Source organism: Apium graveolens, chromosome 3, assembly GCF_009905375.1.
Source record: "Apium graveolens cultivar Ventura chromosome 3, ASM990537v1, whole genome shotgun sequence".
Taxonomy (NCBI): Eukaryota; Viridiplantae; Streptophyta; class Magnoliopsida; order Apiales; family Apiaceae; genus Apium; species Apium graveolens.
Window position 1 is genome coordinate 27,181,767 of NC_133649.1, and position 72,089 is coordinate 27,253,855.

General features: G+C 33.8%; 5 protein-coding genes across 5 annotated transcripts in view; 1 reads left to right on the forward strand and 4 right to left on the reverse strand.

The window, feature by feature from the left end:
- The window catches only part of LOC141714023 (homeobox-leucine zipper protein HDG2-like), a 6,610-nt gene extending 4,712 nt beyond the window's left edge, over positions 1-1,898 (reverse strand). The window contains exon 1 of the mRNA XM_074517571.1: positions 1,723-1,898. Within this exon, the coding sequence (XP_074373672.1) occupies positions 1,723-1,898 (176 nt within the window). The remainder of the gene's footprint in view (positions 1-1,722) is intronic.
- A 9,394-nt stretch (positions 1,899-11,292) lies between these two features.
- On the reverse strand, positions 11,293-13,703 carry LOC141714024 (homeobox-leucine zipper protein HDG2-like). The gene is made up of 7 exons (XM_074517572.1): positions 13,437-13,703; positions 13,237-13,341; positions 12,905-13,105; positions 12,611-12,791; positions 12,236-12,510; positions 11,773-11,895; positions 11,293-11,676 (listed from the first exon to the last, which is right to left on the reverse strand). The coding sequence occupies exons 1-7, from the start codon at positions 13,701-13,703 to the stop codon at positions 11,293-11,295; spliced, it is 1,536 nt and encodes a 511-aa protein (XP_074373673.1).
- Positions 13,704-29,269: 15,566 nt separating this feature from the next.
- On the reverse strand, positions 29,270-35,889 carry LOC141714025 (homeobox-leucine zipper protein HDG2-like). The gene is made up of 12 exons (XM_074517573.1): positions 35,714-35,889; positions 32,777-32,861; positions 32,488-32,633; positions 32,313-32,406; positions 31,765-31,815; positions 31,414-31,659; positions 31,214-31,318; positions 30,882-31,082; positions 30,588-30,768; positions 30,213-30,487; positions 29,750-29,872; positions 29,270-29,653 (listed from the first exon to the last, which is right to left on the reverse strand). The coding sequence occupies exons 1-12, from the start codon at positions 35,887-35,889 to the stop codon at positions 29,270-29,272; spliced, it is 2,067 nt and encodes a 688-aa protein (XP_074373674.1).
- Positions 35,890-59,714: 23,825 nt separating this feature from the next.
- Positions 59,715-65,227, forward strand: LOC141712015 (syntaxin-132-like). Its single transcript, XM_074514771.1, has 13 exons — positions 59,715-59,937; positions 61,196-61,312; positions 61,527-61,583; positions 62,730-62,778; positions 63,010-63,098; positions 63,169-63,242; positions 63,333-63,375; positions 63,481-63,541; positions 63,675-63,700; positions 63,785-63,862; positions 64,467-64,547; positions 64,645-64,710; positions 64,806-65,227. The coding sequence occupies exons 1-13, from the start codon at positions 59,920-59,922 to the stop codon at positions 64,974-64,976; spliced, it is 930 nt and encodes a 309-aa protein (XP_074370872.1). The 5' UTR covers positions 59,715-59,919; the 3' UTR covers positions 64,977-65,227.
- Positions 65,228-67,186: 1,959 nt separating this feature from the next.
- Positions 67,187-69,419, reverse strand: LOC141712016 (isocitrate lyase). Its single transcript, XM_074514772.1, has 3 exons — positions 69,274-69,419; positions 67,491-69,093; positions 67,187-67,398 (listed from the first exon to the last, which is right to left on the reverse strand). The coding sequence occupies exons 1-3, from the start codon at positions 69,301-69,303 to the stop codon at positions 67,304-67,306; spliced, it is 1,728 nt and encodes a 575-aa protein (XP_074370873.1). The 5' UTR covers positions 69,304-69,419; the 3' UTR covers positions 67,187-67,303.
- Positions 69,420-72,089: the final 2,670 nt, after the last annotated feature.

A 72,089-nucleotide genomic window follows, 5' to 3' on the forward strand; every position in this document is an offset into this window, starting at 1 on the left:
AAATCGGTATAAGCTGGTATGAGTTTGGATCTTGATAGCCGGATATCACCAGTTTGGTTCAAAAATAGGATGAGAATGATACCCTAAGTGGTGTTTGGTTGATAAGTTATTTGGAATCAAGAATCAAAAGACACTTTATTATATTTTTGTTAATTAATTATTTTAATATTAAAAACTAAAATTATACACGATCACTTAATTTAATCATAAATATTACTAGAGTTTTTTTGAAAAATACCTTAGGCTAAAAATATTTTTACAAAAATTTGCAAAATTACTTTTTTATTTGCAAAAATACTATTTTCAATTTTTTTGCGAATATACGGTTTTATGCAACTTGATGCAACTAGATGCAACTTTAGACGAATTTATGCAACCTCATGTAATCTCAAATGCAATATAAAAAACACAATTCAACTAATTGCGTGTCTGCTTGATTTTAATTGATTCCCTATTTTTGCAAAAAGTTTTAAAAGATAATAAAATCACAATTTTTTTTTAAAAAAGTTAGTGTTTTTGCTTATTTTTCTTATTAAAATATGTGATTATAAATATTTTAACATAGGATCTAAGAAACTAAAATATGCATTCACATTTTTTATTCATCAATATCAAAATTTAACCTGAAAAAAAAAGAAGCACACTATAGTTAAAAAGAAAGGCGCCTGTACTATCCTTGTAGTGAGACATGGCCAGGGAGAAGCAAGCAAAGTAGAAGCTTTGCCAGAAGCAAGACGAGGAGGCGGAACTGTCGTAGAAGCGGTAGTTTCCCCTGACCGACTAAAATAGAACATTCGCGACCTACTTTGATAAAAAAGGCGAAGGGTTTGGCAACAACCAAACGGCTTTCTATCATAGTTGCAAGGATTCCAAACTTTAACCATAACTACTTAAATACAGTTCAAAGGCTGCTGTATCATAAGGGGCTGTTAATTACAAGCTATCAGCGCTGTCTTAGATTAAGTGAGTGAAAGCTGACGATACTATTACCGGGTAAGTCTTTTATGGTCCCAGGAAGGCATATTGAAGGTGTGCGGGTAACTGCTTAAGTTCTACAGAAGGAGCCCTCAGTGCTAGAAAGTGGTGGCAACGCTTTCCGTTCCCCAAGATTTAAAAACTGCCTGCTACCCGAAACTGCTATCTAGATTAGCTGTATTAGCCGTAACCATTGTGCTTCGCCTTCGGCAGCACACCTGCTCGATTAGCAAGCCTCTTTGTTTGACCGTCGGGAACACAGTGGCCTCTGACCAGGACCAGTAACCAATTCGAATTTGGATCTTGATATGTCGGTGGTTTTTAACCGTAGGCATTTTTTCAGGAAGTTGGTGTGCTCAAGGAATGAATCTAATCAATTAAGTGGGAAAGAGCCCTCGTAAGGCCTCATTCATCCCTTACCCAGAAAAGGCCTCTCTCATCCCTTGCAGCTAATTAATGGCAGCCCCTTTCTTGCTCATGTTTACCGTATACGTAACCCTCGCTATTTAATCTCCGGCTATTGATATTGAGCCAAATGGGACAGAAGGTACTCTTATATAGAATCTGCTCTGACTGTTCTCATAACCGGCGCCCCCGCATGCACGGGTGGTTGATAAACACGTATTGGGCAGCTGTCAATGGATTTTGTGATCGAATGTCCAACTTTCTATAGTTTTGGAGTGAATTGGCTAAGCCAGAGTTTTCCTGACTTGCGGGACTAGTTAAAGCAGCATGGTCAATACACACCTAAAGCGCCTACGTTCCGCTTGCAGCCAATACAACCACAACCTAACTTGCACGAGATTCAACAACTGACCTTCTTCGGCACCAAGACCCTTTAGAGAGAGGGGCGAGGCACAAGAGGATGTACTGGGCCAACCATGACCCTTTTCGAGCAGCTCTTTGCCGCCGAATCTCCTCATTGGCCAATGTCAACGTCCTGTAAAACTCCAGCAACAGGAACGGGAACAATAGATGCTACACTGACTGCGCGCTTACTCTATAAATAGAGAAATCAAAGGGGATTCATTGCTCTTTCTCCTTTATATTTCCTACAATATTTTTATTTTTTCACTGGTGAATTTTGTCAATTCTATTTCTTACCGGTTTCGTTGATTGACTTTTTTTTGGCGATGTTATTTAGACTCTTTCTAGAAGACACTGGTCGATAGCTTATTCTCCCTTCGTGTCAATCATCCAACCAAGAGCTATGAACCCTACTTGTTAACACAGTGCATTTGACATTACCCGAAGACCGGTTTTCTCGAAAAAGTAGAAACGATATGACTTCTGATACTCGATCCAGGCAGAATGGGAATATACACCTCTGGATGGCCGAAGAACCGAAAGAGATGATGTTGAAGCACCTAAAGGAGAATTTGGTGTCTTTCTGGTCAGTAATGAAAGCAATCGTCCCTCCCGTCGTAAAATAAGAGCACCTGGCTCTAATAAAGAGTGAAAGCTTTAGTTCTGAAAGATCTTCCCCAACAGAATTAGTTTTAACTTTTCATTGGCAAACCAAGAGGCAAATGATAAAATATGGCTCTGTTGGAATCATGAAATTCATGTAGTGCTTGTCGGCGTGTTTGAATAGTGTATCGCAGTCGACATCAGCAGAGCGAGAGAAAAAAAATAAAAAATATAATAAAATACGTGTAATAAGTCTCAGCCCTTGTGATAAATGATATCAAGGGTTTGATAGCTCATATGATGGTTTTCAAAACCCTATATCTCATGAATTTGAAAAATGGATTTTAAAATAAAAAAATTTCAACAAAACACATGATATGATACGAGTCTACATTATACTAAAAGATAGTACAGCTGATGTCATCGTTGCTTATATGTCAAATTCTCATTAAATAGCTGAAATCATCAAATCCTACGTGTGTCTCATCTTCCATTAACATTTTTCCCTAATTAATTATATTTTGAATGTCTATCTTTCATTTATAACCTCCATTTATTCTCTCTTTTCCTCATTTCTCATTTCTCATTTCTCCCTTCTCATTTTTAAAGTCTCCACTAATTCTCTTTTTCACTAATTTAAATATTCATCAATTTATTATATACTTATATAATTAATTAAAAAATCTTATAATTTGTCATACTCTTTTTAGGTGTTTATATTTTTATTTTTATTTTATATCTCAGTATCATAACATGATATAAATATAACACATATTGAAATTAAACTATTTCAAATTATATTTTTATAGAAGAATTAAAATATAACCGGGCATATCCCGGTGATTTAATCTATTTTATCTATTTCAACCCCATATCTCATACCCAATATTATTAAACCAAACATAGCTTAAGTGGTTTCTAAAACATATTATGCATTATCTTTTAGAGTTATTTAAATTTTTAATATTAATTTAGTTAAAGAAAAGTATATATTTTTTCAAAAAAGAATTACTAAAAAATGTCTTGAATTAATCTAAGACTTAGTTTCAGTTTACGGAATGATTGATACTAATATTAATTAACATTCTTCTTCAAAATTAAAAATATGGATTGTTTAATTTTAATATTTTTTAATAATAGATTTGCTTTTTTGTTAAATATATTTTAAGAGGTAATTACATTTTTACTCTCCAATTTTCGTTCAAAAATAACAGCAAATAACTAATTTGCAAAAATAGTTCACTACACTTAATTAATCTATTAATTTAATTTTAGTTTGTTATGGTCATTTTACCAACTAACGGTTTTTTTTAATCTTTAATCATATTTTAACCCCGGCCTATAAAACACATTATTTGAGATAAAATAGTTTCATTCCCCATCTAAGATCAATTATTTAATTGTATTTGATATTGACCAGTATTTAGTTATGCGGCATGGACAAGCAAACATGCAAAAAAGATTTAGGAAAATGTTATTTTCAGAGCTCTTTTTTTATGTGCAAAAAGACCAAATTATCCTTATATTCATATTTTTCAGGGCTTTTATTGTCAATGCAGGAGGGGCAATTTTGTCATTTCAGTCTTTTTTTGCTCTGAAAATAAAAATTTTGCTCTGAAAATAATATTTTCCAAAGATCTAGTAGATTGGGTTTAATTCGCTCTTCAAAAAATTCATAGTTTATAAAACAAATAAAGTCAATTTTTTTTAAAAAATCGGGTCAAGTTTCCTCGAGAATAAGAGGCCCATTTTAGGTTTGCATGCCAGCCGGCAAGAACCATACTTTTAATCAAAATATTTATTTATTCATTTGTGGGTTAAATATCAGGTAGGTAGGTGACTAACTGCGTCCAAAAAATTCAAGTAAATTACTCATTGCAATTTTGACTCAAAATGATCATCAATTAACTTAATTTGGTCATTCCGTTAAAGTCGAAAACTAAAACTAGTCAAAATCCAAAAATCTTAACACATGATGGTAGGGGTCATTCTGGACTTCAATATAATTATTAAAACTTGTTTTTTGACTCACAAAATCATGATTAAATCTCGTTTTTAATCTTCTAAGTTTTGAAAATAACACAAGTTCGGACAATCAATGTCAGATATCATCATTATTCTGTGAGCCAAATAGAAAATTTTAGTAATCGTATTGAATTCCAAAACGAGCTCTACCATCCTATGTTACCATTTTTCAATTTTGTATAATTTTAATTTTTGACTGTATCGAAATGTTCAAATTAAGTTAATTAATGACCCGTTTGAGTCAAATTTGCAATGAATGAGATATTTGGACGCAATTAGTCATCCGGTTTATGTTTAACCCATTTATTTATATATCAATATTAGTTCGTGTCCGTGCTTTAAACCGTGGCTTGTTTACAAAAAGAAACAAATAATATCTTGAATTAGAATAATTTAGATACCGAAATAAATAATATTCATTTATATTACATTTAGACTTCTCAGTTATTAATCTTCATAAATGTTATTTATTGTATTAAATCAAAAACCAATGAATTATAACTTGTCTTGATTCTAATAGTATAATTTAATATGCTTTTTAAAAATTTATTAAAATTTTTGTACATTTCTAGAATTTATATAGAAAGAAAATCATATTTTTCAGCCGTTTTAAAAAATCTGGGCTTCTAAGGATCGAATAGAACTTTTATTTAGACTTTTTAAGTCTAGGATTTTATCTGAATTTTTTGAATTTTGGATTGATCCAAATTTAGAATAAAAAAGAGACTCGTTTAAGGCCCGTGTCCGTATCAAACCGAGTGAGACTATGTTTCAATCAGACTTTTCATTTTTTTTCTGGATTGAATCGGGTTTTAAAATTTCTTAAACATCTAGCAAATAGTAACAAAAAGATGAAAAGTAAAGAGACATGAACTGAGACATAATACATAAATATCCAATATTACAATGTATAAATTAATCTAAATTGATAACTTCGCAACCCCTTGCAATATCAGATTCTTATTTTAATATTAATTATCTTTTATCAACTAAATAATAATTTTTTTAAAAAAAATATTGATTGAGTATATATTTATATTTATATATACACTATATTTTTATTACTCATATTTGTTATATTGTGTATTGTTTTGAATTTTTTTAGTTAGATAACACCGGAAATAAGTACAAATTCACCATCTTCTAAACTGCTTCGAGTCTCAAACACATTTTCAGTGCAAAGTGGCTCATGAATCACAACCAAAGCAGTTGACTGGGTTACCTTGTTATCTTGCTGTATCAGGTGGGTAAATCTCCACATTAGTATACACCAAAGATGTTTTCTCTACTATCATTTTCTCAGTCAAACAGCCCATCAAAACATTAGTAGTAACCATATTTGAGTCTGCTAAACCAGCATCTTCCTTTTGATCATCATTTGTTGCCTCTTTAACAATTTGATCCTCATCCATAACGACATCACAACCCATAAATTTACCCACCACAAATGATATCATTTCTCTGTTTAGAAGATAATTTTCACACTGCTCTTTCTCCATAGCTTCTGTCTCTTGACTTGTTCCCTGATCAGTACCTCTCTCCTTGTCTCCCTTATCACCCTTCTTTTCATTTGTATTTTGCAGTTGGTGTCTTGGCCTTTTTGGTTGCGGAACTTCTCTGTCAGGGTTATCATTGCATCTTGTCAACGAGTGGCCAAAAGCTTTGCATATACTACAAGAATGCGACAACTGGGAATATTCAATACTTACTCAAAGTCTCTCCTCTACACCTTTTTTGATAATAATTATTAGATAAAATGAATATGCAAATGACACAAGTAATTAGCTAACTTGGATACTCAACTCAAAGGCTGGTGGATTACTCTCTTAATTTGAAAAGAAATTACACAGTGATATTTAAACTATCAAGCTAAGTGTCACAGCTAAAAACCAGGAGCATACTCCCGTTAGTGCCACACGACTCTCCTACCCAAACTCAACTACCAGAGACCTATTCTTATGCAACTACGTACAGGTGTAGCTGACTTATTCTAATGCAAAATACAATTAATAAAATAATATGTTTAGATTAATATATAATCCAACATATTCCCCCTTAATCTAAACGTGTTTGAGGTTTTTAACTCCAAGCAACTCGCGCATCTTTTCGAACTTGGCAATGGACATTGGCTTCGTTAAAACGTCTGCTCTCTGCTCGTTGGTACTGATGTATTTGATAACAATTGAGCCCTTCTCTACGCACTCTCTAATAAAGTGATAACGCACGTCTATGTGCTTAGTACGACCATGGAAAACAGGGTTCTTAGCCAGGTCAATGGCTGACCTGTTATCTATATAAATTGTTACAGGTCCAACTGGTGCATCTGCAATGTTGCTGAGAACTCTCTGTAGCCAGATTCCCTGACAAGCTGCTGCAGTGGCAGCCATAAACTCAGCTTCGCATGAAGATAGAGCTACGCACCGCTGCTTCTGTGACACCCATGTAATCAGCGACTCATCCAAGTAAAACGCCATGCCCCCCGTGCTCTTCCTATCATCTAAATTTCCTGCTAAATCACTATCTGAGAATCCTGACAGTAGATAATTTCCACGACCCTTCACATATGTTAACCCATATTCTAGTGTGCCTTTGACGTAACGCAGAATTCGTTTTGCAGCACTCATATGTAACGTCGTGGGTCTCTCCATATACCTGCTTACCACTCCAACTGCGTAGGCTATGTCCGGTCTGGTGTGAACCAAGTACCTCAGCCCTCCTACCATTCTCTTAAACTCTGTTGAGTCAACTGGACTGCCTTGTTCATCCTTGTGCAGCTGAAACTTTGGGTCCATTGGGTACCTAACTGGACTACACTCAGTCATACCAGATTTTTCAAGAATTTTCTTTGCATAAGACATTTGCTTCAACTCAATAAAACCACTTCCCTGAGCTACTTCCAGGCCAAGATAGTATGACAATTTTCCGAGATCACTCATCTCGAATTCATTGTTCATCTGTTTCTTGAATTTTGTGATACTTGTTACGCTTGAACCGGTGATGAGCAAATCGTCGACATACACCCCGATTATAAGTGACTCATTTCCTTCACGCCTTGTATAAACAGCCTGCTCAAAAGGACACTTGACAAAGCCTAATTTTTCAAGACATTTATTCAATTTAGCATACCAAGCCCGTGGGGCTTGTCGTAAGCCATATAGCGCCTTGAACAATCTGTAAACCTTCCTTTCATGACCTTCTATCACATATCCCTCCGGTTGATTCACGTAGACTTCCTCTTGCAATTCTCCGTTTAAAAACGCTGTTTTCACGTCAAGATGGTGAATTTCCCATGCATTCCTTGCAGCAAGTGCTATCAACAAACGCACTGTCTCTAATCTAGTAACCGGAGCAAAGACCTCCTCATAGTCGATGCCACACTTCTGCACATAACCTTTTGCGACTAAGCGGGCCTTGTGTTTTACAATGTCTCCGTTGGTATCCCTTTTAAGTTTGAAGACCCATTTTAAGTCTATGGCCCTTTTTCCTGGTGGTAATTCTGTCAGCTTCCACGTTCCATTTTTCTCGATGGCATCAAGTTCAGCCTTCATAGCACCTCGCCAAACCTTTTCTTTTACCGCTTGACTATACTTCACTGGTTCATCCATTTCCAGCAGTAACAGTTCATCAGCAAGCTCCACTTCTTCCGTGCAGTTGTATATTTCATTGAGTCTCCTGAATTTTGTTGGCTCGCTGCTTTCACTGGACATTGTCTGTAGAGTTTGTGAGCCTGATTCAATCGAGACTGATCTGCTTGGCAAACCACTTTCTGTGCTCCCTGTTTCATGACTTTCACTGAGATCTGCAACTTCATTCTGCGAAACTGGTGTACTCGGCAAACCACTTTCTGTGCTCCCTGTTTCATGATTTTCACTGAGATCTGCAACTTCATTCCCCCCATCTCCTGAACCTGTTTCGGCTTGATACCCAGTCACTGTAAACATGCTTCCTTGTTGCTGGCTTTCTTTTTCCTTTCCCTTCCACTGCCAACCTTTTGCCTCTTCGAGGATAACGTCCCTACTAACATGTATGGCCTTTGTGTTTGGATCGAACAATCTGTATGCTTTTGTCCCGGGTTCTCTTCCCAAATGAACAACCATTTTACTTCTGTCGTCTAATTTTTTTACGTGCACACTTGGCACTTTCATATGAGCAATGCACCCGAACACCTTCAAGTACTCGATCTGTGGTTTCTTCTTCGACCATGCTTCGTATGGAGTTAATTCTGTTAAAGCTCTCGTTGGCAACCTGTTTAGCAGAAACACAGCATGTCTGACTGCTTCACCCCACATCCATGAAGGCATATCTCGTTCTTTTAATAAGCTCCTGGCCATTGCCACCACGGTTCTATTGCGTCTCTCCACGACTCCGTTCTGCTGTGGGGAATAGGGAGCCGTGAAGTGCCTGGTTATTCCAACATTTTCACAGAACGCTGAGAATTCTTTAGAGCAAAATTCACCCCCTCTGTCCGTTCTCAGCACCTGTATCACCTCCTTTGACTCATTTTCGACCAATGCTTTGAATTTTTTGAACATACTCAAAGCCTCATCTTTTGTCTTTATCATAAACACCCACATGGCGCGGCTGAAGTCATCAACCAGTAGCAAGAAGTATCTATTCCCAGCTGGAGTTGATGGCAATATTGGGCCACAAATACCTCCGTAAATCAGTTCCAAACGCTTTGTAGCAATGAACCCAGTTTTAGATGGGAATGGGCGTCGGGCTTGTTTTGACAATAAACATCCATGACAGCTTTCCTTTGGGTAAACAATGTTTGGAAAGCCATGTACCATTCCACTTCTAGACATAAGACCCATTGCCTGAAAGTTTACATGGCCTAGGCGTAGATGCCAGAGCCATGATTTTTCTTCTGTTTTTGACAACAAGCAAGCATTTCTGTTTTCCTCGATAACCAGTTTATACAAACGATTATGAGACTTCTTTACTTTTATAAATAACTTTCCATTCTCATCATATATCCACAAATATTCACCGCTTAAAATTACTTTGTTACCACTCTCAGATAATTGGCCCAAACTAATTATGTTATTACAAAGTGTAGGGATAAAGTATACCTCTTGCAGGGCTCGTTCCTCTCCATTCTTGCAAGTGAAGTGCACTGTCCCTTTTCCTTTTATATCAACTGTGGATCCGTCCCCGAACCGCACCATGCCAGTTATTCCTTCGTCCAAGTCTCGAAACTTCGATCGTTGCCCGGACATATGATTACTCGCCCCGTTATCTAAGTACCAAACATTTGATTCTCCAGTTTGACTGCCAATATTCGACTCCATCTTTGGGTTCACTCCACTTTCATTCAACAGAACCGTACCCTTTTCTTCGCTTCCACACTCCAGTACAAGAAGTGCAGGCTCATCATCTGTTGTCTGGGTCAGGTTCACCTCAGAATTTTGTTCTCTATTTCTCTTTGGTTTTCTGCACTCTACTGCATAGTGTCCGAAGGCATGACAGTTGTAACACCTCAATTTGTTTCTGTCACGTGGTCCACGTCCATAATCTCTACCACGATTCTCATTACTGGTTCGAGCCACTCCTTTGTTTGCCTTTTTCAGCCATTCCTCTCGTGACAACAGCAACTGTCCTTCACTGGCTTCTCGCTTTGCCCACTCCTCTTCAGTAAGTAACAGTTGTTGCCCTCCATTGGTCTCTGTCTGTCCCTTTAACCTCTCCTCGTGAGCCTTGAGTGAGCCCACGATTTCTTCCACAGACATAGTATCCAGATTTCCAAACTGTTCAATTGCTGAAACAATTTGCAGGAACTTTGTTGGTACTGCTCTCAGTAATTTCTTGACCACGTATGTTTCTTCAATTACTTCGCCTAGTGCTCGAATGTTCGTCACCACACCATTTAATCTCGCACAAAAGTCATCAAGTTGCTCTGTCTCCTTCATGGTCATTGACTCAAACTCAACTTTAAGAGTTTGAGCTTTTGCCTTCTTCACCTTATCAGCTCCTAAGCACATGGTTTTTATGGCATCCCAAGCTTCTCTCGCCGTTTTCTTCTCTGCAACAGATAACAATGTCTCCTCGGGAATTGCTTGATAAATTGCTGCAATTGCGATCTTGTCTATTCTCTCCTCTACTGCTGCATTTGGATCCTTCTGCTCGATTGCTCCCCACACGCCATGCGCTTGCATGAAAACTCTCATCTTTAGTGCCCATGTTGTGTAATTGGTTTTTGTGAGCATTGGGTAGGTTAGGCCAACTGTGTTTTCTTTTGTTTTGCTGGGTTCCATGGTTACTAATTTTGGCATATACTTGGGCATTCACCAGGGTTACTTACTGAAGCTCTGATACCAGATATTAGATAAAATGAATATGCAAATGACACAAGTAATTAGCTAACTTGGATACTCAACTCAAAGGCTGGTGGATTACTCTCTTAATTTGAAAAGAAATTACACAGTGATATTTAAACTATCAAGCTAAGTGTCACAGCTAAAAACCAGGAGCATACTCCCGTTAGTGCCACACGACTCTCCTACCCAAACTCAACTACCAGAGACCTATTCTTATGCAACTACGTACAGGTGTAGCTGACTTATTCTAATGCAAAATACAATTAATAAAATAATATGTTTAGATTAATATATAATCCAACAATAATAGGTACCCATACACATGAAGGTCTAGGTGCAGAATATTCAAGTTCAAATTGGACTCGAGCAAATTTCAAAGATTCAAAACGTGCAGTAATTTCATCAAACTTAATAGGCTTTCCAATGAGCTGAGAAATCATGGTTAAACCATCACGAGACCAGTAGGAAGGTGGCACTTCACCTAGTTTGATCCAGCAAGGCACTTTGTCAATAACTTGTCATGTTTAATGATTACACAAATGATGAAATAGCAACCTCATTTCTATTAGGCCTCATTCATGGAAGCAAGCAGTGCTGCCTGAGATAAGAATTCCTCCACTGCTACTTTAATCCTCTCCGTCGTGAGGTTGATGAGGTCTGCTGCTTGGGAATGCATTTCAGCGGGCGGTACGAATGTCGGAGAATCATCGACCAATAGCTGAAACGAAACGGTCAATAACGATCCTCCGGATCCTTCTGTTCCAGTAGCAGGTCCATCAGGATGCACTGCAAATCCCGATGGAAGAAGGGGTCGATATTGGGAACTTATTCCATTCAGTATCAGATGCATATCCTCAGTTCTTAGGCGGGAAAAGACAATGTATGAAGCCACTGGATCACTGCAACTCTCTTGCAGTAATAGTATGTTCTCTTGGCTTGAGTTCTCAGCCTACAACGAATTTGTGATCGTTATAAATAAGAAAATCATTATTTCCTTTTTACTTCTACTGATAATGAAATGAAAACTTTCTACATATGCACTTACCAGAACCTTGTGTATTGAAACAGAATAGCTAGCTTCATGGCCTTTGGTAATGTGACACACTTGTTCAACAGCAGTTTCACCGGAGAGGACCTCCCATTCCCTACCGGGGTATGGAATCAGCGGCTGTACGTGGAATATTAAGGTCTAATGATTAGTTGTCAGCGTACAACATGGAATAACAGCTAATTTGGAATCTAACTATATAGATGCATGTAAATTTGCTTCAATTTGGCATAACAATGTAAGGAAAGTTGTTGTACTTATATAGACAGTTTAGATAATGAAGTCTAGTTACAATCATAAATTCGTCTGAAGTCTCTATATGTGCACTGATATAATGCCTTGAACCTAATGAAGATAACATAATTTACCTATAGATGATAATTTAAGAAGACCGAATAATGAAAAGTTCTTTCTAATTGCAGTTAAAAGTGGTAATGCATTTAATTTCAGGTAAAGATACCTCGCTTCCTGAGTTGTGATTGCGGAGAAAATCAAACACAGACTTCGGTGGCACTGGAAGCCAAATTGATGAAGCAGCAGATATCAGAGTACCCCTAGGTAGGCTATGATCTCTCATATTCATTCTTGTCATGACCCTAATATTGTCGTCAGTAGAATGTCCCGATAGTTCTTTCCAGTTCCCGGTTAAACCACTAATTCCTGAGTTGAAGTTTAACACCATTTTTGCAGCAAGCTTCAATAGAACTGTCTGAGCTCTTTCATCACTTGACATCACTGTGTGAAAAACATAAATGCATATAGGAGATTCAATTTTATCATGGAGCAGCAGGAATTTTTAAGTGAAATTCCACTAATGCAAGTTTCATTTACGTACCTAGTTGATTGTATTCCCCAAGAGGGGCCTTTAGCGAGATGTCATTTCCCATCTGTCGACACCTTCTTTCTAGGGTAGAGATCCATCGTTTGGCTCCAAATCCTATACTAGAATCTAGCAGAGGTTGATACATAGCTCTGATAGCCCTGCAGTCCGCATCTACATGCTCAACCCATGTAATCTTGAAAAACATTACATGAGTAAACCATAATTAGGTAATCCAAGAAATATCAATCAAGCTCATACAATGAAATACATAATATATATGATCAACATTGTATGCATTTAGTTCACCTGTGAGAATCCATCAGGTAATTCATGAATAAGGCAACCTGATGGCCTTTTCTTGCACCCGGTTACTGGGACTGGGTGTACACCGTCTAATGAAACGTCAACCACTATCCAGTCATTCTCAGAATATCGCTTACAATATCTAGCAAAATAGGTCTCACGGTTTGGGACAAGTGGTGTAGAGAGTTGATATGTAGCAGCCATCTGAATTAGATTTGCATGCAAGCATACATGATAGATTAATTATATTTCAAAAACTATTAACATGTACTGAATATAATGTTTTTGTTAACTAGACTTAAGGGGAAGATTTATAAATAAAAAAATCTAATTACCACTTGTAGGGTTCCATCATAGTCTGTTGCTCCTTCTGGATTCATCAGGACATCAACTGTCCTAGCCTTTGGGACAATTTCATAAAACATCACATACCAGTTACTCTAGTTAACAAAAAAGATGACAAGTTAGAAAGCAAATTCATCAGTTCTAGATTGACAATGCAAAACAAATACAAAAGAATTTAAATAATACTGACCACGTCCATAAAATAACTGACGAGGTTCTTGGGACTCAATTCAATCCTGGCAGTTTCACGAGAAACTTCAGATGTGAAGCCTACTTGTCTGGGGCCAACCAGATTTGGAAACATTCTACTATATGCCACTTTATCAAGAATTCTGCTTCCATCATCAGCACCGCAATGCCTCCACAGCGGTTCAGTGACCACAGCCATCACTCTCAGCTCTTCTGTCGCCAACCGTACAAGCTCAACTATTGCTTCCTGAAATTTGTTGGCCGTCATTGCATTGAGTAAGTTATGACTGTCTCCTGAATTAGTGCCACTAGTACTTTCATTTTCAAGATTAGCAGATCAGAGAGGACTTACCATATTGTAACTTGTTGGAGCCTTATCAATCTGTGCCTCGTGCTTTTCAGGCTGTAGCATACATCTCTTTTTTTTTTTCAAATTACAAATGTCACGAACAAAAAGAAGAAAGTCAAGCAAAGAAAAAGAACCATATTGAATGTAAACAATATGTAACTAATTAAGAGGGAATCAACGATACTCCTACGCCTTACAAGGTGTTGGTTCCGTAGTTACTCCAACGGTGTATTTTTTTTGATGTTTATTATATACAGGATCTCAAGTTAAATCTTGTTTCGGTTAGTCAATTATGTGAATCTGTTTAGTTTACTTAACATGGTATAAGAGCGCGGTCTAGGGAGGGTCTTATGTTCGAGTCCTTTCACCCCATTTGTTCTATTTAAATATTTGTTATTGGTATTGGTTTTATTTGTTATTATCGATCGTAGCGAAAAGTATCGTATAATTAATTGGAGTGTTAAAGAGTATAAGATCATATTCGGGTTTTTCTCTACAATCTTAAGGTTTTAGAGCGATTGATTACTTAACAGAGACATTAATAAATTACGAACACAAAAGAGGTTAGTTTTGCTACGTGTTGACGAGAATCCTGCAACTCTGATCTTGCAATTTCCTCTCCTTGATTCGCCTCAATGTGTGCACTGTACGCTCCAACAAAGTAATTTGAGTTAAAAACAAAGAAAAAAACAATAATTTGTTGTGGAAACAAACAAAAAGCTTACGCTTGCTGCTGCTCATCAGTTATCTGCTCGTCGATAATGTCTTCGAGCTTCCTCTTTCCCAGAGCTTTCTCTGCAGCCGCCGCTGACACAACACCTTGATCCCAGTCATCTTGCCCTCCTCCTGAGTTGTTTTGTCCCAGTTCCTCCTGTGCCACAACATTCCTTTAGTTTAGGCGCTATTTAAATCATTTCAAAATATTTTACTGTTGGTATACATCACAGAAACATTTCTACATTATAGTGACTTCTTATTTTTACAAAAAAATAGTAGTTACATTGAAGAATTCACCTGAACATTAGTCGAAAATCGAAGAGCGCTGCTTCCTTCTCCATCCAGGGATTGTTTAGCCGGTGTCACCATTCTTGCACGTTGTCTGAATTCAGGAATTTTATGTATACGAGATTTATTTGGTCGAGATATCTAGAAAATTTATGTTGATCAGGCGAATGCAAAGGCCAGAAAATGAGAGCTACTCGCTGATGAACTGTATGTTTTTGTCCTGCAGTGTACAAGACATTTATTTGTTGAGAGATTTAAATTTAACCATCTTCGACCCTAATAAATTTTTTAAAAAGACAAGATCCTAATTAATTAGATATAATGAATATCTTGTACTCTCTGTAAGAGATAACCTTTAAATTTACTAAAAAGTTTTGACTTTAAAAGAAGTTATTAATGTAATTATATCATGAATATGTTCCATATCTAATAGAGAACCTTTAGATTTTAAGTACAAACTTTTTAACTTAAAAAATTATTGAATGATTTCTTTTTGAAATGTAACATCTTAAGGGTCATTTGGTTCAACTTATTCTAGTATTATGTATGAGTTTGTTCTTTCAAACCCATACTTGTTGCTTGGTTGACTGTTTTTAAAATTTGATATCAATTTCTTAAACATATTTGGAATCCAGATTTGATAACCCATACTTGTTGCTTGGTTGACTGTTTTTAAATTTTGATATCAATTTCTTAAACATATTTGGAATCCAGATTTGATACCTCAAGGTGAGTTTGAGATGTACGAGGTATGAAATTAAATTTCATTATTTTATTTTTATTTATAAAGTTAAATGCAAATTTAAAACACATATCTTAAATATCATGTTGTTTAATCTTAAATAAGTAATGCTTATTTTTATTTAATACTAATTAGTAATATTTTACTTGTTTAAAAAATTATAAATTAATGAAAATTTTAAATTTTTAATCACTTTTATTTATTTAATTTTTTAGTTTGTAAGTTGTATATTAACTTAAATTCGACATATGTACTATATAAAAGTTTGATTAAATCAATGAATTAAAAATATTTAAATTAAACAGATTCATTTCAGCACCGAACCAAACACATAATATCATGAATGATTGCTCAACCACATACCATTTTAACCCAATTTCTTATTCCAAATTCATACTGTCTTGTGAACCAAACAACCCCTAAGGGATCGTTTGGCCAACTAGGTGGTATCAGGTTGGAATCAAAAATCGGTATAAGCTGGTATGAGTTTGGATCTTGATACCGGATATCACCAGTTTGGTTCAAAAATAGGATGAGAATGATACCCTTAAGTGGTGTTTGGTTGATAAGTTATTTGGAATCAAGAATCAAAAGACACTTTATTATATTTTTGTTAATTAATTATTTTAATATTAAAAACTAAAATTATACACTATCACTTAATTTAATCATAAATATTACTAGAGTTTTTTTGAAAAATACCTTAGGCTAAAAATATTTTTACAAAAATTTGCAAAATTACTTTTTTATTTGCAAAAATACTATTTTCAATTTTTTTTGCGAATATACGGTTTTATGCAACTTGATGTAACTAGATGCAACTTTAGACGAATTTATGCAACCTCATGTAATCTCAAATGCAATATAAAAAACACAATTCAACTAATTGCGTGTCTGCTTGATTTTAATTGATTCCCTATTTTTGCAAAAAGTTTTAAAAGATAATAAAATCACAATTTTTTTTTTAAAAAAGTTAGTGTTTTTGCTTATTTTTCTTATTAAAATATGTGATTATAAATATTTTAACATAGGATCTAAGAAACTAAAATATGCATTCACATTTTTTATTCATCAATATCAAAATTTAACCTGAAAAAAAAGAAGCACACTATAGTTAAAAAGAAAGGCGCCTGTACTATCCTTGTAGTGAGACATAGCCAGGGAGAAGCAAGCAAAGTAGAAGCTTTGCCGGAAGCAAGACGAGGAGGCGGAACTGTCGTAGAAGCGGTAGTTTCCCCTGACCGACTAAAATAGAACATTCGCGACCTACTTTGATAAAAAAGGCGAAGGGTTTGGCAACAAGCAAACGGCTTTCTATCATAGTTGCAAGGATTCCAAACTTTAACTATAACTACTTAAATACAGTTCAAAGGCTGCTGTATCATAAGGGGCTGTTAATTACAAGCTATCAGCGCTGTCTTAGATTAAGTGAGTGAAAGCTGACGATACTATTACCGGGTAAGTCTTTTATGGTCCCAGGAAGGCATATTGAAGGTGTGCGGGTAACTGCTTAAGTTCTACAGAAGGAGCCCTCAGTGCTAGAAAGTGGTGGCAACGCTTTCCGTTCCCCAAGATTTAAAAACTGCCTGCTACCCGAAACTGCTATCTAGATTAGCTGTATTAGCCGTAACCATTGTGCTTCGCCTTCGGCAGCACACCTGCTCGATTAGCAAGCCTCTTTGTTGGACCGCCGGGAACACAGTGGCCTCTGACCAGGACCAGTAACCAATTCGAATTTGGATCTTGACATGTCGGTGGTTTTTAACCGTAGGCATTTTTTCAGGAAGTTGGTGTGCTCAAGGAATGAATCTAATCAATTAAGTGGGAAAGAGCCCTCGTAAGGCCTCATTCATCCCTTACCCGGAAAAGGCCTCTCTCATCCCTTGCAGCTAATTAATGGCAGCCCCTTTCTTGCTCATGTTTACCGTATACGTAACCCTCGCTATTTAATCTCCGGCTATTGATATTGAGCCAAATGGGACAGAAGGTACTCTTATATAGAATCTGCTATGACTGTTCTCATAACCGGCGCCCCCGCATGCACGGGTGGTTGATAAACACGTATTGGGCAGCTGTCAATGGATTTTGTGATCGAATGTCCAACTTTCTATAGTTTTGGAGTGAATTGGCTAAGCCAGAGTTTTCCTGACTTGCGGGACTGGTTAAAGCAGCATGGTCAATACACACCTAAAGCGCCTACGTTCCGCTTGCAGCCAATACAACCACAACCTAACTTGCACGAGATTCAACAACTGACCTTCTTCGGCACCAAGACCCTTTAGAGAGAGGGGCGAGGCACAAGAGGATGTACTGGGCCAACCATGACCCTTTTCGAGCAGCTCTTTGCCGCCGAATCTCCTCATTGGCCAATGTCAACGTCCTGTAACACTCCAGCAACAGGAACGGGAACAATAGATGCTACACTGACTGCGCGCTTACTCTATAAATAGAGAAATCAAAGGGGATTCATTGCTCTTTCTCCTTTATATTTCCTACAATATTTTTATTTTTTCACTGGTGAATTTTGTCAATTCTATTTCTTACCGGTTTCGTTGATTGACTTTTTTTTGGCGATGTTATTTAGACTCTTTCTAGAAGACACTGGTCGATAGCTTATTCTCCCTTCGTGTCAATCATCCAACCAAGAGCTATGAACCCTACTTGTTAACACAGTGCATTTGACATTACCCGAAGACCGGTTTTCTCGAAAAAGTAGAAACGATATGACTTCTGATACTCGATCCAGGCAGAATGGGAATATACACCTCTGGATGGCCGAAGAACCGAAAGAGATGATGTTGAAGCACCTAAAGGAGAATTTGGTGTCTTTCTGGTCAGTAATGAAAGCAATCGTCCCTCCCGTCGTAAAATAAGAGCACCTGGCTCTAATAAAGAGTGAAAGCTTTAGTTCTGAAAGATCTTCCCCAACAGAATTAGTTTTAACTTTTCATTGGCAAACCAAGAGGCAAATGATAAAATATGGCTCTGTTGGAATCATGAAATTCATGTAGTGCTTGTCGGCGTGTTTGAATAGTGTATCGCAGTCGACATTAGCAGAGCGAGAGAAAAAAAATGAAAAATATAATAAAATACGTGTAATAAGTCTCAGCCCTTGTGATAAATGATATCAAGGGTTTGATAGCTCATATGATGGTTTTCAAAACCCTATATCTCATGAATTTGAAAAATGGATTTTAAAATAAAAAAATTTCAACAAAACACATGATATGAAACGAGTCTACATTATACTAAAAGATAGTACAGCTGATGTCATCGTTGCTTATATGTCAAATTCTCATTAAATAGCTGAAATCATCAAATCCTACGTGTGTCTCATCTTCCATTAACATTTTTCCCTAATTAATTATATTTTGAATGTCTATCTTTCATTTATAACCTCCATTTATTCTCTCTTTTCCTCATTCTCATTTCTCATTTCTCCCTTCTCATTTTTAAAGTCTCCACTAATTCTCTTTTTCACTAATTTAAATATTCATCAATTTATTATATACTTATATAATTAATTAAAAAATCTTATAATTTGTCATACTCTTTTTAGGTGTTTATATTTTTATTTTATTTTATATCTCAGTATCATAACATGATATAAATATAACACATATTGAAATTAAACTATTTCAAATTATATTTTTATAGAAGAATTAAAATATAACCGGGCATATCCCCGTGATTTAATCTATTTTTATCTATTTCAACCCATATCTCATACCCAATATTATTAAACCAAACATAGCTTAAGTGGTTTCTAAAACATATTATGCATTATCTTTTAGAGTTATTTAAATTTTTAATATTAATTTAGTTAAAGAAAGTATATATTTTTTTCAAAAAAGAATTACTAAAAAATGTCTTGAATTAATCTAAGACTTAGTTTCAGTTTACGGAATGATTGATACTAATATTAATTAACATTCTTCTTCAAAATTAAAAATATGGATTGTTTAATTTTAATATTTTTTAATAATAGATTTGCTTTTTGTTAAATATATTTTAAGAGGTAATTACATTTTTACTCTCCAATTTTCGTTCAAAAATAACAGCAAATAACTAATTTGCAAAAATAGTTCACTACACTTAATTAATCTATTAATTTAATTTTAGTTTGTTATGGTCATTTTACCAACTAACGGTTTTTTTTAATCTTTAATCATATTTTAACCCCGGCCTATAAAACACATTATTTGAGATAAAATAGTTTCATTCCCCATCTAAGATCAATTATTTAATTGTATTTGATATTGACCAGTATTTAGTTATGCGGCATGGACAAGCAAACATGCAAAAAAGATTTAGGAAAATGTTATTTTCAGAGCTCTTTTTTTATGTGCAAAAAGACCAAATTATCCTTATATTCATATTTTTCAGGGCTTTTATTGTCAATGCAGGAGGGGCAATTTTGTCATTTCAGTCTTTTTTTGCTCTGAAAATAAAAATTTTGCTCTGAAAATAATATTTTCCAAAGATCTAGTAGATTGGGTTTAATTCGCTCTTCAAAAAATTCATAGTTTATAAAACAAATAAAGTCGATTTTTTTTAAAAAATCGGGTCAAGTTTCCTCGAGAATAAGAGGCCCATTTTAGGTTTGCATGCCAGCCGGCAAGAACCATACTTTTAATCAAAATATTTATTTATTCATTTGTGGGTTAAATATCATGTAGGTAGGTGACTAACTGCGTCCAAAAAATTCAAGTAAATTACTCATTGCAATTTTGACTCAAAATGATCATCAATTAACTTAATTTGGTCATTCCGTTAAAGTCGAAAACTAAAACTAGTCAAAATCCAAAAATCTTAACACATGATGGTAGGGGTCATTCTGGACTTCAATATAATTATTAAAACTTGTTTTTTGACTCACAAAATCATGATTAAATCTCGTTTTTAATCTTCTAAGTTTTGAAAATAACACAAGTTCGGACAATCAATGTCAGATATCATCATTATTCTGTGAGCCAAATAGAAAATTTTAGTAATCGTATTGAATTCCAAAACGAGCTCTACCATCCTATGTTACCATTTTTCAATTTTGTATAATTTTAATTTTTGACTGTATCGAAATGTTCAAATTAAGTTAATTAATGACCGTTTGAGTCAAATTTGCAATGAATGAGATATTTGGATGCAATTAGTCATCCGGTTTATGTTTAACCCATTTATTTATATATCAATATTAGTTCGTGTCCGTGCTTTAAACCGTGGCTTGTTTACAAAAAGAAACAAATAATATCTTGAATTAGAATAATTTAGATACCGAAATAAATAATATTCCTTTATATTACATTTAGACTTCTCAGTTATTAATCTTCATAAATGTTATTTATTGTATTAAATCAAAAACCAATGAATTATAACTTGTCTTGATTCTAATAGTATAATTTAATATGCTTTTTAAAAATTTATTAAAATTTTTGTACATTTCTAGAATTTATATAGAAAGAAAATCATATTTTCAGCCGTTTTAAAAAATCTGGGCTTCTAAGGATCGAATAGAACTTTTATTTAGACTTTTTAAGTCTAGGATTTTATCTGAATTTTTTGAATTTTGGATTGATCCAAATTTAGAATAAAAAAGAGACTCGTTTAAGGCCCGTGTCCGTATCAAACCGAGTGAGACTATGTTTAAATCAGACTTTTCATTTTTTTTCTGGATTGAATCGGGTTTTAAAATTTCTTAAACATCTAGCAAATAGTAACAAAAGATGAAAAGTAAAGAGACATGAACTGAGACATAATACATAAATATCCACTACAAGGAAACAAGCTTCAACAACGGTTTATGTCCGTTGTCTGATACCCTATTTTCCCGTTGACTATTGAGCCGCCGTCTGTTAGTTAGATCAGACAACGGCTAAAAAAACATTGTCTGAGATTATACAGACAATGATTATGGATTAAGCCCGTTGTATTACATCCAGAAAAGACAACGTTTTTTGCTTGTTTTCGTCGTAACAAGCGACATTACTCAAGGGTTCTCAGAAACTCAGAAAACCGTTGTGTAAGGTATAACATTAAAGCCAATCCTACAACACTTATTGTTGTATAAACATTGTTGTGTATTCAGATAGACAACAAAAATGAAATTGAGCTCGTAGAACTCTTGTAATAAATTTCTACACACAACAGTTTTGGATTTTAATGTATGGCATGATCAGATACATACAACTGTTTATTTGTCCAAACGTATTGCATGAATACCTTTGATACAATATCTTAATATTATATAGACAATGGTTTACTAGTGTTGTGAGAGTAATTTTGCACCAAAGTTTTGTGTTCGAAAGCATTGTTTTAGTATTAAAGACATGATATTTTAATGAAGCTTGGTTCTTAAAAGCGTTGTCTTACACAAAATATAACAAGTAATCAAATGAAATTAGCTTTGCAAATCTAAACAAAAGTTCTAAAGTTAATCCATGATCGAAAATCACAACAACATAGTTATACAAAAGCTAAAAGCATATTGATATCACTGCCTTCATGAGTCTAAGATTTCTACTAAAAATTAAAGAAAATATAGAGTCTACAAGGATTTGATGTGGCTACTCAGAGCTCACTTGGCCTTTTTAGGTTCTCTTCACGTTTTCCGCAAGAGCTATGTTGTCCTTGCAATATCATTACAGCATGTAATAGGCAATCTCCCAATCTGGAGAAAACAATCTTCAAAATAAATCGACAACCACTCTTAAGTTAATATTCTTTTCCTTCTTGCATTATAAGAAAAACAAAGAACTGGATCTCTTAATATAAAGTGAAATCAAACTAAGACGTAATAGAAAATAAACAAATGCCCATAGTGTCACCTGGCTCACTTCCATGAAGAGACTGTCAATGTCCTGCTTTGTAAAGATACCACCTTTACTCGCAGTTTCTCTTGGTGAAGATTGGGAGGTCCTGCTTGTAACAGCTTCATCTTTTCCTCTTTTGTCAACCTCCTTTTTCAAATCATCTATCCCGACAATCTGTAGAGAAAGTCGAAGTACACATAAAATTCACTTAAAATAAGATTGACAAACTACATGCTAGGTTCTCAAAATTTCCAAATAAAAGGAGGCCACAAACATATACAGAAGGCAATTTGTAAACCAGGGCACATAGATTTGTAAAGTAATCCATAATTATGCTTCTTTTTTCGTAAATAGTTCAGCTGCTTTGTAGCTAGCTGATTACCTAAAAATAGTTTCAAAAACCCTTAAAATAATGTCCATATTTCAACATTTAAGGTTACAGACACTACTACAGAAACGTACAGTACTACTGGCATAATGTTCTCCCATCAGTACATCATTTGAAAACACCTGTTCAACACATCATCATTAGTGTTGCTAATAAATCAGTACATAGACTTCTTAAGCTACATTGCTACGTCATACCTTCACTTGTACACTGAACTTATGAAGTAAAAGCGATACATATTATTTTGCCTAAGAAATAAGAACTCCCTTAACACTATAATATAACAACTTATATTTTTCTTTCACGGATATTTTCTACGCATAAAATAAATAAATGTTATACTTTATGGGGGAACTGAACTTAAAATTCAGGGGACACAATTATGAATATTGTTAGCTGAGTGGGAGAAGAATACGAACTGCAGGATGCAAAAGAGCTAGTCACACTAAATCTATATACATTATTAACAAGAATAATTTGTTATGTACATTCTCCAAAAGTGAAATATCAGGAATTCTATAGAAATGTATCCCCACGGGTGCTCATAGCTCTTCAGTCGCAATCCAGACTGCACCTTAATCAACTTATGCTCCAGGAGAACAAATAAGCCTGCTAGATTAACTATACCTACTGCTAGACACTACTAGTAACATATCTTGTTCTGTTCACTAGTTGAATAAAAAGAAACCATCTGCCATTGCAAAATCATTCAACAGTTGTCTCAAGACAGATCATTTTTATATCACAATTTCAATCTTACTAGTTACTAAATCAAGTCAACTAAGAACTAGACTATTTCTTTAATATCTTAACTGGCGAGAAAATTTTAGAAATGAATAACAAATGAAAGATACAAGTAAAGATGTGATACAGTTCAGGCCATATCATACAGTTTCGTATTTGAGGAGGTTCAGTCTCTTCCTTCTTTGTTTGTCATTCTGAAATTCCTGTTTCATGACCACAAGTATAAGGGGTTTAGCAGGCTAAAAGCTAATACTGATGACTGTTTTGACTTTTTATGAAGCAAATGAATAGGAGTAATGATACCGTAACATAGAAGCGGGAAGATTGAAAAAAATAAAGAACAACCAACCTCATACATTACTTTCTTATTGACTGGTGCAGTGTTGTCACAAAGAAGCCACTCACTGGTTGCTTTCAGTTTTAAGAACTCGCCCTCACTTTCGTTATCTACGGACTATAAAATTAGAATCAATCAGCAATTGCAAGATAATCTTGAAATTATAACTCAACAATAATAATAATAAAAAAGAAAAAAGAGGGTAACAAGTTTCAGACCTCCTCGTATAGTTGTGACGAGTGAGAGCGTTGTTGAGTTTAGACATTGACAATGTGTTTGACAATATCCCTGAACCAGAGACTGTCTGTAATCTTTATAACAAAATCTCCATTCTCTCTATCCTTAATTAAATCATGAAAAACATAATTATTTTCAACTTCAGCTACTGAGATGGTGATTTTGTTGGAAAGAGATGAAGTAACAAAACGAGGATGGGGGGTTGTCGGAGATTTTATGAAAGTGGAACAACAACTACTCATATTCATTCCCTCGAATGCTTTTCTCTTTGATTTTTATTCAATTATTAATGTGCAAGATGGAAATAGAAGCTGTTCCCATGGAGTAAATTAAGCACAACAAACATATAACCTAACCTTGCAAATGATAAACATGTACTAATCAGTCATGCCCTGAGCTTGAAAGGTTTGAACTCCTAAAAATATTCCTCAAAATTGTCGCTTTGAACTTGAAAATCAAGGAGATTAGAAATTCCAACCTTCAATTTTCTAATTGAGAAGCTGAATTCATATGCAATTTTGTGAAAGAGAAACAAGATTGGGCGAGGGAGATGGTCAGGATTTAAAAACTAAAAAACCAGACAGAGAGAGGAGAGAGATGAGTCGTGGGAGAGAGATGGAAGAGTACGGAGAGAAAGAATCAGGAGGAGAAGAGGAGTCAGATCTAAGAAAGGGGAATGGGAGAGATAATGGGGAAATGAAAATTAGAAGGAAGGGGGAAATGAAAATTAAAGGGGGGAAACCAAAAATTGTGTAAAAATGAAAAAATCATAAATTAATTTATTTATTTATATATTATAATTAAATACTTATCTTTATTTTACTTATATTAATAGAATAATATTTATCTTAAATAATTTCACATAATTTTTTATATAAAATTATTTGAAACAAATTTGAAAAAATTTCAATTATTTTTCTATATAACTAACGTTAATATATATTAATATTATGCAAAATGATCCTAAAACCATTTTTTAAGAAAGTAATTATTTAATCAAGAAAGAGACTTATTTTTCATAGTTGCACTTCTATTCGATTTTCATTATAAAATCATACAAGATAAATTTAAATTTTTTTGAATATTTTTTTGTATGATTACAATCATTACATCTCAATACAGTTGGATCTTTGAAAATATCATTTAAAAAAATTACCATATTGATAGAAAAAGAATCCCGTCTTCGGGAGTAGTATTTCCTCACATAAAAGATTAATTTGAAATTTTTAATAATTTTTTAGTATGATTAAAATCAATATATCTTCATATTTAATAATTTATAGTTGGTACTTTACCTGATTTTTCTAATCCTCACATGCAAGATGAACTTCAAATTTTTTAATAATTTTTTCATATGAATAAAATTGATATATCTTAACATCCGTACGGTTGGATCGTCGAAAAAATCATTTTAAAAATTAATCTTGTAAATCGGGAACGAGTCTTGTTGTCGGGAGAGATACTTTTACCGGATTTTTCTAATCCTGACATGCAAGATGAAGTTCAAATTTTTTAATAATTTTTTCATATGACTAAAATTGATATATCTGAACATCAGCATGGTTGGATCGTCGAAAAAATCATTTTAAAAATTAATCTTGTAAATCTGGAACGAGTCTAGTTTCGGGAGGGGTACTTTTACCGGATTTTTCTAATCCTGACTTGCAAGATGGACTTCAAATTTTTTAATAATTTTTTCATATGACTAAAATTGATATATCTTAACATCCGTACGGTTGGATTGTCGAAAAAATTATTTTAAAAATTAATCTTGTAAATCGGGAACGAGTTTTGTTGTCGGGAGGGGTACTTTTACCGGATTTTTCTAATCCTGACATGCAAGATGAAGTTTAAATTTTTTAATAATTTATTCATATGACTAAAATTGATATATCTTAACATCCGTACGGTTGGATCGTCGAAAAAATCATTTTAAAAATTAATCTTGTAAATCTGGAACGAGTCTCGTTGTCGGGAGGGGTACTTTTACCGGATTTTTCTAATCCTGACTTGCAAGATGAAGTTTAAATTTTTCAATAATTTTTTCATATGACTAAAATTGATATATCTTAACATCCGTACGGTTGGATCGTTGAAAAAATTATTTTAAAAATTAATCCTGTAAATCGGGAACGAGTCTCGTTGTAGGGAGGGGTACTTTTACCAGATTTTTCTAATCCTGGCATGCAAAATGAATTTCAAATTTTTTAATAATTTTTTCGTATGACTAAAATCGATATATCCTAACATCCGTACGGTTGGATCGTCGAAAAATCATTTTAAAAAATTAATCCTGTAAATCGGGAACGAGTCTCGTTGTCGGGAGGGGTACTTTTACCAGATTTTTCTAATCCTGACATGCAAAATGAATTTCAAATTTTTTAATAATTTTTTCATATGACTAAAATCGATATATCCTAACATCCGTACGATTGGATCGTCGAAATATCATTTTAAAAAATTAATCCTGTAAATCGGGAACGAGTCTCGTTGTCGGGAGGGGTACTTTTACCAGATTTTTCTAATCCTGGCATGCAAAATGAATTTCAAATTTTTTAATAATTTTTTCTTATGACTAAAATCGATATATCCCAACATCCTTACGGTTGGATCGTCGAAAAATCATTTTAAAAAATTAATCTTGTAAATCGGGAACGAGTCTCGTTGTCGGGAGGGGTACTTTTACCAGATTTTTCTAATTCTGGCATGCAAAATGAATTTCAAATTTTTTAATAATTTTTTCGTATGACTAAAATCGATATATCCTAACATCCGTACGGTTGGATCGTCGAAAAATCATTTTAAAAATTAATCCTGTAAATCGGGAACGAGTCTCGTTGTCGGGAGGGGTACTTTTACCAGATTTTTCTAATCCTGGCATGCAAAATGAATTTCAAATTTTTAATAATTTTTCTTATGACTAAAATTTATATATCCTAACATCTGTACGGTTGGATCGTCGAAAAATCATTTTAAAAAATTAATCATGTAAATCGGGAACGAGTCTCGTTGTCGGGAGGGGTACTTTTACCAGATTTTTCTAATCCTGACATTCGAGATGAATTTCAAATTTTTTAGTACTTTTTTCATGTGACTAAAATGAGTATTTCTTAACATCCGTACGGTTGGATCCTCTAAAAAATCATTAAAAAAATTTATCTTTTTCATCAGGTATGAAAAAAATCTAGTACGAGGCAACACCCAACGGTTTTTTATGAAAAAGTCTTGTTTGAAATAAATTGTGACAACAGGGTTTTTGATAAAAACCGTTGTCTTAGATGATCAACTTTTTTAAATCTTACGGCTGATATTAAATCTACTTTTAATCAACGGCTCTAATTACACCAACTCAGCAATCCAAGTGAATGTTTTTTCCCCAATCACATGGTGCCACCTCATCACAAGCAACACTTCAGAAATTTCAAGAATCAGACTTACAAACAACGGTTTTCTATGAAAAAAGGTTGTCTTAGATGAACATTGACAACATTTATTTGAACAAAAGCTGTTGTTTAAGCGTAGCAGCGTTTTTTAATCTAATGGCTGATATTAAACATACTTTCAATCAACTGCTCTTATTACACCAACTCAGCAATCCAAGTGAATGTTTTTTCACCAATCACATGGTGCCACCTCATCTCCTCTTAATGAACGTCTCTCATTATACCAGCTCACCAATACAAGTGACAATGGTTTTATGAGCAAAACGCTTGTGTGATGTCGTGACATACAACAGAATAAAAACACTTGTATGTCAAGTGATATTTAGACAACACAATGGAAGTACGTTGTTTGATTCCAGCTTAAGTAATCCATTGAGAAAACACTTGTCTCATTCCAACAACGGTGTTTCACAACGTTGTCTCCATTACTTTCAGACAATGCAAAATTAAACTGTTGTACAAACTACCTCATTTGCACAACATATCTTTAGAAAGGCTTGTCTGTGTCGATTACCTAGACAATAGTTTTTAAAGCATTGTAGAAATGATGAAATCTTTTTATTTAAACAACACCTTATCTCATAAAAGGGTTGTCTGATACGATATGCTATTTCTGGTTTTTAAAAAACTGTTGTGTTCTGATGGGTGTTGTCTGATGGCATTTTTCTTGTAGTGATCCAATATTACAATGTATAAATTAATCTAAATTGATAACTTCGCAACCCCTTGCAATATCAGATTCTTATTTTAATATTAATTATCTTTTATCAACTAAATAATAATTTTTTAAAAAAAATATTGATTGAGTATATATTTATATTTATATATACACTATATTTTTATTACTCATATTTGTTATATTGTGTATTGTTTTGAATTTTTTTAGTTAGATAACACCGGAAATAAGTACAAATTCACCATCTTCTAAACTGCTTCGAGTCTCAAACACATTTTCAGTGCAAAGTGGCTCATGAATCACAACCAAAGCAGTTGACTGGGTTACCTTGTTATCTTGCTGTATCAGGTGGGTAAATCTCCACATTAGTATACACCAAAGATGTTTTCTCTACTATCATTTTCTCAGTCAAACAGCCCATCAAAACATTAGTAGTAACCATATTTGAGTCTGCTAAACCAGCATCTTCCTTTTGATCATCATTTGTTGCCTCTTTAACAATTTGATCCTCATCCATAACGACATCACAACCCATAAATTTACCCACCACAAATGATATCATTTCTCTGTTTAGAAGATAATTTTCACACTGCTCTTTCTCCATAGCTTCTGTCTCTTGACTTGTTCCCTGATCAGTACCTCTCTCCTTGTCTCCCTTATCACCCTTCTTTTCATTTGTATTTTGCAGTTGGTGTCTTGGCCTTTTTGGTTGCGGAACTTCTCTGTCAGGGTTATCATTGCATCTTGTCAACGAGTGGCCAAAAGCTTTGCATATACTACAAGAATGCGACAACTGGGAATATTCAATACTTACTCAAAGTCTCTCCTCTACACCTTTTTTGATAATAATAGGTACCCATACACATGAAGGTCTAGGTGCAGAATATTCAAGTTCAAATTGGACTCGAGCAAATTTCAAAGATTCAAAACGTGCAGTAATTTCATCAAACTTAATAGGCTTTCCAATGAGCTGAGAAATCATGGTTAAACCATCACGAGACCAGTAGGAAGGTGGCACTTCACCTAGTTTGATCCAGCAAGGCACTTTGTCAATAACTTGTCATGTTTAATCATTACACAAATGATGAAATAGCAACCTCATTTCTATTAGGCCTCATTCATGGAAGCAAGCAGTGCTGCCTGAGATAAGAATTCCTCCACTGCTACTTTAATCCTCTCCGTCGTGAGGTTGATGAGGTCTGCTGCTTGGGAATGCATTTCAGCGGGCGGTACGAATGTCGGAGAATCATCGACCAATAGCTGAAACGAAACGGTCAATAACGATCCTCCGGATCCTTCTGTTCCAGTAGCAGGTCCATCAGGATGCACTGCAAATCCCGATGGAAGAAGGGGTCGATATTGGGAACTTATTCCATTCAGTATCAGATGCATATCCTCAGTTCTTAGGCGGGAAAAGACAATGTATGAAGCCACTGGATCACTGCAACTCTCTTGCAGTAATAGTATGTTCTCTTGGCTTGAGTTCTCAGCCTACAACGAATTTGTGATCGTTATAAATAAGAAAATCATTATTTCCTTTTTACTTCTACTGATAATGAAATGAAAACTTTCTACATATGCACTTACCAGAACCTTGTGTATTGAAACAGAATAGCTAGCTTCATGGCCTTTGGTAATGTGACACACTTGTTCAACAGCAGTTTCACCGGAGAGGACCTCCCATTCCCTACCGGGGTATGGAATCAGCGGCTGTACGTGGAATATTAAGGTCTAATGATTAGTTGTCAGCGTACAACATGGAATAACAGCTAATTTGGAATCTAACTATATAGATGCATGTAAATTTGCTTCAATTTGGCATAACAATGTAAGGAAAGTTGTTGTACTTATATAGACAGTTTAGATAATGAAGTCTAGTTACAATCATAAATTCGTCTGAAGTCTCTATATGTGCACTGATATAATGCCTTGAACCTAATGAAGATAACATAATTTACCTATAGATGATAATTTAAGAAGACCGAATAATGAAAAGTTCTTTCTAATTGCAGTTAAAAGTGGTAATGCATTTAATTTCAGGTAAAGATACCTCGCTTCCTGAGTTGTGATTGCGGAGAAAATCAAACACAGACTTCGGTGGCACTGGAAGCCAAATTGATGAAGCAGCAGATATCAGAGTACCCCTAGGTAGGCTATGATCTCTCATATTCATTCTTGTCATGACCCTAATATTGTCGTCAGTAGAATGTCCCGATAGTTCTTTCCAGTTCCCGGTTAAACCACTAATTCCTGAGTTGAAGTTTAACACCATTTTTGCAGCAAGCTTCAATAGAACTGTCTGAGCTCTTTCATCACTTGACATCACTGTGTGAAAAACATAAATGCATATAGGAGATTCAATTTTATCATGGAGCAGCAGGAATTTTTAAGTGAAATTCCACTAATGCAAGTTTCATTTACGTACCTAGTTGATTGTATTCCCCAAGAGGGGCCTTTAGCGAGATGTCATTTCCCATCTGTCGACACCTTCTTTCTAGGGTAGAGATCCATCGTTTGGCTCCAAATCCTATACTAGAATCTAGCAGAGGTTGATACATAGCTCTGATAGCCCTGCAGTCCGCATCTACATGCTCAACCCATGTAATCTTGAAAAACATTACATGAGTAAACCATAATTAGGTAATCCAAGAAATATCAATCAAGCTCATACAATGAAATATATAATATATATGATCAACATTGTATGCATTTAGTTCACCTGTGAGAATCCATCAGGTAATTCATGAATAAGGCAACCTGATGGCCTTTTCTTGCACCCGGTTACTGGGACTGGGTGTACACCGTCTAATGAAACGTCAACCACTATCCAGTCATTCTCAGAATATCGCTTACAATATCTAGCAAAATAGGTCTCACGGTTTGGGACAAGTGGTGTAGAGAGTTGATATGTAGCAGCCATCTGAATTAGATTTGCATGCAAGCATACATGATAGATTAATTATATTTCAAAAACTATTAACATGTACTGAATATAATGTTTTTGTTAACTAGACTTAAGGGGAAGATTTATAAATAAAAAAATCTAATTACCACTTGTAGGGTTCCATCATAGTCTGTTGCTCCTTCTGGATTCATCAGGACATCAACTGTCCTAGCCTTTGGGACAATTTCATAAAACATCACATACCAGTTACTCTAGTTAACAAAAAAGATGACAAGTTAGAAAGCAAATTCATCAGTTCTAGATTGACAATGCAAAACAAATACAAAAGAATTTAAATAATACTGACCACGTCCATAAAATAACTGACGAGGTTCTTGGGACTCAATTCAATCCTGGCAGTTTCACGAGAAACTTCAGATGTGAAGCCTACTTGTCTGGGGCCAACCAGATTTGGAAACATTCTACTATATGCCACTTTATCAAGAATTCTGCTTCCATCATCAGCACCGCAATGCCTCCACAGCGGTTCAGTGACCACAGCCATCACTCTCAGCTCTTCTGTCGCCAACCGTACAAGCTCAACTATTGCTTCCTGAAATTTGTTGGCCGTCATTGCATTGAGTAAGTTATGACTGTCTCCTGAATTAGTGCCACTAGTACTTTCATTTTCAAGATTAGCAGATCAGAGAGGACTTACCATATTGTAACTTGTTGGAGCCTTATCAATCTGTGCCTCGTGCTTTTCAGGCTGTAGCATACATCTCTTTTTTTTTTTTCAAATTACAAATGTCACGAACAAAAAGAAGAAAGTCAAGCAAAGGAAAAGAACCATATTGAATGTAAACAATATGTAACTAATTAAGAGGGAATCAACGATACTCCTACGCCTTACAAGGTGTTGGTTCCGTAGTTACTCCAACGGTGTATTTTTTTTGATGTTTATTATATACAGGATCTCAAGTTAAATCTTGTTTCGGTTAGTCAATTATGTGAATCTGTTTAGTTTACTTAACATGGTATAAGAGCGCGGTCTAGGGAGGGTCTTATGTTCGAGTCCTTTCACCCCATTTGTTCTATTTAAATATTTGTTATTGGTATTGGTTTTATTTGTTATTATCGATCGTAGCGAAAAGTATCGTATAATTAATTGGAGTGTTAAAGAGTATAAGATCATATTCGGGTTTTTCTCTACAATCTTAAGGTTTTAGAGCGATTGATTACTTAACAGAGACATTAATAAATTACGAACACAAAAGAGGTTAGTTTTGCTACGTGTTGACGAGAATCCTGCAACTCTGATCTTGCAATTTCCTCTCCTTGATTCGCCTCAATGTGTGCACTGTACGCTCCAACAAAGTAATTTGAGTTAAAAACAAAGAAAAAAACAATAATTTGTTGTGGAAACAAACAAAAAGCTTACGCTTGCTGCTGCTCATCAGTTATCTGCTCGTCGATAATGTCTTCGAGCTTCCTCTTTCCCAGAGCTTTCTCTGCAGCCGCCGCTGACACAACACCTTGATCCCAGTCATCTTGCCCTCCTCCTGAGTTGTTTTGTCCCAGTTCCTCCTGTGCCACAACATTCCTTTAGTTTAGGCGCTATTTAAATCATTTCAAAATATTTTACTGTAGGTATACATCACAGAAACATTTCTACATTCTAGTGACTTCTTATTTTTACAAAAAAATAGTAGTTACATTGAAGAATTCACCTGAACATTAGTCGAAAATCGAAGAGCGCTGCTTCCTTCTCCATCCAGGGATTGTTTAGCCGGTGTCACCATTCTTGCACGTTGTCTGAATTCAGGAATTTTATGTATACGAGATTTATTTGGTCGAGATATCTAGAAAATTTATGTTGATCAGGCGAATGCAAAGGCCAGAAAATGAGAGCTACTCGCTGATGAACTGTATGTTTTTGTCCTGCAGTGTACAAGACATTTATTTGTTGAGAGATTTAAATTTAACCATCTTCGACCCTAATAAATTTTTTAAAAGACAAGATCCTAATTAATTAAACATAATGAATATCTTGTACTATCTATAAGAGATAACCTTTAAATTTACTAAAAAACTTTGACTTTAAAAGAAGTTATTAATGTAATCATACCATGAATATCGTTCCATATCTAATAGAAAACCTTTAAATTTTAAGTACAAACTTTTTAACTTAAAAAATTATTGAATGATTTCTTTTTGAAATGTAACATCTTAAGGGTCATTTGGTTCAACTCATTCTAGTATTATGTATGAGTTTCGTTCTTTCAAACCCATACTTATTGCTTGGTTGACTGTTTTTAAAATTTGATATCAATTTCTTAAACATATTTGGAATCCAGTTTTGAAAACCCATACTTGTTGCTTGGTTGACTGTTTTTAAATTTTGATATCAATTTCTTAAACATATTTGGAATCCAGATTTGATACCTCAAGGTGAGTTTGAGATGTACGAGGTATGAAATTAAATTTCATTATTTTATTTTTATTTATAAAGTTGAATGCAAATTTAAAACACATATCTTAAATATCATGTTGTTTAATCTTAAATAAGTAATGCTTATTTTTATTTAATACTAATTAGTAATATTTTACTTGTTTTAAAAATTATAAATTAATGAAAATTTTAAATTTTAAATTTTTAATCACTTTTATTTATTTAATTTTTTAGTTTGTAAGTTGTATATTAACTTAAATTCGACATATGTAATATATAAAAGTTTGATTAAATCAATGAATTAAAAATATTTAAATTAAACAGATTCATTCCAACACCGAACCAAACACATAATATCATAATATGATGAATGATTGCTCAACCACATACCATTTTAACCCAATTTCTTATTCCAAATTCATACTGTCTTGTGAACCAAACAACCCCTAAGGGATCGTTTGGCCAACTAGGTGGTATCAGGTTGGAATCAAAAATCGGTATAAGCTGGTATGAGTTTGGATCTTGATAGCGGATATCACCAGTTTGGTTCAAAAATAGGATGAGAATGATACCCAAGTGGTGTTTGGTTGATAAGTTATTTGGAATCAAGAATCAAAAGACACTTTATTATATTTTTGTTAATTTATTATTTTAATATTAAAAACTAAAATTATACACGATCACTTAATTTAATCATAAATATTACTAGAGTTTTTTTGAAAAATACCTTAGGCTAAAAATATTTTTACAAAAATTTGCAAAATTACTTTTTTATTTGCAAAAATACTATTTTCCATTTTTTTGCGAATATACGGTTTTATGCAACTTGATGCAACTAGATGCAACTTTAGACGAATTTATGCAACCTCATGTAATCTCAAATGCAATATAAAAAACACAATTCAACTAATTGCGTGTCTGCTTGATTTTAATTGATTCCCTATTTTTGCAAAAAGTTTTAAAAGATAATAAAATCACAATTTTTTTTTAAAAAAAGTTAGTGTTTTTGCTTATTTTTCTTATTAAAATATGTGATTATAAATATTTTAACATAGGATCTAAGAAACTAAAATATGCATTCACATTTTTTATTCATCAATATCAAAATTTAACCTAAAAAAAAAGAAGCACACTATAGTTAAAAAGAAAGGCGCCTGTACTATCCTTGTAGTGAGACATGGCCAGGGAGAAGCAAGCAAAGTAGAAGCTTTGCCAGAAGCAAGACGAGGAGGCGGAACTGTCGTAGAAGCGGTAGTTTCCCCTGATTGACTAAAATAGAACAGTCGCGACCTACTTTGATAAAAAAGGTGAAGGGTTTGGCAACAAGCAAACGGCTTTCTATCATAGTTGTAAGGATTCCAAACTTTAACTATAACTACTTAAATACAGTTCAAAGGCTGCTGTTTCATAAGGGGGCTGTTAATTACAAGCTATCAGCGCTGTCTTAGATTAAGTGAGTGAAAGCTGACGATACTATTACCGGGTAAGTCTTTTATGGTCCCAGGAAGGCATATTGAAGGTGTGCGGGTAACTGCTTAAGTTCTACAGAAGGAGCCCTCAGTGCTAGAAAGTGGTGGCAACGCTTTCCGTTCCCCAAGATTTAAAAACTGCCTGCTCCCCGAAACTGCTATCTAGATTAGCTGTATTAGTCGTAACCAGTGTGCTTCGCCTTCGGCAGCACACCTGCTCGATTAGCAAGCCTCTTTGTTGGACCGCCGGCGCGAACACAGTGGCCTCTGACTAGGACCAGTAACCAATTCGAATTTGGATCTTGACATGTCGGTGGTTTTTAACCGTAGGCATTTATCCAGGAAGTTGGTGTGCTCAAGGAATGAATCTAATCAATTAAGTGGGAAAGAGCCCTCGTAAGGCCTCATTCATTCCTTACCCGGAAAAGGCCTCTCTCATCCCTTGCAGCTAATTAATGGCAGCCTCTTTCTTGCTCATGTTTACCGTATACGTAACCCTCGCTATTTAATCTCCGGCTATTGATATTGAGCCAAATGGGACGGAATGTACTCTTATATAGAATCTGCTCTGACTGTTCTCATAACCGGCGCCCCCGCATGCACGGGTGGTTGATAAACACGTATTGGGCAGCTGTCAATGGATTTTGTGATCGAATGTCCAACTTTCTATAATTTAGGAGTGAATTGGCTAAGCCAGAGTCTTCCTGACTTGCGGGACTGGTTAAAGCAGCATGGTCAATACACACCTAAAGCGCCTACGTTCCGCTTGCAGCCAATACAACCACAACCTAACTTGCACGAGATTCAACAACTGACCTTCTTCGGCACCAAGACCCTTTAGAGAGAGGGGCGAGGCACAAGAGGATGTACTGGGCCAACCATGACCCTTTTCGAGCAGCTCTTTGCCGCCGAATCTCCTCATTGGCCAATGTCAACGTCCTGTAACACTCCAGCAACAGGAACGGGAACAATAGATGCTACACTGACTGCGCGCTTACTCTATAAATAGAGAAATCAAAGGGGATTCATTGCTCTTTCTCCTTTATATTTCCTACAATATTTTTATTTTTTCACTGGTGAATTTTGTCAATTCTGTTTCTTACCGGTTTCGTTGATTGACTTTTTTTTGGCGATGTTATTTAGACTCTTTCTAGAAGACACTGGTCGATAGCTTATTCTCCCTTCGTGTCAATCATCCAACCAAGAGCTATGAACCCTACTTGTTAACACAGTACATTTGACATTACCCGAAGACCGGTTTTCTCGCAAAAGTAGAAACGATATGACTTCTGATACTCGATCCTGGCAGAATGGGAATATACACCTCTGGATGGCCGAAGAACCGAAAGAGATGATGTTGAAGCACCTAAAGGAGAATTTGGTGTCTTTCTGGTCAGTAATGAAAGCAATCGTCCCTTCCGTCGTAAAATAAGAGCACCTGGCTCTAATAAAGAGCGAAAGCTTTAGTTCTGAAAGATCTTCCCCAACAGAATTAGTTTTAACTTTTCATTGGCAAACCAAGAGGCAAATGATAAAATATGGCTCTGTTGGAATCATGAAATTCATGTAGTGCTTGTCGGCGCGTTTGAATAGTGTATCGCAGTCGACATCAGCAGAGCGAGAGAAAAAAATGAAAAATATAATAAAATACGTGTAATGAGTCTCAACCCTTATGATAAATGATATCAAGGGTTTGATAGCTCATATGATGGCTTTCTAAACCCTATATCTCATGAATTTGAAAAATGGATTTTAAAATAAAAAAATTTCAACAAAACACATGATATGTTACGAGTCTACATTATACTAAAAGATAGTACAGCTGATGTCATCGTTGCTTATATGTCAAATTCTCATTAAATAGCTGAAATCATCAAATCCTACGTGTGTCTCATCTTCCATTAACATTTTTCCCTAATTAATTATATTTTGAATGTCTATCTTTCATTTATAACCTCCATTTATTCTCTCTTTTCCTCATTTCTCATTTCTCATTTCTCCCTTCTCATTTTTAAAGTATCCACTAATTCTCTCTTTCTCTCTTTCACTAATTTAAATATTCATCAATTTATTATAAACTTATATAATTAATTAAAAAATCTTATAATTTGTCATACTCTTTTTAGGTGTTTATATTTTTATTTTTATTTTATATCTCAGTATCATAACATGATATAAATATAACACATATTGAAATTAAACTATTTCAAATTATATTTTTATAGAAGAATTAAAATATAACCGGGCATTTCCCCGTGATTTAATCTACTTTTATCTATTTCAACCCCATATCTCATACCCAATATTATTAAACCAAACATAGCTTAAGTGGTTTCTAAAACATATTATGCATTATCTTTTAGAGTTGTTTAAATTTTTAATATTAATTTAGTTAAATAAAAGTATATATTTTTTCAAAAAAGAATTACTAAAAAATGTCTTGAATTAATCTAAGACTTAGTTTCAGTTTACGGAATGATTGATACTAATATTAATTAACATTCTTTTTCAAAATTAAAAATATGGATTGTTTAATTTTAATATTTTTTAATAATAGATTTGCTTTTTTGTTAAATATATTTTAAGAGGTAATTACATTTTTACTCTCCAATTTTCGTTCAAAAATAACAGCATATAACTAATTTGCAAAAATAGTTCACTACACTTAATTAATCTATTAATTTAATTTTAGTTTGTTATGGTCATTTTACCAACTAACGGTTTTTTTTAATCTTTAATCATATTTTAACCCCGGCCTATAAAACACATTATTTGAGATAAAATAGTTTCATTCCCCATCTAAGATCAATTATTTAATTGTATTTGATATTGACCAGTATTTAGTTATGCGGCATGGACAAGCAAACATGCAAAAAAGATTTAGGAAAATGTTTTTTTCAGAGCTCCTTTTTTATGTGCAAAAAGACCAAATTATCTTTATATTCATATTTTTCAGGGCTTTTATTGTGAATGCAGGAGGGGCAATTTTGTCATTTCAGTCTTTTTTTGCTCTGAAAATAAAAATTTTGCTCTGAAAATAATATTTTCCAAAGATTTAGTAGATTGGGTTTAATTCGCTCTTTAAAAAATTCATAGTTTATAAAACAGATAAAGTCGATTTTTTTAAAAAAATCGGGTCAAGTTTCCTCCAGAATAAGAGACCCATTTTAGATTTGCATGCCAGCCCGCCAGACCGGGCTCAACCATACTTTTAATCAAAATATTTATTTATTCATTTGTGGGTTAAATATCAGGTAGGTAGGTGACTAACTGCGTCCAAAAAATTCAAGTAAGTTACTCATTGCAATTTTGACTCAAAATGATCATCAATTAACTTAATTTGGTCATTCCGTTAAAGTCGAAAACTAAAACTAGTCAAAATCCAAAAATGTTAACACATGATGGTAGGGGTCATTCTGGACTTCAATATAATTATTAAAACTTGTTTTTTGACTCACAAAATCATGATTAAATCTCGTTTTTAATCTTCTAAGTTTTGAAAATAACACAAGTTCGGACAATCAATGTCAGATATCATCATTATTCTGTGAGCCAAATAGAAAATTTTAGTAATCGTATTGAATTCCAAAACGAGCTCTACCATCCTATGTTACCATTTTTCAATTTTGTATAATTTTAATTTTTGACTGTATCGAAATGTTCAAATTAAGTTAATTAATGACCCGTTTGAGTCAAATTTGTAATGAATGAAATATTTGGACGCAATTAGTCATCCGGTTTATGTTTAACCCATTTATTTATATATCAATATTAGTTCGTGTCCGTGCTTTAAACCGTGGCTTGTTTACAAAAAGAAACAAATAATATCTTGAATTAGAATAATTTAGATACCGAAATAAATAATATTCCTTTATATTACATTTAGACTTCTCAGTTATTAATCTTCATAAATGTTATTTATTGTATTAAATCAAAAACCAATGAATTATAACTTGTCTTGATTCTAATAGTATAATTTAATATGCTTTTTAAAAATTTATTAAAATTTTTGTACATTTCTAGAATTTATATAGAAAGAAAATCATATTTTTCAGCCGTTTTAAAAAATCTGGGCTTCTAAGGATCGAATAGAACTTTTATTTAGACTTTTTAAGTCTAGGATTTTATCTGAATTTTTTGAATTTTGGATTGATCCAAATTTAGAATAAAAAAGAGACTCGTTTAAGGCCCGTGTCCGTATCAAACCGAGTGAGACTATGTTTAAATCAGACTTTTCATTTTTTTTCTGGATTGAATCGGGTTTTAAAATTTCTTAAACATCTAGCAAATAGTAACAAAAAGATGAAAAGTAAAGAGACATGAACTGAGACATAATACATAAATATCCAATATTACAATGTATAAATTAATCTAAATTGATAACTTCGCAACCCCTTGCAATATCAGATTCTTATTTTAATATTAATTATCTTTTATCAACTAAATAATAATTTTTTTAAAAAAAATATTGATTGAGTATATATTTATATTTATATATACACTATATTTTTATTACTCATATTTGTTATATTGTGTATTGTTTTGAATTTTTTTAGTTAGATAACACCGGAAATAAGTACAAATTCACCATCTTCTAAACTGCTTCGAGTCTCAAACACATTTTCAGTGCAAAGTGGCTCATGAATCACAACCAAAGCAGTTGACTGGGTTACCTTGTTATCTTGCTGTATCAGGTGGGTAAATCTCCACATTAGTATACACCAAAGATGTTTTCTCTACTATCATTTTCTCAGTCAAACAGCCCATCAAAACATTAGTAGTAACCATATTTGAGTCTGCTAAACCAGCATCTTCCTTTTGATCATCATTTTTTGCCTCTTTAACAATTTGATCCTCATCCATAACGACATCACAACCCATAAATTTACCCACCACAAATGATATCATTTCTCTGTTTAGAAGATAATTTTCACACTGCTCTTTCTCCATAGCTTCTGTCTCTTGACTTGTTCCCTGATCAGTACCTCTCTCCTTGTCTCCCTTATCACCCTTCTTTTCATTTGTATTTTGCAGTTGGTGTCTTGGCCTTTTTGGTTGCGGAACTTCTCTGTCAGGGTTATCATTGCATCTTGTCAACGAGTGGCCAAAAGCTTTGCATATACTACAAGAATGCGACAACTGGGAATATTCAATACTTACTCAAAGTCTCTCCTCTACACCTTTTTTGATAATAATAGGTACCCATACACATGAAGGTCTAGGTGCAGAATATTCAAGTTCAAATTGGACTCGAGCAAATTTCAAAGATTCAAAACGTGCAGTAATTTCATCAAACTTAATAGGCTTTCCAATGAGCTGAGAAATCATGGTTAAACCATCACGAGACCAGTAGGAAGGTGGCACTTCACCTAGTTTGATCCAGCAAGGCACTTTGTCAATAACTTGTCATGTTTAATGATTACACAAATGATGAAATAGCAACCTCATTTCTATTAGGCCTCATTCATGGAAGCAAGCAGTGCTGCCTGAGATAAGAATTCCTCCACTGCTACTTTAATCCTCTCCGTCGTGAGGTTGATGAGGTCTGCTGCTTGGGAATGCATTTCAGCGGGCGGTACGAATGTCGGAGAATCATCGACCAATAGCTGAAACGAAACGGTCAATAACGATCCTCCGGATCCTTCTGTTCCAGTAGCAGGTCCATCAGGATGCACTGCAAATCCCGATGGAAGAAGGGGTCGATATTGGGAACTTATTCCATTCAGTATCAGATGCATATCCTCAGTTCTTAGGCGGGAAAAGACAATGTATGAAGCCACTGGATCACTGCAACTCTCTTGCAGTAATAGTATGTTCTCTTGGCTTGAGTTCTCAGCCTACAACGAATTTGTGATCGTTATAAATAAGAAAATCATTATTTCCTTTTTACTTCTACTGATAATGAAATGAAAACTTTCTACATATGCACTTACCAGAACCTTGTCTCCATCAGTAGATTAATCAACCCTTTCCATGGGAATAAAAGGGCCATTCTTGAGAATCTGGTTGTACATTGGGTTGACCATCCTTATGAATAGCATCATCTTTTTCTTTCAAAGTGTATAGTTGATTTTATCAAAAGCTGGTATCTTGATACTACTTATCTTTTGTGCAATCATTCTTCCAAGATCTTTATCTGTTTTTTTTCTTTAGATTTTTCTCTGATACCACTTGTTAGATATTGAATGCAACACCGGGGGGTGAATGTGTTTCTTGGATTTTTGGCCTTTTTAATCTTGTTTGTATATTAGGTGAACAAAGTGTTTTATATTTAGAGAGATATTGTGTTTATAGAAATAAATCAACAAGCATAATATTTCAAAACTCACTTAATTTGTATTAATTATGTTTGTCTTTCTAAAAATTCTGTGTTCTTAAAAATATAAGAACTCATCTTCTATCTTGAGAGAATACAAGAAAATTTGATCTGTTTTGTTGTTGCTAGTGAACTAAGGACCAGTGCATGCTTTATAGACTAGCAACACGGGTTTACAAGACTTGCACTAAAATGTACTAAACTACTTTCTTAAGCAACCTTTTTCTATTTCCATTTCTAGCTTAGCAAATCTGTGCAGAATCTTGCAGGTCTGTGACCATCCTTTATCCAGTAAATCGTGGCCCTTGATCTTGTATTTTTCCAGCTACTTTGTAGACTTTTCAATCTAATTGATAGATAATTTGTTGACTGATAATATTGAATCTTTAACTTGTCTGCATTCTGTACTTGAGAGGCATGTCGAGATCTCCAGTTGTTCAATAGAGAAATGACATCTCGATAAGTATAATGACTTATCGAGATCTCTGAGTTCTTTATAAGTATACTTTACTTGTCGAGGTCTATAGATCCTTGCATGTGAAATGACTTGTCGATATGTCTGAGATCTCTACATCTTCATTTGACTTGTCGATATCTCTGAAACTTCTCTATAAGCCATTTTGGACTTCTCGATAAGCCATTCAGGACTTCTCGAATGACTTCTCGATATAATATTTTTCATAGAACAGTTTTATTGAACTCCAAGCTTCTACACTTTTCTCTGAGGCATGATCAAGGCTTGTGGCGCCCTCAAACTCGGGGTTAGGAATGAGGATCCACAACACCAATAAACTAATATAATAACAGCAGAAATATAATAAACCCCGAAATTATTAGGATATAAACATGATAAAGTATGAGACAAGATTACAACTACCAACCAAAATATTATAATTACAACCCTTATTATAATTTAAACCAAATTATTCTATTCCGACTTAGAATCGACAGATAACCCAAAAGTATCTGTTTTAGCTATTACACTTCCCACCAACTATCATCGCTTTCTCATACATCATCTACATGATCTGGCACCTGAAATCCGACGGTACGATAAGGAATGCCAGGAACGCTCTTGCGAGCAGTGCGTCTAAGTCTAGCCATCTTCTTGCTTAACTGCCATGGTTAGATCAACACAAATAAATGAGCAAAAAGGCTCAACACGTAAATACTTAAAAAATTCTAAATATCAACATAACAGAGGCATTCTATTCCCATTAAACTAGGTGGCAACATTCTTTCAATATTTAGAAAAGGATGTTAAAAGAGGGTTTCAAAGCTTTCAGGATTCAAGTTTTAGAAATCAATATTTATCAAGATCAACGATAGGGTTCTCAGAAGGTTTCTCTCATCTTAGGAGAAAATCATTCCAGGATTTTAAATATCAATATCAAGTAGAGTATCAGGGTTCTCGAATAAGTTTTCATAACTCTAAAGAAGATTCAATCAAACTCAAAAGTAAAGCATAACGCTCGTTGCAACATTTAAAAATCTTTTACTTTTATTCTTTAACAATATAGAACCCTTCATTGGAATATCCATCTTTTAAATATAATACGTGTGATCATCCCGTACGGACCTCCATCCAGTCATTAAGGTACTTATGACATTATTTCAGCCTTTATATTGGACTAGCCCCACTAGCCTCTTACATGATTGTACTAGTCCCACTAGTCTATTATATTTCTATCCAATATTTTGGAATTCATTTGGAAAACCTTTATATTGGAAGGCAAATTTTTTTTAATTGGATCTATTTTAACATTGTCGATACGTGAAATTATTTGGACTCATTCAAGTCAAAAATCATTCAAAGGTTCAATTCAAGAATTGAAGGGAAATAAACGAATTGGAAATAAATATCGCTAGTGAGGGAATGATCAATCATCAAGTAAGATATTAACGAGGCTGTTATCAAGATAGTTTCAAAGAACAATACATAAAAATGGCACAAGTTTTTTATCATAGGAATCTAGGTTAACAAAGTATGAGATATGAAAGGTTCATTACGTTACTTAAAGTCAAAGGATCACAAAGATAGCAAAATATGGAAACATGGTATAAGTGCTTGAAACAAAGGGTTACTATCCGGGTTTATCACAAGATTCAATAACAGTATTTCAAAGATTCTTTACTCTATCAGTGCATAACTACAATATACTCTCTATAATCAATTCACAATAGAAGGCAGAGTTACTTGCCTCCGTAAAGCTTTCATGTTTCACATAATTTGAGCTACTGCCACCTAAGACCTCTTTTTATTTCCTAGCCTGAATGCCTTCGCTTTTCAAATTACAATACAAAATGAACCCTAATTAGAAACCTTATCAATTCCCGACGTTTCTCAGAACGTTTAACTTTCTACCCCAATCGTGATATTCGCTTATCTTATTACATATATCACATGTAAAACATAATAGGTTAACACCTTTATATGATCGATTAACTCAATATTTTTTACACATAGCAAGTAATCACATATTCACATAATCCGACACCAAATCTCATTAAATCATATCGACTATATTCCTTATACATATCTATATACTTTTTTTTTCAAAAATTGGGCATGACGTATTCGTAACTACGCTTACCCTTATCATATCAATCAACCACAACAATCAATCAAAATCGATTATACATAATTACTTTTTAACACTTAACTCTTAACACGAATTATGCATCTCAACTTTATACGATTAAAAACTAATGACTTAGCATAATGAATCAAACATACAATACAAAATTCGCATCCTTAATTCTTTTAAAACCGAATACAAATTCTTGTGATCATCTTAACAATTAACACATATCGCTTTGCATGCAAATCGAAATTAGGATATTCATCTCATATAACACAAAATCTCTTAGAACACTTAACATGCAATCCGGCTTCTTAAAATTATAAAAACTATCATGCATATTTTATTAACGATCTAAAACATGTGTTAATCTTATCATCCTTCAAATAATTCTTATGCAATTTTTTTTTATAAAAATTCGAACAAAAAAGGTACCCTAATTCGACCAAACTCAAAATTTTAACAAACAAAAAGTTCCTAGCTTCTACACAATCTTTAATCAATCGATAAAAGACTTCTCAAGCATCAATTACCCTTAGTAATCATCTCCTTACATTTTTTTATCAAAAATTCAAACTAAATCATGTCAAAACCGAATGAAACTTTAGAAAATTCAACATGCATATAGATTTAGTGACATGCATTAACACTTATTCAACTAATCACATAATCAACTTCCAATAATCATTATATCCAAACTTTTAAGCATAAAACTTGATTTAAAAACCAAGAACTCAAGCAAACACCAAACAAGTAACATGCACTCTACATCACATCCTATTTACACTAAATCAATTCGAAAATCTATTTTTTACAAAACCACCGGCTCCCATTTGGTCATGACCGGTGGTGGTCGAACTCAAGGGTGCCCATGCACAGGTCTCCCTTCAAATTTTGTACCTCTAAACCATATAATCTATCTCAACTAATATATTATACACCCTTATGAACATACACAAAGAAATTGTACTTTTCTTGGATATAATCAAAGAGAGGGTTTTGTAGAACTAAATCAAGAACTTACATGCAAGTGATGTAAAGATAAAGGAGTGGAAGAGAGAGAGAGAGAAAGAGAGAGAGAAAGAGAGAAGAGAGAGAGAGAGAGAGAGAGTGAGCCGGGGGAAGAAAAGGAGGGGGAGAGAGGCAGGAGTATATATAGTGGAGTGGAGGGGCAAAAGAGTAATTGCCAATTGTTTTATCTTTTCTTTTACATCAAATTAATATAACATGATTTAATAATATAAAAACAACTTTATAGAATATGAAAGTGTCACAAATCTATTTTTAATATAAAAAATATGAAATTAGCTCTCTCCCCGTATTTTCAGAATATTTTTTGAGTGAACGGATTAATTTATATGGCTTTTACAAATAAATCACCAATAATAAAAAAAAACTTTAGAAAATCATTTTAAAATACCACAAAATTAATATAAACCCAACTATCATTTTTAAAAGGTCTCTAGGACCATTCCGGAGTTACTAAAACAATTCTCACACTCTGATCATACCCTGATAATTTTATAAAAATATATAAGGATCAAATAATCTTTAATAATACCAAATAAACTCATTTAAAAATCTTTAAAATTCTTGAATCACAATCGCAATTATACACGAACATATATTCACATAATATTCAAGATTTCCCTATCTTAACATAATTCACATATTATCTCGTCTTTAATACTTTTCATTAAATCCATTTTTCGTATGACGAGTCCCGTTCTACCTGACGGCCCAACAAAACCATAGCTTATGTCTTTTGCTGACTCATCAAACTAGATCAGGACATTTTACATTCCCTTTTATTATTTCACAGAAATTACACATAAGCCACAAAATTATATAACTTTATATTTATACTCATAAATCCACATAATTCACAATTATATCACAAAACTATATTTTATTCATATAAATACATCACAAAAATCCCAGTCATCAATCTACCCCCTTAAAAGGATCATGTCCTCAGAATCCAACTTAAACAAACAAATGGGGATATTTCTCACGCATTTCACATTCTAATTCCCAAGTTGATTCCTCGACCTTAGGATTTCTCCACAAAACTCTAACTAATGGCACCACTTTAATTCTAAGCGCTTTTTCCTTCCGATCTAAGATTTGAACGGGTTGTTCCACATAGGACAAGTCTTGCTGAATTTCCACGGGTTCCAACTTAATCACGTGACTGGAATATGCATTATACTTCTTTAAAAGTGATACGTGGAACACGTTATGGAGATGTTGCATCTGCGGAGGTAACGCTAACTCGTATGCCACTTTTCCGACTTGCTTTAATACTTCGAATGGTCCAATATATCTGGGACTCAGCTTTCCTTTCTTTCCAAATCTAGATAAGCCTTTCCATGGAGATATCTTTATCAACGCTTTGTCTCCGGGTTCGAATACCGTATCCTTTCAATTTTGTTAAACATATTTCCTTTGTCGATCTTGAGCAACTATCAGCCTTTTACGAATCACTTCCACTTTTTCCTTTGTTTATTGAACTAGTTTTGGGCCTAACAGCTTGCGCTCACCAACTTCATCCCAATATGTTGGAGATCTACATTTTCTTCTATACAATTTTTTATAAGGCGACATGCCAATACTCGCGTGATAACTGTTGTATGAAAACTCTATCAACGATAAATGATCATCCCAATTTCTTTTGAAATCCAATGCACAGGTTCTCAACATATCTTCGATCATTTGAATAGTTCTTTCTCTTCGTCCGTCTGTCTGCGGATGATACGCTGTACTCATTTTTAACTTGGTACCAAAATGATCATGAAATTGCCGCCAAAATCTTGAGTTAAATCTTGGATCTCTATCAGACACGATAGATATTGGTAGTCCATGATGTATTATGATTTCTTCCAAAAACAACTTGACCAACTTTTCCAAAGGGAATCTTTCGTTGATTGGTAAGAAATGCGCAAACTTTTTCAACGATCAATGATTATCCAAATCGCATCATGATTAGCCTTGGTCTTTGGTAATCCAACCACGAAATCCATCGCGATATGTTCCCACTTTCATTCAGGTATGTCTAGTGGTTGAAGCAATCCGCTCGGTCGTTGGTGTTCCGCCTTTACTCTTTGACAAGTATAACACTTACTTATCCACTCTGCGATTTCCTTTTTCATGTTTGGCCACCAATAGTTCTCTTTCAAGTATTTGTACATTTTCGTACTTACGTGATGAATTGAAAACCTCGAATAATGCGCTTCGTATAGAATCTCGTGCTTTAACTCTGTAACATTAGGAATCCAAATACGTGAATAAACTCCGTATATTCCTTTATCATCCTTTTGGGCCTTAATCTCTTCTCCAAACAGTTCATCCTTTTCGTGGTCCATCACTTGTTCCTAACAACGTCAAATCTTTTCCAGAATTTCTGGCTGAAATGCCATTGTGTAAATTACTTCATTTGCTAAGACCGGAATTTGTATCTCTATTTCCATCTTCTCAAATTTTTTGATCAATTCTACGGACAAAGTTAACATATTCAATCTTTCCTTGCGGCTTAGCGCATCCGCTACAACATTCTCCTTTCCGGGATGATAACTTATCGTGCATTCGTAATCCTTGATTAATACCAACCATCTTCTTTGTCTCATATTCAACTCTTTCTACGTTAAGATGTAAGCTCTTGTGCTTCGTATAAATTTCACACTTTTCTCCGTACAGATAGTATCTCCAAATCTTAAGAGCAAATACAATTGTTGCCAATTCCAAATCATGCGTAGGCTATTTCTGCTCATGCGGTTTTAATTGACGTGACGCATACGCTATTACTTTTCCGTGCTGCATCAATACACAACCTAATCCTTTATACGAAGCATCGCTGTAGATTATAAACTCGCCCTTCTCATCGGGTAGAACTAATACTGGTGCAGAAACTAACCTTTTCTTTAGTTCTTGAAAGATTTCTTCACACTTATGTGTCCAAACAAAATTTTCATTTTTACTTGTCAACTTAGTCAATGGAACGACAATCTTAGAGAAATCTTGTACAAATCGTCGGTAATATCCAGCCAATCCCAAAAAGCTTCTTACTCCTGTTGGAGTATTTGGTCTTTCCCAATTCATTACCGCTTCAATCTTTGCAGGATCTACTTTGATACCTTCACTATTGATTACGTGCCCAAGAAACTGAACTTCCTTTACCAAAACTCACTTTTAGAAAAATTCGCGTACAACTACTCTTTTCTCAAGATTTTCAACGAAATCTTCAAATGTTCCATATGTTCCATTTCCGACTTGGAGTAAATCAAGATATCGTCAATGAATACTATTACGAACTTGTCCAAATATTTCTTAAATACTCGATTCATAAGATTTATAAAAACAGCTGGTGCATTTGTCAATCCAAATGCCATTACCAAGAATTTATATGTTCATATCTCGTTCAAAATGCCGTCTTGGATATATCTTCTGCCTTAATCTTCAATTGATGATATCCCGATCTTAAATCGATCTTTGAGAAATATGTAGCTCCTTTTAGCTGATCAAGTAAATCATCAATTTCCGGTAGAGGGTACTTATTCTTGATAGTCAACTTATTGAGTTCGCGATAATCGATACACAATATCATGCTTCCATCTTTCTTCTTCACAAACAGTACTGATGCACCCCATGGGGATACACTCGGTCGAATAACTCCTTTATCCAACAATTCTTGCAACTGTATCACTAGTTCCTTCATTTCAATGGGCGCCATTCGATAAGGAGCTTTTGAAACTAGTTCTTTTCTGGGAGCTAAGTCAATCATGAATTCAATCTCTCGATCCCGAGGTAGTCCAGATAATTCATCGGGAAATTCTTTAACCACGTGAATATCTTCAATATTTGGGGATTCTTTCTCCATATCCTTTACGTGATCCAAATAAGCTTTGCATCCTTGTCGTAATAATTTCCTTGTCTGAATCGCCGTTAGAAACTTTATGTCTTGCTTCCTTCCTTTAAATATCCCCTCCGTTCCATCCTTGGACCTCAATTTCACTTTCTTGCTTCTACATTCGATATGCGCATCATGGTTCGCTAACCAATCCATTCCGAGAATAACGTCGAATTCTCCTAACTTAAACGATATTAAGTCAGCAGAAAAATGCCGACCTTTAACGATATCGCAATTAGGACAAATTCTATTGGCAGTAACTCTTTCTTGATTCGTACTTTTACAACCAAATTATATTCTAAAGGGTACGCAACACACCTTAATATATCAACAAAACCTTTCAGAGATAAAAGACCTAGTAGCTCTAGAATCCATTAACACTTTGACTTCTACTAAATTTATAGCATGCGTACCTGCTACCACATCCGCATCCTGCACTGCGTCTTTCATTGTCATTTTAAACGTCCGTGCCCTTGGCTGAACTGTTTGTGCTGGTGGAGGTGGTAGTCCAGCAATCCTAAGAACATTAGCTTTCTGAATAGGTTCCTTACAATTCCTCGCCATATGGCCAGCTATTCCGCACTTAAAACAAGTAATCCATGGCCTTCCCGTACAACTCGTGCATTCTGATGAATAATGACCTTTCTGGTTGCACTTGAAATTATGTCACATTTAGCTTGTTGCATATTCCCGGGTGTCTTTTCCCACAAGTTTTGCATTCTTGAATCTGGAGTCTATTGTCCCTTGTTGGTTGTCCATATTTCTGAAAATGATTCTTTTGATTTTCATTTCTAGGCTTAAACTTCTGGAATTTATGATTAATATTGCTAACATTTTTCCCAAACTTTCCTCTGAACTTAGACCTTCCTTGGTCCAGTTCTGATTCCTCAAACTTCCTTTTCTTTCCTTCATTTTCCCTTTTGTTGCTTCTCTTTCTCCTTCCACAATCATTGCCTTTTGTACTACAACAGTGTATGTCCTTATCTCAAGAAGAGCCACTTGATTTCAAATCCACGGCTTAAGTCCTTGTTGAAATCTTTTAGCTTTCTTAGCTTTTGTATTCACGTACTCTGTAGGCACAAATCTTGCTAACCTCGAAAACTTGACTTCATACTCCGCCACAATCATATTCTCTTGCTTAAAATCCAAAAACCTTATTTCCAACTGATCTTGCATATATCTCGGTAAATACTTATCTAGAAATGATTCTGTAAACTTCTCCCAAGAAATAGCTTCTCCTTCTTCTTGCAACACTTTGGTAGATTCCCACCAATAACTAGCCTCATCCTTAAGATAATAACTTGCATACTTTGTCTTTTTCTCGTCTTTAACTTCTGCTAACTCGAAAGCTTTCTCCATTTCTTTTAACCAGGACTGAGCTTTAATCGGTTCGGGAAATCCTACAAATTCTGGGGGATGAATGGATTGAAAGTGTTTGAAATTTCCGACTCTCGAGGCTTGGGGTTGTTGTAGGAGTTGAAGGAGTCGGTTCATCAAAGTGGTGTCTTGGTTTTGATCTTGGTTTTAAGTTTACGTTTCTTCTTCAGGGTGATTTGGTGAAGTGGCCATTTTATAAACTTGATGATTAATTATCTAGCAATACGATAGCATGATATGTACATCAACATTAATCCTTTATGAATAGCGGTTTATAGCACTTTTAAATTTTTTTCTATTTGTACATACAATTCTATTACTATATAATTCGCTCACCGGTTAGGGTGCTCACAGGACAAAAGGTTTGTTATCACAAAGGTGTTATATACAATTACTTGCTAAACATGTTACACAAACAGTTTATGTAATTCAAAGAACAACAATAAGGAAATAAGTGTACATAAATAGATAGTTCAATTACAACAAGTTCTGGAAACAAAGTACAATAACATAGCAGGGTTAAACAGAGAAAAAACTAATAAATATTCCCCTATCTACCCCTAACTTCTACTACCAATATAACTGATACTAAAATAGATCACAATACATCATAAGGGGAACCCGACATCTGACCAAGTATCCCAAGCCTATTGGCGCTAAAAAGAAACACCAACAACAACTACTACGGGCTCTACCAGATGTCCTGACTGAACTCACAACCCAAACTAAACATGGAGATCAAGAACCTGCCTCAACACAGAAAGAATCCATCGCACTATTTTATGAACTCTACGAACCTCAGCATCAGCATCACTGCAAGATGGCCCCTCATCTAAATGCCTATGGGCAACCTGCTCCATCATCTCAATACGAACATGCCATTCGGGCTCTGGCACCAACATCTGCAGCCTAGACTCTCGGGCCAACCTATCTACCAAAGATCTCAACTCCGGTATATGAACAAACATAAAGACACGGTCCCGAGCCAAATCATCACTAACATGGGCAGGTACAAGCACAACATGTACTCTATCAGGAGCTGGGGACTCAGGTATAGGAGCTAAGGAATCTGCCTAACAACTGGAGAATCATGTACCGGTATCAAGGGATAAACATGCATAGAGGCAATGCTGTCCTCAGATGGATCCTCCTCAGTGTCTGAACTAATGTACCGGGGCTCCACCGATCCCGGTAGCGAACTATCCTCGAAAGAATCAAGAGGGCTAGCTGGAGGAGTCGAATCAACATCACTACCATTATTAGGGTCCTGAGATAAAATATAAAACAACAACCAAGAAACAACATTAGGGTTAAATTAAACCTCCAACTAACTAGATGTCTTAATTCTAATTACTTTCTCAACCTATTCACTGAATTAGACTATACCTAATAGTCTAACTCAACTCTATATGAGTCGAACACTCTCGTAATATTTAATCACCCATAATACCCTTTTATCCTAACTTGTCTCAGGGACTTAATCCTGTAGCTCTTATACCAACTTGTGACGTCCTCAAATTCGGGGTTAGGAATGAGGACCCACAACACCAATAAACTATATAATAACAACAAAAATATAATAAACCCCGAAATTATTAGGATCTAAACAGGATAAAGTATGAGAAAAGATTACAACTACCAACCAAAATATTATTATTACAACCCTTATTATGAATTAAACCAAATTATTCGATTCCTACTTAGAATCAACAGATAACCCAAAAGTATCTATTTTAGCTATTACACTTTCCACCAACTATCGTCGCTTTCTCATACAGTATCTACCTGATCTGGAACCTGAAATCCGACGGTACGATAGGGACCTCCAGGAACACTCTTGCGAGCAGTGCACCTAAGTCTGGCCATCTTCTTGCTTAACCTCCATGGTTAGATCAACACAAATAAATGAGAAAAAAGGCTCAGCAAGTAACTATTTAAACAGTTCTAAAGATCAACATAACAGAGGCATTCTATTCTCATTAAATTAGGTGGCAACATTCTATCAATATTTAGAAAAATGGCGTTAAAAGAGGGTTTCAAACCTTTCAGGATTAAAGTTTGAGAAATCAACATTTATCAAGATCAACGATAGGGTTCTCAGAAGGTTTCTCTCATCTTAGGAAAAAATCATTCCATGCTTTTGAATATCAGTATCAAGTGGAGTATCAGGGTTCTCGAATAAGTTTTCATAACTCTAAAGAAGATTCAATTCAAACTCAAAAGTAAAGCATAACGCTCGTTGCAATATTTAAAAATCTTTTACTTTTATTTTTTAACAACAAAGAACCCTTGATTGGAATATCCATCTTTTAAATATTATACGGGTGATCAGCCCGTACTGACCTCCATCCAGTCATTAAGGTACCTATGACATTGTTTCAGCCTTTATATTGGACTAGCCCCGCCAGCCTCTTACGTGACTGGACTAGTCCCACCAGTCTCTTATGTTTCTATCCAATCCTTAGGAATTTATTTGGAAAACCTTTATATTGGAAGCCAAAGAAGTTTTAACTGGATCTATTTTAACATTGACGATACCTGAAAAATTTGGACTCATTCAAGTCGAAAATCATTCTTAGGTTCAATTCAAGAATTCAAAAGAAATAAACGAATTGGAAATAAAGATATTGCAAGTGAGGGAATGATCAATCGTCAAGTAAGATATTAACAAGGTTATTATCAGGATAGTTTCAAAGAACGATACATAAACATGGAACAAGTTTATTATCATAGGAATGTAGGTTAATAAAGTATGAGATATGAAAGGTTCATTACGTTACTTAGAGTCAAATGATCACAAAGATAGCAAAATATGGAAACAAGGTATAAGTGCTTGGAACAAGGGGTTACTATCCAGGTTTATCACAAGATTCAATAACAGTATTTTAAAGATTGTTTACTCTATCAGTGCATAACATCAATATCCTCTCTATAATCAATTCACAATAGAAGACAGAGTTACTTGCCTCAGGAAGCTTTCATGTTTCACGTAATTTGAGCTACTGCCACCCAAGACCTCTTTTACTTTCCTAGACTGAATGCCTTCGTTTTCCAAATCTACAATGCAAAACGGATCCTAATTAGAAACCTTATCAATTCCCGACATTTCTCAAAACGTCTAAGTTATTACCCCAATCGTGATATTCGTTTATCTTATATACATATATCACACGCAAAACATAATATGTTAACACCTTTATACGTTTTATATCATCGATTAACTCGATACTTTACACATAGCAAATAATCACATATTCACATAATTCGACACCAAATCTCATTAAATTATATCGACTATATTTCTTATACATATCTATATACTTTTTTAAATTGGGCATGACGTATTCGTAACTACGCTTACCCTTATCATATGAATCAACCACAACAATCAATCACAATCGATTATACATAATCACTTTTTGACATTTAACTCTTAACACGAATCATGCATCTCAAATTTATACGATTAATAACTAATGACTTAGCATAACGAATCAAAGATACAATACAAGACTCGAATCCTTAGTTCTTTTAAAACCAAATACAAATCCTTGTGATCATCTTAACGATAAACACATATCACTTTGCATGCACATCGAAATTAGCAGATTCATCTCATATAACACGAAATCTCTTAGAACACTTAACATGCAATTCGGCTTCTTAAAATTATACAAACTACCATGCATATTTTATTAACGGTCCAAAATATGTGTTAACCTTAACAACCTTAAAACCAATCTTATGCAATTTTATTTATATAAAAATTCGAACAAAAAAGGTTCCCTAATTCGACAAAACTCACAATTTTAACATACAAAAAGTTCCTAGATTATACACAATCTTTAATCAATCAATACAAGACTTCTCAAGCATCTACTACCCTTAGTAATCATCTCCTTACATTTTTTTTAATCAAAAATTCGAACCAAATCATGTCAAAACCGAATGAAACTTTAGAAAATCCAACATCCATCCAGATTTAGTGATATGCATTAACAGTTATTCAACTAATCACATAATCAACTTCCAATAATCATTATATCCAACTTTTAAGCATAAAACTTGATTTGAAAACCAAGAACTCAAGCAAACACCAAACAAGTAACATGCATTCAACATCACATCCTATTTACACTAAATTAATTCGAAAATCCATTTTTTACAAACCTTCCGGCTCCCATTTGTTCATGACCGGCGGTCGTCGAACTCGAGAGTGACCATGCACGGTCTCCCTTCGAATTTTGGACCTCTAAACCACATAATCTATCTCATTTAATATACTATACACCCTTATGAACATACACAACAAAATTATACTTTTCTTTGATATCATCAAAGAGAGGGTTTTGTAGAACTAAATCAAGAACTTACATGCAAGTGATGTAAAGATAGAGGATCGGAAAAGAATAAGATTGATGGTGAAATCTATGAAAACCGAGTAGAACTTGAGCTTGCATGCAAGAGAGAGAGAGAGAGAGAGAGAACTCGAGAGAGAAGAGAGAGAAAAGAGAGAGTGAAACGGGGAAGAAAGGGAGGAGAAGAAATGATGAGGGAGGAGGGAGCATATATAGTGGAGTGAAGGGGTAAAAGAGTAATTGCCAATTATTTTCTCTTTTCTTTTATATCAAATTATTATAACACGATTTAATAATATAAAAATAACTATATAAAATCTGAAAGTGCCGTAAATCTATTTTTAATATAAATAATATAAAATTAGCTCTCACACCGTATTTTCAGAATAATTTTTGAGCGAACGGATTAATTTCAATGGATTTTACAAATAAATCACCAATAATAAAAATGAACTCTAGAAAATCATTTTAAAATACCAGAAAATCAAAATAAACCCAACTATCAATTTTAAAAAATCTCTAGGACCATTGCGGAGTTACTAAAATAATTTTCACACTCTGATCATACTCTGATAATTTTATAAAAATATATAAGGATCAAATAATCCTTAATAACACCAAATAAACTCTTTTAAAAATCTTTAAAATTCTTGAATCACAAGTACAATTATCCACGAACATATATTCACATAATATTCAAGATTTCCCTATCTTAACATAATCTGCATATTATCTCGTCTTTAATACTTCTTATTAAATCTATCTCTCGTATGACAGGTCTTATTCTACCTGACGGCCCGACAAAACCAAAGCTTATGTATTTTGGCGACTCATCAAACTATAACGAGACATTTTATGTTCCCTTTTACTATTTCACAGAAATTACACATAAGCCAAAAAATTATATAACTTTATATTTATACTCATAAATTCACATAATTGACAATTAGATCACCAAACTATATTTTATTCATATAAATACATCGCGAAAATCCCGGTCGTTATAAGGCTTGATCTTCTTCCAGAGTTTATTCCTTAGCTTGAATCTGTTCAGAGAAAAATTCTCCAATCTAATCTTCTATCCTTTTTACAGACTTAAGAAATACAATACAAAAGAAAAAATTGATTATCAAACAACTAAATCTGAGGGTTGTCAATATGACTTAGTCTTGTTATTATACATACATGTCTTGCACAACAATAATGGTAGTAGTAATACTTAATTTTATATGATTTTAGTTATTTGATTAATATAATATATATGTTTTAGTATAATTTTAGCTTAATAATCTCGTATTACTTGCTTATTTGAATCGAGTCAAAAAATTAGTAGTAAGTAATACGTTTGTCTCGACTCTAACTTACTTTACTATATTTTGTTAGAAATAATTATTTGATAGTGACGCTTGTCAAATATTATAAAATTTTAATTATTCGACTCCACTTTTAACTTAAAACAACCTTTATTTCATCTATCTATACTATTATATTAAAGACGAAACATTAAAAGTTTGGTTGTTGGTCCTAGGGTTACTCAATCCAGAGACATTAGATATTTTAGATCAAATTGATGGGAACCGTTATATCAAATCATAAAAATTATTATATAAAAAGGTGTAAGGTTCGAATCCAACAAATAACATATTAGAATTAGAATTTATAATATAAAATATAAAACCAACCGTGTATCACACGAGTTATATGGTAGTGTTATATTATATCCTTATATATAATAACCATAAGGAAGTTCTTATCCGGATTTTTGGTCACTGTACTATCAAAAACATCATATCCGTTGATTATAAAATTTATTCGATCACCCGTTAGATTATAAATTACATATAGTAACTATATGGGCATACTAACTGTATTATAAATCAGATATAATTATTTTATGTTTACGTTTATAATAATATCTCCTGATACAATTATACATAGAAAATAATTTTATTAATTTAAATAAAACAAAAATTAGTATCTCTAAAATTAATTAGAAACGAATCATAATATAATGATACAAGTTATGATTAAAAGGCCACAAATGCTAAAAAGAACAAAAATTACTATTTAAAAACAAAATATGGTTAGAGAATATGATTATAATTAGGGGTGTACGCGATGCAGTTTGGTTCGATTGGAGGGTAAAAACTAAAACAAACTGCAGCTTGCGATTTTCCAATATCTTCATTCGCAACCAAACCGTTGGTATATAAAAACCAATCAAATCCCCCACGTAATTGCGATTAGTTGCGGTTGGTTTTGCGGTTCAACCGCTCAAATATTTTAAAAAACTAACTTTAATATAAATTCCATATGAAAATTATAAGTCTTTATAAAATAAATTAAATATTCCTAAAAATTTAATAAGCTTATAAATGATAAATAAATTAAATAGTCTAGTAACATATTATAAAGAAAAACTGATCCTGAAATATAAAAGTTGATGCAAAATTTTTTGGACTTTATTTATATTTGGTCAAATCCAAATTTCAATATTTGAGTAGTTTTATTTATATGTATATTTCAAATATTTTTTAAAAATATATTAATATATATAATACGGGGTTGCGGTAGGATTCTCATGATTTTTAAATTAATGAATCCGCAACCAACCCGCAAATAAACGTTTATCTAAAATTATATCCACAACCACCTGCATTTTACGGTTAACCGTAATATGCAGATCAGTTGCAGGTAGTTTTTGCGGTTGACGCGGTTAAGTGGATTGAATGTACACTCGTAGATACAATATATATATATATATATATATATATATATATATAAATAAAATTCATAAAATCACATATCGCACATGTTATAAGTTAGTCTAACAAAGTATAACATTAAGACATCTATCTATTATCTATTATAACTATTATTGGTGAACATGACTTTTCAATCTATATAGTAAGTTACTAATATACCCTTTTAACCATATTAATGTTAAAAAAATGCTTTCAATTGAAATTGAACCTATGACCTAATGAATGAAGAATTTTTTATTTTACATCCACAACCACTATACCAACACAACATTTGATACAATTGTTAAAATCATTAATAACATGCCTTGAACATGACTTTTAAATATATTTCTTAATTACCTCTATACCATTTTTTTACTAAACTACTTAGACACTCCTTTTTTTCCTAAACTACTTATATATCATTTTGATCATATTAACATATAAAAATATTTTTCTTGGGATTAAACTGACCATATCATGTACAAATAGAAAAATTAGATAGAAAAACAATTATAATATAATAAATTTGAAAAATAAATAAATTTTTAGAAATATTATATATTACATTTTAACTCTACGTCATTTTTTCTTGACATGTAGCTATAACTCAAGAATGATTAAAACTTATTTAATCATGAACTTGCAGATAATCATACTCGAGATTTGAGTTAAATAAAAAAAGCGTTAAAAAATGTTATATAAGTATGCACCTAAAAAGAATTAAACTTTAGATTGGCACGAAGCCAAAGATGTGACAATTTGGTTAAATCCTGAGCCTTTTTCAATAACCTTGTCAAGTCCGATTTCAAGTTCGGAATTAGCCGAAACCTACTGGCCTAAATGTGGCCAACTTGGGTAATCCAAAGGCCTATACAGATCCCAAAAAAAATCATGATTTGTGACAGACTTAGTACAATACTTTGCTTTATTTAAATGAACAGAAATCCCATTTTTTATCAATATGGGGCAGAGTGATATAAAAAAAGTAAAACTAATTAATACAACTTGTTTAATCATGTAATTGTAAGGATTCGAACCTGCAAAACCAAAGAAATTTAAACCAAATTTGGTTCTAAAGAAATCATTAAAAGTGGAATTTATTTTTTAACAAAAAAGATATATTACCTTACTAGGTTATATTACTATATATAAGATCGTGGAGACTAAACAAATATTTTATACAATTAAAACATACCTAACACCGTAAATCTAATTAAACAGTTACTAATTACTAACCTTTAAATAAATCAAGATAGGTACAGTAGATTGATATGAAAAGTTCATGTAGCTATAAATCTTATTTAATTATGTAATTGGAGATAATCGAACCCGAGATCATGTACTTGGAAATTATAGAATTCGATATTTATGAGAAATAATTTTTTTTTAATGATAAATGTTGTTTAAATATATAGCTAGAGAGATTCGAATTTAGGTTAGGGTAAAATCAAAGAAGTGAAAGTAAATAATAAATCTTATTTTATCATTTAGTTGCAAGGAATTAAATCCGAGATCGGGGTGAAATAAAAGAAATTGAAATTAAAGTTGATACTATTAAATGTGGATTTCGGTAACTAATAACGAGCATATATTATATAACTTTGTTAGATTATAATCCTATATATAGGATTGTGAAGCCTGAACAAATTTTTTATATAATTATTGTAAAGTTATTTGAACTAATATTTAAAAAATCGAGAAATATGGAGTAGATTAATACGAAAAATCTACCGTTAGAAATATGAACAAAATACTTGATAATAAAATGTGGCCCGTGCTTTGGACGGGCTATAATGCTAGTTTTGAATTTAATCGCAAGAATAATGAAATTACATGTTGTGTTTTAAAGTGTTAATTATATTTAGTAATTGAAAATATTTTAATGGGTGAAAAATCAAAATACCCACCATTTGAGGGGCAATTGCCCAAAATGCAGTTTGACGGGATGTTCCGTCTAAAATATCTTGAATACGCATTTGAGAGATGCATGTTTAATTTATTAAAATTTTGTGAAGAACACGCATTTGAGACATGCATGTTCCATTTTCGATTTACTTGAGCACACATCTTTATGATGCGTATTTACTAAATTCAAAAAAAGAATACACACGTGGTACATACGTGTTTTTCAAAAAATTGTAAAAAGATAAATATGCACCTTTAAATACGTATTTTATGGTTATTTTGGATGGAACGTACCACAAATTAATAAACAGTTGAAACCGGAAATTAGTATATTTTGAAAATTATTTTTATTTTATTCATGTACAACAAAAAAATATTATACATATTGAAATTATTCAAGAATTAATAACTCTTCAATTTCATATTTTTAAGAGTATGTAAATCTTAAAATATGGTATTTTCATCCCATTTTTAAGTTTTAATTTAAAAACATAAAAAGGGATCGAGTCTAGTACAGCTAGACTGCTAGTAAAGCAATATTGTCGCTCCTCGTTACAAACCAATATCACCTGCCAAACACGGCACAACAAAATACTTAAACAGAACATAACAACTGGTTGTGTGCTGTAATGAAGTTTCAATATTAAACCCCCTCGTTCACTTTCCTTGTATTCTTTTTTTTTTTAAATCTCTCTCTCTCTCTCTCTCTCTCTCTCTCTCTCTCTCTCTCTGTGTGTGTGCGTGTAGGTGAATTCATCAAGATGAACGATCTTCTTACAGTAAGTTTCAGTTTCAGCCACCTTAATTTGTGTCTCTACATACAATTCATGTTTTTATGTAATTTTGTTAGAGCTGTGTTTCTAATTTGAATTTGAAATTGATTTATAATGTGCTGCTACATGTTTTTTTGAGTTGTTGTCATGAATTGTGGGAAATTAGTAAGAATTTGATTAAGAATTGAATTTGTTACAGCACAATTATATGAAAATTTATGCATATCTGGTAATTTAATTTAATTGCTGAGAGACCTGAAACAAACTAGAGTAGAGTTGAGATTTTGGTTAATTGTTATGCCTTTTGTATGTGTAACTTTTGATTTGACTTTTTATGTCTTGTAAGTTGTAACCTCCGGTGGAGTAAAGTGCATTATGTGACATTATCTTGCAGTACTAACACTTTCGAACCTACTGTTGATAATACTGGAGTTCACACTTTGTACATGTTTGCATATTTTGTCTATTTTAACTAGTTTTCAAATAGACGAAATATGCACAAATGTACGAATTTTTAAGAGCCTTAAAAAGAAAAACTAGTTTTCAACTTAGTTGTATAGCTTATATAGAACCAAAACTATAAAACCAACTCCAATGCATATCCATTCTTGGTTGGATAATTGCATAAATGGATACTTGGTTGTATATTTAGAACTAAAGATGGCTCTAGCTATTCTTGCCACATCATTAAGTAACTAGAAATGGAGTGCAAGGTGGTTCACTTTAAATAGAATCGAAAGAGTTTGATAAAATTTTAGTTAAATTTGGAATTTTATAGGTTTCAAATTGCAAGTGCTATTTTAGCACCATAAAGCACTATATGGTGCCATATTATAGCATTTGCTAAAGCCATTGTACTTTTACTATAGGATTTGCTGTATAAAGGATTTTTTCCCCTTATTTCAACAACTATATATTTAGATTGGGACAAACATATGTAATACGAATACAGTCACTGATATGTGAATCAGTCAAAAAAATATTTCACGAAACTAGCTAAACTAGAGAATCGTGAAGTTCGATATTGGAAGTGGTAGTTTCAAAAGTGTAGTATTGCAAGTGGTGTGATGGCCAAGGTACAAATACCGCTTATGCCTTCACTCCAATTATAAGTATCAGCATTGTTTCCTCTTAATGTTTGCAGTATTAATTGTGTGTTACGAAGGATTGATTGACTTCTTTAATTACTAGGTCTTTTGTGCTTAGCTTATTTTGGAATCAGATTTTTTGGTTTATGAATTTGACATAATGTTGTCATTTTTAGGATTCTTTTGTTAGCAATGGCAAAAATAATCCTTCCACAGAACCCACCGATATTGAGATGGGTATTCGACTACCACCGAGTAACTCAGATATGGGGATGGAGGCATTTAACACACAGGTACTTTTGAAATTCTTTTGGATTTATGTCAACTGTAGACTTAGGTTTAAATTCAGTACAATGTTGCACATATAGATATTAAAAGTGCACTTTTTAATGAGGATCAAAGGTGGAAGTTTTCCTGTTCCTACAATCTCAAAAGTGCTATTTTATGTCTTCTTGGGAGCTGGCTCTTGTAATGCTCTAATATACATCTATTTGATTGCTGTTGCAGGTACATGAAGTCGATAAGCTTGTGGATAAGGTTGCTGCATTACTTCAGAAACTTAAGGTATTTGCATTTTTTATATATTTTCTAATGTTACAGAAAAATAATAGCAACAAGATTTCTGACAACAGGCATAACATATCAGTGGTTCCTTGCATTTGTGAAAAATGATTCAATATAAAAAACAAATTGCCTTGCTGCTTCAGTAAACACTTTTGTCGTCAATTTAGATGACAATCCAGTTCAGCAACATTGTTAGTTCCAAGTAGCTTCAAGATTCAAAAATTTTTTACTCCTTTTGGGGCATGTGAATGAATAGGTGATACGAGTGAAGATGTGAGAGTATAAATGGGAAGAAGATTTATTGTCACCAAAATAAAATGTTCACACTGTTTTAATGTGATATCTACGTTTTATCATAATAAATTGAGATAGCCTAACGGTAGGGTCCATTTCACTACAAACTAACGCCTTCACAAAGATAAAAATAAAGAACTAGCATGGATTAAAACAAGAAGATGAATACATATTAGCTAAAAGATGTTAGAACTGTTGTCTATTTGTATCAGCAGACTTGAGGTCAATTAAACCCTTAAAGTATCATAAGATGTAAGAAGAAATCTTATTAAGGGAAAAAAGTTAGCATACACAGGCTGAAGTTCTGCTCCAACGAAAAAGACATGTCATCAAGATACCAATTTGTGTTTTGCAAAAATTTCAAAATGTACTTCAATTCAAACCCTAAGCGGTAGAGAGAGCAAGTTTTGAGGTTGATTCTGCATCCCAACTTCGTGAGATCACCTTTGTGTTTGTTGTCTCATCTGGCGATCTTAGAATAATTTCTCAGGAACATACACTGTAGTTTAAGAAAAATTGCTGGATACAGATACCACTTGGCAAGGCTACAGCTAGATTGTCTGAAAAAACCGATGGATACAGATTCTTTCTGCAAGGCCAGTAAATTGTCATTCAATTTGATGTCGTATAAGATAATTTATTGTGGTTCTATATACTGTATAAAAGATTGTTACAGTTAAATTTGTAGTTATTAGCATTTACTTCTCTGTATATCTTCTTGATTTAAAGGGAGTGGGATGTAACTTGTTTATTACTCTACAAAGGGAAATATTCAATTATATACCGTAAAATTGTACTGGAAACAGACAGTCATGTACTTTCTTCAATATGCAATTGTTCTATATTTTTCAGGATGCAAATGAGGAGTCAAAGTCTGTCACTAAAGCATCTTCCATGAAAGGTAAAATTTTCTATCTCAATTTTAAAATTTAAGGCACAGATAAGTATAATGTCAAATTTTTGTTAGCTAAAAAAAGTAGAATGTATAAATTTGATCGCACGGTGTATTTTAGTTCTAAGGCATTGGCATCACAAAGCCTCACACCCATAAGTTGTTCATAGAGCTAAGAAACAACATATGTTTCTAATTGGTCCAACATCCATAACCAATGCAACTGTATTCCATCCACAGCAATCAGGAAACGAATGGAAAAAGATGTTGATGAAGTAGGAAAAATTGCCCGGAATGTTAAAGCTAAAATAGAAGCTTTGAATAAAGAGGTATAGAAATACTTAACTGTTTCTTGCTTACAATTTGGGATAGCCACAATTCACATTTCTTTCTCTGCAGAACTTGGCCAATCGACAAAAGCCTGGTTGCGGGAAGGGTACAGGGGTTGACCGATCGAGGACAAACATGACAAAGTATGCTACTGGTTCAGCTATGAATCTCATTTTACATTAATATGCATGAGCTGTGGATTTAATTGAGTTATCATTTTATTTCCTTTTCAGTGCTTTGACCAAGAAGTTCAGAGATCTAATGATAGAGTTTCAGGTATACTTCCGCATTGCTAGTTATATAGGTATTAGTTAAATCGATGCATTGTTGTCATTTGTCAGTAGTCATTGTATCATACGAATATGAATGTTATTGTTTCAGACTTTGAGACAAAGGATTGATGATGAATATCGCGAGGTTGTGGAGAGAAGAGTAATAACAGGTTTTATTACTTCAATTTTACGGCCATCAGAAAATAAAATTGTTATCAGACTTACCAATGATATAATATGTGTTCCCTCAAACTGTCGTTATAGTTCTGACTCTTTTTTTTGTTTGACTTTTTAATGTTGTAGTTACTGGAACCAGGCCAGATGAAGAGGTTAGCTTTAACCTGGAAAGAATCTTTCATTATTTTAGCATATAAAAATGTTGACTAATTTGATATTTGTTTATGATTTCTCAGACGATCAGCCACCTTATTGAAACTGGTAGCAGTGAACAAATTTTCCAGAATGCTATGCAAGAAATGGGACGAGGACAGGTGCCATCTTAATCCATATTACAAATTACGGAGTTTGTAATCTTCGCTTCTATTCACAGTCTGCAGTTGTCATAGAAACTAAGGCTTCCTGTTTTGGGGGGGGGGGGGGGTTGGTGTCTGGGATATCGGGGGGTTGGTGTTTTAGATTCCTGTATCTTCATAATTGTATTTATTACACATCATGTTAGTTAATGAATAGTAAGCGCGGTATTTAGAAGTACCAGCTATAGAGAATATATCGTTGACAAGCGTGTTGGTGTTTAGATTCCCATATCTTTAAAATTGTCTTCATTACAAATCACGTAAAATAATAAAATAGTAACAGTAAGCGTGGTATATAGAACTGTTAAATATAGAATAATTTGTCGGTTGACAAGGACTGTAGATGCATATGTATATTATGCCTCAAATTTCTTAATCATGAAAATGCTATAAATGTGAGTTGATTAGTTCGAAACTTCAGCTCTTATAAGACTTTAATGTATAACAGCTCTTGTGAAAGGAATTTTAAAAGGAGGGGGGGGGATCCTTATTTTTACTATATCAACCTTCATCATCTGTGTAGTCTGAGTATTAACTGGATTCCTGGGGAGTCTGGTCTCAGGTGCTAAATACAGTACAAGAAATCCAGGAGAGACACGATGCTGTGAGGGAAATCGAGAAAAAGCTTCTTGACCTGCATCAGGTACTTGTGCATACAACATATTTCCTGTAAGCTATTATGGTGCAAAGATAAAGATATTCATCTTCATTTAATCGATTTTGTTTATTAAATATGCCAGATTTACCTTGACATGGCAGTCCTGGTTGAGGCTCAAGGAGATCTATTAGATAACATTGAAACCCAGGTTTGCTTCTCTCAAATTGTTTATGTATATAAACCTAATTGTAGCAGGGTAGCGTACATTTCTCTGGGTTCTGAGTTAATGGGAATATCGTTCAGGTCTCGAATGCAGTCGACCATGTCCAGTCAGGGACAACTGCCCTTCAGAAAGCAAAGAAACTGCAGAAGAACTCTCGCAAATGGATGTGCATTGCAATTATTATTCTTTTAATAATAATCGCTATTATAGTTGTTGGCGTTGTCAAACCTTGGAAGAAAAATGGTGCTTGACTGCTCAGTCCTCCCTAAAAGTCCCTGTGGACCTGATTACTAGCCTTACAGTGATGGAAACTATAGTTTTATGGTTTGATATCTGAAAGCATGGCCTTCAGTTTCCCCCCTCCACCACATATTTTATTGGCCTTTTTTAATGATTTCTTCAGACAACACATTTTTTAATTTTTTTCCCTGTAAATTGTGATTTCTTTGTTGATTTTTGTGACTGAGTTTGTAAACAGAAGAAACATATGCATTATTGTTGATATTAAGGAGCTCCATAAAAAGCATATTTTTAGCTATGGTTAATCTTCATAAACTGTAGTATGTTTGCCTATTTGATTTGTTGTAAACTAAGATTTAGCAAGATGAGGCTAAATTTATGTAAACTATTACTGTATACATTTCGTTTTCTAGATGAAATAAAAGATTAGCATGCTCTATCGGTAGCACCTCCTCGTCATCAGAAACTAATGGAACACGAAAGATTTGTAATCAGTTCTATAAAAGTGCCATCGATAAACATCTAATTATTTGTACCCATTCCTAGACCAGAAACCCCAGGCCCGATTTGAGCTTGGTCAAGATTGATGTTTTGCTGTATGGCATTTTGATCTTTTGTGGAGTACTAAAAGCTTTCATGTGTTAAGTAAAACATGAACCAAATTACAAACTTAAAAACCGAAAACTTCTTTCTTCAACCAGGCTTCAAAGAGCAATAACAGCAATAACATGCCTGCAACAGTTGGTTTACCATAAAACTGCGAAACTACACAAGGTCCATTACTTATTTATTAGACTTAATTGCATAAAAATGGTATGAGTTATAATTTTTTTGCACAAAAATGGCTAATATATAATAATAGGCACCCGTATGACTCATGTATAATTTTCTTGTCACCCGATTGCATTCCGTTAGTTATTTTTAACGGACGTTAGGGTTTTCATAAATTAAAGTTGTAATTGTTCGAAGATGCCCTAATTATAATATTTTTTACACAAAAATGATCAATCATGGAATTAAAATCAAAGAGCATTTATAAGATAAATCAATCACGGAATAAAAAACCAAACAAAAGCTACAAATTAGCAAAAAAAACTTGTTTTTTTATAAAGGTAAACGACTTTCCTTTTATAAAATTAAAGAATCACACCTTAATCTATATTTCTGCGACATAGCCAAGACGGAAAAAAAGACCTTAATCTATATTTTTGGGACAGAGCCAAAACGGAAAATGGTAAACCATAAACCATGTTTCAAACATAAGCATTCAGAAGTATATTAAACTTAACGCATTAATCTTCATCTTTTTCGTCTCCATCTCCGCCACTAGTTTTTTTTGAAGCAGTCTTATGGTTCGTTCACTTAACTCTATCAGGTCGACCACCAGCAAAGAGACTCGTAAGTGAAAAGTCAATATACTTATGATAATACACTTTCACCATGAACGAGGGAACATTAATCACCTACCTTCCAAAACTACAATATCCACATAAAATAAGTGTTAAAACATGCATATCAGCCATGTCTTACTTATAATTATTTAATTTCTTATTTTCATGTATAGTCCGATAACATGGAAAAAATAATTAAGAATACTAATGAAAAATACTAATTTACCAACATTTTATGAATCCAAACTCCATATCGAATGGTAGGATTCAAAATTTTATGTTAGACAACATCTAGAAGTGATAGTTAGAGAATATCAAAGTTTTACATCTTAGGAATGAGACAACCCATACAAAATTATTACATTTTTAATAAGCACTATAAACTAATGAGCATGATGTAAAGAAATACCAAAATATTACAGTATAAAGCCAACACATATAGAATAAACTAAAGAGAGACCTTCAGATTATACAGAAAAAACCAAGAAATACACACAAAGTCATGCACTTAATTTCACAGAAGAAATCATCAAAATCGTTCTTTTTAACAGGGCCTTGACAGAAATGTAGAAAGATTTATATTTGCTCTTTAGTTTTTAATTCCGTGGCTGATTTAATTTGTAAATAGTCTTTGATTTTTAATTCTTTGATAGATCATTTTTGTGCAAAAAAATTATAATTTAGACCATTTTCGTGTAATTATATCTTTGATTTAAAAAAAATCCTAACGTCCGTTAAAAATAACTAACGGAATGCAATCGGGTGGCAAAATAATTATACATGAGTCATACGGGTGCCTATTATTATATGTTAGCCATTTTTGTGCAAAACAATTATAACTCATGCCATCGTCGTGCAATTAAGTCTATTTATTATTACAAATTCAAAGGACAGAAAATAAGTTTCCAAGCTCCATCTGCCTTCTGTCAGCATCCTTAGATATGCATCTACATTCTTGATTTCGCAATCACCACAGTTCCATCACCCATGTTCGTGGCCCCTGGCCTAGTCCATGTCGCCCCAAACTGATCCTCGGTTACTCCTGCAATAGCAATTCACGTCGATAATATTATAACAGATTAATACCTTCAAGTGATTGATTTATAGAAAAGAATAATAATTAGTTGTAGATACCTTTTCCCATGGCAGCAGTTGAAGTGATGCCTCCCTGCACAGTCCTGAGAACCCTGTCATAGTAATTTGCACCGGACCATTTCTGATGAGCTAGAGTATCAACACCATTGTTTCTTTCCTCACGCTGTATCTTCTCAACATAAGCCAGCATTCCCCTTCTTGCAAAATCCTTGGCAAACGTGTCCACGATTAGAGCGTCCGCGTGGAAACCAGCCAGTGTTATGAACTGCCAACAATAGCCTAACTTTGCAATCCTGGGAATGAAATCCATCATTTGCTCGTCGGTCATACCCGATGCATCCCAGTTAAAAGAAGGGGACAGGTTATAGGCCAACATAGTTTCAGGTGTAATAGATTTCACCCCCTGTGCGAACTTCGTGCACTCAACCAAGTCAGGGCTGGAGGTTTCCATCCAAATGATGTCACAGTGAGGTGCAAAAGCCCAACCACGAACAATTGCAGCCATCACAGATCCTTGAAACCTATAAAACCCTTCTCTTGTTCTAGGTAAATCCCAGTCCCAGAAAAGATTAACAAGTCCGAGTCTCTCAGCAATCTCCCGGCCTTGCTCATTTGACAAACACTTGTCATAGCTAGAGCAATTTAACCATTCATTCATTCTCCTCCTCTTCTCAGCCTCCCCAACATTTAAATTCTGGATTGCATCAACGACACAATCCGAGAATGTCTTCAATTGAGCCATTGACAACCACTTATCCTCAATAGCTTGAAGCTCAGGCCCAGTTTTCCCAGCAGCCATTGCTTCTGACAAGATGGTGGCCAAGCCTTTACCCTTGAGATTAGGGTTGGTAATACCCAAAATGAACTGATGATCCCTAGTGTCAATATTTGACTGGATCAAAGTAGCTGCAACAGCATCAGTCCTAGCCACCAAAACAGTCTCAGTCCCCATCACATCAAATTGCAACCGAGCTGCCACAAGCCTGTTTATATGTTCACTCACCGCAACAAGAACTTTTCCAGCCATGTGACCACATTTCTTAGTCACAGATGACTGATCTTCAATATGGACACCAGCTGCGCCACGCTCCACAAACAGCTTGCAAAGCTTTACAGTAGCAGTTGCACCACCAAAACCCGTATCACCATCAGCAATAATAGGCTTCAAGTAATCAACAAAGGGCGTACGAGCACGCTCCTCTCGGCTCATATTCATCCTAGCCTCTCTTTGCTTCCGATCATGGTACTGCTGAGCAAAGAAAAGGTGTTCCACCTTATTAGGCACAGTGTCATAAGGGTAATCTGCCAGATCAGGACCAGGCTCGTTTGTCGAAGTGTGAGTCGATGAGCATTGCCAACCGGACACGTAAATTGTGTCGAGGTGCTTAGCCATCATGGTCACTTGGACAGGATCAAGTGCACCAAAGGTTCTGGATGACGTGCCATTGGCTTGGTGTGTTTTGAGAGTCCTCCATAGCTTCTTAGCTAGCTCATTGGAGGCATAGCTTTGCTTGAGGTGGCCACGGAGTGAAACAACATCACGGGCAGAATACGGGCGGTGTGTGAGCTTGAATCTCTCAGAGTTCCACCATGCTTGCACATCAGCTACTTCTGCTTCAAACCTCCCTTCTTCCTCCATGATCTGCACATTATTTATCAAAATAATTGCATTAAAACACAAATGTTAATAGCTTAATTCTAATAAATAATAACACCAACAAAGGTTAATGCGGTGTTTGAGGAATCAGTTTCTTCAACGATGGTCAAGAGTTCTGACTCTTAACGTGTGCGTTCATTAACAAAACAAATAGAGATATGTTACCATGGAAGGGTTAGAGAAAGATGCATCCATGGCCAAAACTCCGATCTTTTAATATAAATATTGTAAAAATGAAATAACAAACTGAACTGTGAATGTAGAATGAAAAGTTAATGAGAAGAACACTCCATATATAAAGGCTATGGGATAACAGTGAGAGTGGGAGGATAAGATAGATCATGCATCATGACTAAGAAAGATCCAAATCCCAAGAAATTTCGAGTGAATTTTCGTGATCACTTGCATAGAAGGTAAATCGAAAGTTGGCTACGTAGTCTTTCTAGTGATGCAAGTGTAACCGGTGAGGATGAAGGTGCATTCAGTAAGGCAAACAAGTACTCGCTTATCTACACAACCAACACAGCATCTCCAACAGAGGTTGTTAACAAAATTGCCAAAATATGATAAATTATTAAATATATTATTTTTTAATTTTCTCTCACATTCATGTCACTCTTGACAACATTTATTAAAATTTTGCTCCAATAATTAAGCAATTTTAAAGTTTGCCCATGTGATTCCTCTATATTAATTTTATATTTAGTTCAATATAAAATTTTAATAAATGTTTTTTACTACACTTTAGATGTTTTTTATGACTTTTTTGCTAATTTAAGAAATTGCCAAATTTTGTCAATCTTGATGGACAATCTTTTGACAACCTCCAAATTCTAATAGTCAGGCAATGAAAGATATCATGCCATATAAGCTTGACAACCTCCTTTTATTTGGGTTGCTCTTAAAATGATAACACTGTTTTCTCGGGGGCCTTTCTTTCTTATCCATTTAAATTCTATAAATAGCCATTAGTCAACAATATTGAACTAACATTTGTATAATTTTGTAATTAATAATAATCAGCTTAAATAGTATTTGAACACAAAAATATAAATACAAGTTTACCAATTCTAATTCTAATTATTTGATACAGGCAAGTGATATGAAATTCTTGTGTACAGAATTATAGAATGGATCTCGGTTAACTGGGTAATAGATTATTACTGCTGCATGCACCTATGTTCACTGTGCCAGCCAAGAATTGTGTGGACAAAAATTACCGTTTTGGTGGTTTGTTGCACAAAACTCCAATTTGCAATCCCGAGAAACTCCGAAGTGATAAGCTTATCCCCGTTGCTCATCTTTGTTCCCTCGTCTTGACGTGGGGTAGGTGTAGAGGCTACATTAGGCCTGCAAATAAACACACTAGTTCGTGAACACAATTCTGAATAAGTTGGTTTAAGTGAATATGACTAGGTTTGTTTTTTTAAACGAGCCCTTTTTAACATAAAATGAGATTGGATAAGTAAATAAGTCGAATCGAGTTTTTATTTGTTCGACTCAAATTCGGTTCATTTAACTTGAACTCGATTCAGACTAAATTCGAATCTTATAACTTGACTCGAATAAAATTTTATATATATTACAAATAAATTAATACACTTAAATTAATTTAAAACTTTTGTTTAAATTTCTAAATTTAACACTTAACACTTAACTTTTTTGTAAGTAAACTATCAAATCTTGTTATCATTATTTATTTATCACCAATTCTTTACATTTTCATAAATACCATTAAATAACTTGTAATTTACATAAATCAAATTTAAGTGAAATATCAAAATATAAATAATTTAAACTCTGACGATTTAAAAAGTAATGTGTGATTTCTAAAGTTTCAAATGTCTCAATAATTTAAAATAAAATTGGATATATTCCTAAAATTCATCTTGCAAAACAAAATGATATAGATTAAGAAATAAATGTAAAATGTGAGTATGCGTATATATTTGTAAGATAAGATTGGTATGCATATTATTAATAGACAACTCGACTCGACTCAAGTTCGGCTCAACTAAGTTTGTCGTGAATAAAGTCGTGTTTAGTTTGTACTCGGCTCGTTTATAAATATTATATGACTTTAGTTTTGTTTTAACCGACGCCTGTAGTAAATGTACATTAACTTTGTTTCAATGTGCAAGACTTATTATAATCACCAGCAAATTATTTTTAGCCTCGCTTTAATTAAATAGTTGTCTTTTATGGACAAAATAAGGAAATAAACTTTTCTTGATTGTTTAATTTAACTTAAGACTATAACAAAATTCGACTCGCTGCAAAATTTTGTATGAGTTGTTTTATAAAAGAGTAATGTTAGGTTTCCCGAATAAATTTTTTAAATATTTATTAAATGGTGTCGCATGATAAATGTCAAATTTTAATTTGGGACGTATATATATATGCACACAGGATCTCATAATATTATTAAAAAAGTTACAATTTATATATTAATAACTCAGCATTTACGAAAAATTTTGGGAAAAATATTTGAAGTACATAAAATTTCTCTTTACAAAGGTTCACTCGTGTGTCATAACTAATTTGGTATTTTACACTACAAGAAAAAATGCTAAATTCAACCGATTTTGAATCGGTTGTAATAACGGAGTCGAATTTACGAGTTTGGTCGTATTTAACTAAATTCGACCGGGTAATTATGACCGAATATTTACGACCACTTAAATTCAACAGAAGAAATTCGACCGAGGGCAGTCGAATACAATTTTTCACCTAAATTTTGAAAAGCCCGCCCAAATAATTAAATATTTTGAAAAAAAATTAAAAATCCCACCCAAATAATTAAATTTTTCGAAAAATTTAAAAATACCGCTAAAATATTAAATTCAACTATATGTAATCGAAAATTAATTTCAACTATTTTTGATTGCAACGTAAATTCAACCGACTTCGATCAATTTCAACTAACACCAGATTTTTTAAAAAAGAGAGTAAAATGCTACTAAATTTCATTTTATAATTTC

Coding starts and splice junctions, on each gene's coding strand:
- LOC141714024 (XM_074517572.1), bottom strand. CDS start 13,703: ATGACGGCCAACAAATTTCAGGAAGCAATAGTTGAGCTTGTACGGTTG. Junction 12,792..12,904: donor TACCTGATGGATTCTCACAG/GTGAACTAAATG, acceptor ATGTTTTTCAAG/ATTACATGGGTTGAGCATGT. Junction 11,677..11,772: donor TTTCAATACACAAGGTTCTG/GTAAGTGCATAT, acceptor AATTCGTTGTAG/GCTGAGAACTCAAGCCAAGA.
- LOC141714025 (XM_074517573.1), bottom strand. CDS start 35,889: ATGAGGAGATTCGGCGGCAAAGAGCTGCTCGAAAAGGGTCATGGTTGG. Junction 32,634..32,776: donor GATTTTCGACTAATGTTCAG/GTGAATTCTTCA, acceptor GTTGTGGCACAG/GAGGAACTGGGACAAAACAA. Junction 31,083..31,213: donor ATGATGGAACCCTACAAGTG/GTAATTAGATTT, acceptor AATCTAATTCAG/ATGGCTGCTACATATCAACT.
- LOC141712015 (XM_074514771.1), top strand. Junction 62,779..63,009: donor TAAAGCATCTTCCATGAAAG/GTAAAATTTTCT, acceptor TTCCATCCACAG/CAATCAGGAAACGAATGGAA. Junction 64,548..64,644: donor AGCTTCTTGACCTGCATCAG/GTACTTGTGCAT, acceptor TAAATATGCCAG/ATTTACCTTGACATGGCAGT.
- LOC141712016 (XM_074514772.1), bottom strand. CDS start 69,303: ATGGATGCATCTTTCTCTAACCCTTCCATG. Junction 69,094..69,273: donor CTTTCTCTAACCCTTCCATG/GTAACATATCTC, acceptor AATAATGTGCAG/ATCATGGAGGAAGAAGGGAG. Junction 67,399..67,490: donor AACTGCTGCCATGGGAAAAG/GTATCTACAACT, acceptor TTGCTATTGCAG/GAGTAACCGAGGATCAGTTT.